Source organism: Arachis hypogaea, chromosome 11 (assembly GCF_003086295.3).
Source record: "Arachis hypogaea cultivar Tifrunner chromosome 11, arahy.Tifrunner.gnm2.J5K5, whole genome shotgun sequence".
NCBI lineage: Eukaryota > Viridiplantae > Streptophyta > Magnoliopsida > Fabales > Fabaceae > Arachis > Arachis hypogaea.
This window is the reverse complement of record NC_092046.1, coordinates 134,165,047-134,237,135: the sequence shown is the minus strand read 5'-3', so window position 1 is coordinate 134,237,135 and position 72,089 is coordinate 134,165,047. Positions and strand designations below refer to the sequence as shown.

Sequence of the window (72,089 nt, the reverse complement as noted above, 5' to 3'; positions counted from 1 at the left end):
TTTTTGAATTTGAATAATGTGTTATTGTTGGTATTCTTGAATATGATTATTAGTATTTGGTGAGAGTAAGGGAGGTGGTGGTGGTGGTGGAGGGTATTTTTGTCCATAAAAAATTAAAAGGATGATTTTAATATGAAATAAAATATTTGGGATGATTCTAAATAAAAAATTACGTGAGGGATGGTTTTGATTCTGACCATAAACGTTAGGGACCAAAATAATACTTACTCCAAAATATTACTTGTGTTTAGTATACAGATCCTTCTTGTTAATTTGTTTCCTCAAGCTGTTTAGATCAAATTTTATGTGCTTGCATTTGCTATGAAGAATCGAATTGACTGCTAAAAGATAAGGACTCTGGTTGTCACACTATATTATAGGAAGATAGATTGCTTGACATATAATTCAATCAACAATTACTGAATTGATGCTATCTCAGATTGAGCTAAAGTCATAGCTCGATATTCTGCATCTGTTGTGCTTCTACTAATTTTACTTTGCTTGTGACATCTCCATAATACCAGATTAGAGCTCATGTAAATGCAATATTCAGTCATGGATTTGCGGTCGTCTAAATTACTTCCCCAATTTGCATAAGCGAATCCCAACAACCTATAGTCAATACATTTATTGAAAACAAGACCATGATTTGTGGTACCTCTTAAAAATCTTAACATCCTTTTAACAATTTTTCAATGTTGTAGTGTAAGATTGTGCATGAATTGTGAAATTCAGTTAACTGAATAAGCTAGGTCTGACCTTGTTGTAAGGAGATATTGCAATGCTCCTACAACTGAACGATACATTTTTGGGTCTTCAAATGGCCCTAAGTCTTTATTGTAGAGTTTTAATAAGCCACTATTGGTGTAGGCATGGGTTTTGCAGCTTGCATTTCTGCTCTGACTAGTATTTCTTCAACATACTTCACCTGGGACAAAAACACAACTCCATTTGGTAGACAAGATACCTCTAGTCCCAAGAAAAAATTGAGTCTACCTAGATCCTTTAACGGAAAAATGTGATTCTATGCAATCAAGAACTTGGAACTTGGGTCTATTCATCCACATAGTCCATTAAATAAATTACAGAACTTGATGTTAGTTTCACAAACAATGAGGTATCTGATTTGGTGCATTGAAAACCGAATTTGTTTTAAGGTTTCTTTTAGAGTAAAATACTAAGCACATGGTGCTTGCTTTAGACCATACAAAGCTCTATTGAGCTTACACACCAGATTTGGATTAGAATTCACATAACCTTGTGGTGGTTCCATATACACTTGTTCATTAAAAATGCCATTTAAAAAAGTATTGTTGAAATCAAATTGGTGTAATATCCAGCCTTGATTAATTGCAATAGTAAGAATCACTTGAACAGTGGAGGGGCGAATGACTGGACTGAACACTTGTTCATAGTCCACTCCCTCTGTTTGATAAAAACCTTTAACTATAAGGCGTGCCTTGTACCTCAAGATCTCTCCCTTTGAACTTTTCTTGATTGCATAGACCCACTTGCAGCCAATTATGATTGATGAGGGTGGAGGCTCTACCAAAATTCATGTATTGCACTTAATTAGGGATGGAAATAGGTCAGGTGACCTGTCAGGAGTCTGCAGTCTGGCCTATATTTAGCCTGGTCTGTTATAAAAATAGGCACAGGTTCAGACTTTTGTAAAAGTCTTAATATGTTAATATACCATACTCAAACTCACTAATTAACCTTATTGGCCTATCAGGCATGTCTGAGCCTGTTAAAACATAATTAAATATATAAATATTTTTTATTATTAACAAAATTATTAGAAATTTTTAATTTATTATATTTTATTATAAACACTTTTGTATATTTTAAATATTTTAAAAATTTAAAAATTTAAAAATTCTTATAAATATTAAATATGACATATTATATATAAATATTTTTATTAAAATATAATTTTTTAAAATAATATTTGTATTTTTGTAAAAAAAAATTATCAAGCCTTTTAACAGGCTACAGGCCAGGCTATAAGAACCGCAACTAATCAACCGGTTAATTAAGTAATTAATTGTCCAAATTTGATTCCGAAAAGTTAAAGTGAGAATTTGAAGATTTAAATGTGATTTTTGGACTCAATCGGTTTTTCTGAGGCAGAAAATATTTTTTCTGAGTCAGAAAATGTGTTTTTTGCAAAAAACCGTGAAAAACCATGAACCGACAGTTGAACTGGTTGAACCGGTTCAAGTCTGCCCAGTACCGCACGAGAAAAAGTGAAAACCGTCAAAAACCTTAGAAAAACATTAGAAATGAAAAATCAGGCGCTAATTTTAAAGGTTTGGCCTAAAGTTGAGCCAAACGGGCTAAAAACGCTAACGAGTTAGACCGGGCTCAAATTAGGCCCAAGCCCAACATATATAAGGATTCATTTAATGAACTCATGTAGCAACAACACACATTAAACACAACACACATCAGAAATTGAAAGAGGGAGAGGAGAAGAGATTGAGCACTATTCATCATCATCTTCCCAAGCTCATATCTTGAGCTACAGAGCTCCGATCGCCGCACCGTTTGCGGCTACGCGTTCCTTGTGAAGAGCTCTACAAAACCCATATAAGAAACTAGTAAGAAAAGTTCGAAATCTTCTTAGTTCTTCTCCTCAAAATTTCGGGTATTTAGGACTTTGGGTTAAATGAGTTTTTGTGATTTTGAATGTTTAGGTTCACTCTAATCCTTGCTTAGCATTGGATTTGGGCTTCCAAAGCTATTGAGAAAGGTAAGAAGTCTTGAACCCTTGTGAAATTTCAAGTTTGAGGAATCCTAGGTTGAATTATTGTGAATTATGTGTGTTATAGCTTGAAGTGGTGATTATTGGAACTTGTTGGAGCTTATTGGTGATTGTTGGTGGCTTAAATTGCGTTGGAAAGCCTAGCTTGTGCTCAATTTTGGGTTAAGGGCATATTAAAAATTGGTCAAGGTATGGTTTCGGTTTCCTCTATGTAGTATATAATATTCATGGACACTTAGACTAGTGACCCAATAGGATAGGTTTGAAATAAAATGATTGTTGATGTGTTGAATGTTGATGTATGATGGTTTATGATGAGTTGATGAATGTTGGGTTCAATTATGATGATTGATAATGGTATGATGATGTTGAATGATTGTATGGATTGAAAAGTTGGTTTATTATGATAGATGTGATGTTGAGGTTGATAAAATGGTAAATTGGAATGTGGTTTGATCATAAGTGTTATATAGTTGATGTGAAAGTTGAAAATAGTGAAATGTGAAGAAAAGTGTGGTAAGGTTGGTGTATTATGACACAAAGGGTTAATTTTGATTAAAAATGGAGTTTGGAATGGTTTGCTATGGTTTGGAATGTGTATGGTAAGAAATTGAGAAAATTGTGGAATTTGGTAAAAGTGAGTTTTTGGTAAACTTTGTCTGATCATAACTTTTGCCTCGGTTTTCAAAATTGATTGAAATTTATTTAGGATTAAAGTCCATTGAAAACCCTTCAAATCGATATAAAGTTTGTAAAATTTGAGTTTTTGTAGAGGGAGTTATGATCATTCAAAGTTGGTGTTAAAAATATGAAATTCTGATAAGTTGCAGAATTTGATATTTTTGGTATGTGCGTACACACAGCCTTGTGCGCACGCACAACCCTGCAAAAATCTTATTCTGTGCGCACGCACACTCCTGTGCGGACGCACACGCCCTGTTTCTCAAATTTAACTTTGTTTTCAATTAATTCACCTTCCCAACAAGGTTGTAAGCTTCTACAACACCATTTTAAGACTTTTGGACCTAATTTTAAGTATAAGAACATGGCAAATAACCTCAGGATTTTAGTTGATGATTTTATGAAAAATTAGAAAACAGAGGAGTAGGTTTCGGGTGTACTGAGGATGGTTTGATGGTATGTGAAGGATGAATGATATATGAGATGAGAAATGAGGAACTGTTGAGTTCGGAACTTAAATGTGCATTGACAGTGGTTGAGATGAGTCGAGGACTCTGAAGGAGATGGTGGATCCATTTATACTGAAAATATTTTCTGAAAACCACTGAAGTACCGATTTGTACTGAGATTATGAGATGCTATGCGCCCGGCAGGGACAGTGGTTAATCCCACCTGTCGAGGTAGCGGCGCCGGCGTAAGGACAATGGTTAATCCCGCTTACATTGAGATGTGAGGTCGGTGGCAAGAGTATCCCGCTCACATCCCTTCGGATCTATAGAGCGTGCAGGCACAAAATCCTGGACAGTGATCCGAGCACTATATCTCGGGGGTTCCCATTGATGAGATCCATTTATACTGAAAATATTTTCTGAAAACCACTGAAGTACCAATTTGTACTGAGATTATGAGACGCTATGCACCCGGCAGGGATGGTGGTTGATCCCGCCTGTCGAGGTAGCAGCGGCGGCGTAAGGACGGTGGTTAATCCCGCTTACGTTGAGATGTAAGGTCGGTGGCAAGAGTATCCCGCTCACATTCCTTCGGATCTATAGAGTGTGCAGGCGCAAAATCCTAGACAGTGATCTGAGCACTATATCTCGGGGGTTCCCATTGATGATTCCGAAGGGCAACATCTCCATGGAGATGTGTCGGGTTGGCAGTTGAACCGACAATGTGATATCACAGCCAGTAGGACAGGCATTCATCATATGCATTTTCTATCTGTTTGTATGCTTTGACTACTTGAAATGGCTTGCCTATTTGTATAACATGCCTAATTGCTAATCGAATTATTTGCCTTATATGCTTCTACTTGTGCTTTACTTGCATTGTATATTACCTGTGTTTTCTACTGGGATTGAGGAGGTTTGGAAGGCGGTGGCGATGGGATCTCATGGAGGATAAGTTGGTGAAGGCTGTGGGACAGCGGTGTTTGGTTAGAGTAGAAATTCCCTAAGATAGATTACCCGGTTTATTTATGTTAAGGTTTATATAATTGTGCTTATTTGTTTTAGAATGCTTTAAGTTTGAACCCTTGTGATGGATATGGAGCTTAGGATTGCCTTTGGCATCCTGGGGTCTTATATCCTACATCACTGGGCACTGTTACCATACTGAGAACCTCCGGTTCTCATACCATATTTCTGTTGTGTTTTTCAGATGCAGGTCGCAACCCACCTCGGTGAGTTGTCTGGTTGGTGACAGGAGCGGAAGATCCGGATATCTTTTTGAGTCTTTTGGTTTATTTTGTATATGTCTCTCACTTTTTTATTTTGCTTTGCCTAGAGACTTGTATTTGAGAGAACAAAACTTGTACAAGCTGTCTTAACTGTCTGGTTCTATTTGTCTGTATATATGACTAGCCGGCTTAAACTCCGCGAGCCGTGGCTAGTTTCTTATGATATTATATACTTATCTTTTGTTGTATCCCATCTGTTTCTTGTGCTTTAAGTTAGTAGCTTCGCTAGTACGTTTTGCGCTTTTGAAATCCTGTTTTTGAGCTATATCCTTCATCGGGCTTCTCGATTATACTATTCTATATATATATATATATTATGTATGAGTTTAGAACTGTCGTAATCTCTGATTAACCTTTGCTTTACGACGCGAGGTAAAGCTTAGTCTAATTAGGGTGTTACATAGGCCAGGCCAGGCCAGACTGAATAACAGGCCAGACTTAGTACTTCAAAAAAAATTCTATAGCAGGTTGCAAGTCAAGTCCAGGTCAATTAACTACATGACAGGTCTAGCCTCTTAAGAGCAAAGCCTAGTCTGACCTGACCTGTTTCAACCCCTACACTTAATTAATGCATTATATTCTGAATCCATAGCTGATTTCCAATAACTTGAATTGAGAGTTTGTGGAACATTTTTTGGAACTTGTGTCAATAAATCCAATTTGTTAATTGCAAGGAAATTTTTAGGTTTAGTACTTCCTGTTTTAGATCGAGTTAGCATGTTGTGAGTATTAGTAGAGTGTGGGTAGGGTGGAGGTGGTATTTCAATGTTAGATATGAAAGTTTGGGTGAGTGTAATTGCTTGTGTTGTAATAGTTTTATCAGTTGCAGGGTAGTCAAATTGTCCTGTAGCAATTTGAGGAGAAGGACATGATGAACTTGTAGTGGGTAACCTGCAATCCTCATTTGTTATATTGTCAATATGTGAACCAGAATTATGAGTAATAGTCAATCCATTTATGTTAGTTTCTTGGCCAGAAGTAGAATTTTCAGTGGCATCAATCGTAAAATTAATGATAACAGCAGTTGGTACAGGAAGAGAATTAGCATTAGAGACACAAGTGCTTGTAGAATTTGAGTTAAACATTTCATAGTGTTAGAAAGGGGGAGGGAGCAATAGAAAAAATGTTTGTGAGTATTCAAGTTGTCTAGAATAATACAATATAGAAGGGTATTTATAGGTGCTAAGAGAATCGAAATAATAAAGACGTAATATCCTATAATGAATATTTAGATATGCTAAATGATGCTAATTGATCCTAATTATATTCTAATATCCCCCCTCAAACTCAAGTGACAACTTGAGCTTGAAACTTATTGAAAACAATGAAATAAAAAAATGCATAAACAAATAGAACAGGTGCAGATGAAACTGCCGCTTGTCTGAAGGAAGCGCAGACGGAATTGCCGCTTGTTTGAAGGAAGCGCAGATGGAACTGCCGTTTGTCGGAAGGAAGCGCAGATGGAATTGACGCTTGTTTGAAGGAAGCGCAAACGAAACTGCCGCTTATCTGAAGAAAGCGTAGATGGAACTGCCGTTTGTCGGAAGGAAGCACAGACAGAATCACAGAACTGTCACTTGTCGGAAGGAAGCGCAGATGAAATTGCCGCTTGTCTAAAGGAAGTGCAGACGGAACTGCCACAAAGAGACGCAGACGAAACTGCCACAAGGAAACATAGACGAAACGTAGACGAAACTGCCACAAGAAAATGCGGATGGAACTGCCACGAGAGAACACAAACGGAACTGCCACGAGAGAACGTAGACGGAACTGCCACGAGAGAACGCAGACGGAACTATCGAAAGAGAGCGAAAACTTTATGATTTCTTCATGAGAATAGGTAAGCAGCGGATGACAATGGTGTTTGATCATTCAACTCGAAAAAATACAAGACAGAGAAAATAGGCTAAATTGAGTGTACCATGACTCTGATACCATGTTAGAAACAAGAAACTAAATTGGAGAAAGGATTTATGTCTTATTGAGTGTATTCAAGTTGTCTATTCAAATTGTCTGGAATGATACAATATAGAAGGGTATAGGTGCTAAGAGAATCGAAATAATAAAGACGTAATATTCTATAATAAATATTTAAATATGCTAAATGATGCTAATTGATCCTAATTGATCCTAATTATATTCTAACACACAGTATGGAAAAGATGTCTCATCAAACATAACACTTTTGCATAGATACAGTTTGCCTTCTTTATTCATACATTTATAACCATGATGCAATGAATCATATCCTAAAAAAAGACATTTTTGACACTTATATTCTAATCTGTGTTTATTGTATGGTCTAATAAATGGAAAATAGCAGCACCTAAACACTTTCATCATCATGTAGTCAGGTTTCTTAGCATATAGTTTCTCAAATGGTGACACAGTTTAAAACAGCAATAAGCAATCTATTTAAGAGAAAAATAGAAGTTGTAAAGGCATCCTCCTAGAAATGCATAGGGAGAGATGTTGTAGCCAATAGTGATAACCACATTTAAATTATAAATATATGCCTTCTCTCAACCATACCTTGTTGTTGATGAGTGTAGGGACATGATAATTTATGTTGTACACCATTGTGATTTCCCATGAATGATTTATAGGATTATAAGCAATATAATGACTGAGATTTATTAGTTAAGAATAGATGCAGGTGTAACGGGTAAAAACATCCACAAAATTTATATAATACCTATAACCATTCCTAGAATTTATAGGAGCTCTCTCCCAGATATAAACAAAAATCAAATAAGAGGATTATGATAGTAGACACAGAATTATAAAAGGGCAAAGCATGTAATTTTTTCATAGAGCAAAATTCACATATAGAGTTAACTGAATTTATTAAACAAGACTTAAGATTGTATTGCTATAGAATTCTTTGTACATTATGCATGGCTGTGTGGCCAAGTCTTTTATGCCACAATTCTAAATCATTATATATATTATATGTTACTGCCATAGCAATTTTTATTCTTGAATCTTGATTGAAAGAAACACTATTAGTAACAAAATTATTAGGATAATGTCTAAAGGGAGCTAAGGTAGAACTAGAATTATTGTTTGCATATAAACAAGCCTGATTTCTTGATGTGGAGGTGATGGTTATCAGTGACTAAGAGAAAGGGGGTTGAATCTTGACATCTTTTTTCTTTAGCTTTCAAACTTAATTCTGTTGATACACTTTGAGAAGAATACTGGAGAAACTCTGGTTTTATCTCTTGACACGGTAGGAGCCAAAACAAAATTACGTGCAAAGTGTAGTACAATGAAGTGTAGCTGAATAGTAGATTCAGGAGATACTTTTGTTTTGTCTCCTAAAGTACAGAGCTAGAAACAGAGAAGAGAAAGAGGAATGACACATAGATATATCCTGGTTCAGCTACTCAGTGCAATATAATCTACATCCAGTCTCCATCACAACAATGATAGAATTTTACTATCTTCTAACCAAATAACAATCACCAATTCTCCCTAAGATTCTAACCAATCCTATTTGGGACAAATCTAGTTTCTAACCCAAACTAGACTTGACTAGAAACTCACCCTAGCTTTTCAACAGCAAAGTGCTAACCCAACTTGCAAGAAAATTCCCTCAGGATCATGACAACAAAACAAAAAAAAACTAACAAAGAATTTCTGAGATAACTATGTCTTTTTCTCCAAGTCTAACTCTCTGTCTTTTTTCACTCAATGACTTTTTCTTACAAACCTCACCATTTTGCATTTTACCATTGAAACGCAGAAAGACTAGACTAAGAAAATAAGATATTCAATGAGAACCATGAAAGAGAAGAATAAACAGCTCAATGAGCTATGGGAAACCAAACATTGTGCTCTCACTCCTTCCTTCAATCATTGGCTGTTCATTCCTTTAATAGAGAAATGAAGCTTCCTAGGCTTGAAACTTGCTTCAGCACCTTGTTTGACTTTTCCAAAATCAGATGTAGCAGTGGCGTTTACAGAGGAGAGAGAGAGAGTAGAAGCAGTAACCAAATCAGACATGCAACCATACATTCAATCTTCTCTTTCAACCTTTTTCATCTTGCCTCTTGAATCTGAGCCGTTTCTTCTTACTTTGGCCCCAAGTTTGATTTTTGAGCGTTGATTCATAGCAGAGAACCATCATGTTTACTTTCTTCATTTTTAAGATTGTTGCTTATAACACAAAGAATTTCTTCAGCAATCTTCAATGAAGCACAAATGTAGAAACCTCCTTTTGTGATTTGCTTTTCTGATGTGATCTTCCCTTTTTCTATAACCCCTTTGACATTCTCTTCTTTACTTGGATTTGAAAATTTTATTTTTGTTCTTCAATTTGCCCTAGCTCAAAGCTTCTTTTTTCTTTCTTTTGCTTCAGAGTTCACGTGGTGTGATATGAAAGAAAAAGAAAGAGAAGAGAGAGCTTTGATTCGATGGGTGAGGTGTGGTGTGTTTCAAATGAAATGACATTGAATTACCTAGTTAGTAACTAAGTGGAGTGAATGAATTTGGGTGTGGACCACCGATTGGGTTTAAGTTTGATTTGTGGCCAGATTTCTTTCTTTTCTTCCTTGTTCAAATTCCTTGATTTCATCGCCATTCATCATATGATATGAGTGCTTTGTTTGAATCAATATTGGGCTAGATGTAATATGGGCATATTTTTCATGCTTCTTCGGCCAAGTGTGATTAATTTATTTACTGCACACTAAATACAACAAATCACCCAAAAAATTGGATAATAACCCAATAATATTTAGTCATCATCTTAACAATGTTTTAGTTCTTTAAACTCAACAATCTCCCCCTTAATGACAAACATTATGAAATAAATTAAAAAAAAATGAAAGTAGTTTTTAGAGACTGCCCTTTGATGTTTCCTTTGATTTGAAGCTCTCCCTTTTTTTTGATCACCAAGATCCCTTTAAATGTTTGCTTTTATTAACCTGTTACAAAATAGAAGCAATTCCAAATATCCAAGAATTTTAAAAATAATTTAAATGTCTTAGTGAACATGTTTGATTTTAGAAGCAAGGATTTCATCAAAATATATCATCAACCAGTCTTGAATCAAACATAAATCAGAGCTAATATTCCAAAAAAAAAATCTTATACCAATCCAGAACTAGACCAAAACAAAAGGCTCAAATACCAATCAAGGTATCAATAAAAACAAGTAAAGCCCATATTCAATGTTAGAGCAATATGCCTAAACAAACTTCACAATCAGAGCAAAATAGATATTTTTCATCATAATTTTAAAATAGAAACAGCATCCTTCATCGAAACATACATGGACTGTTTTAATTCATTTTTCACAATTTTTCTCCCCCTTTTTGTCATTAAGGAGGAAAACCTGCATAGAAATTAGTTCAACATGCATTCCAAAAGTGCAAAAACAGAGTTCTTATGACTATTACAGTCATCCATAAGAGCAGTTTTTAAATCCAAAAACCAGAAAAGTAATAAAACAGAGTTTTAACATGATAAAAAACCAGAAACCAGAATTCAAAAAAAAAACAAAGTTTTAAACATCAGCAACCACAGCAAACAGGACTAGACATCAGATCCCTCGTCCTTGGTTCCAGCCAGATCTTCATCTTGATCGGACATTGCTTGGTCATCATCCAAGGAGTCGATATATTTGAGTAACACCTCAACTCGGTTTTGAGATTTTCCAAATGAATTCTCATTTTGAAGAGCTAGTTGCCTAGCTTGTTGGCTCGAGTTGATCATCTGTTTGGTGAGTGATAAACCTCATTTTTAGGGTTTATCTTGTGCTTAATTGAGTGGATTTTATCCATTATTCTCACACTTATTCATAGAATTCACATGTTTTGTATTTTCCTTCTTAATTTTGTGCTATGATTAAAAACATGCTTCTTTGGCCTTAAACTTGCTAATTTTAATCCCCTCTTAATACCATTTGATGTCGTGATATGTTTGCTAAGTGTTTTCAGGGTTTATAGGGAAGGAATGGCTTAGAGGATGGAAAGGAAGCATGCAAAAGTAGAAGGAACGCAAGAAAATGGTGTTTTGAGAAGCTGGCAGCGACGCGTACACGTGACTGGCGCAGAAGAGGAGCGACGCGTACGCGTGACCCACGCGCACGCATGACAAGAATTTTTGCCAAATGACGCATACGCGTGGACGACGCGTATGCGTGACAAAGCGTCACGTGCTGCATTACACAGAAGACGCTAGGGGCGATTTCTGGGCTCCTTTTGGCCTAGTTCCAAGCCCGAAAATACTGATTAGAGACTGTAGAGTGAAAGAATCAGAGATACACTTCAATTCACATAATTTTAGGTTTTAGATGTAGTTTTCTAGAGAGAGTGGCTCTCTCCTCTCTCTAGGTTTTAAGATTTTTAGGTTTAGTTCTTCTCAAATTCTGAATTTTATCTTATTGCAATTTAGTTTCTCTTCTACTTTTATTTGTTCTAGTACTTTAATTTATCTATTTATCTTGTTGATCTCTTTATGTTGCTATTTTAGTTTATGAATTCTCATGTTAGATTTGATTTCCCTTTTAATGCAATTTGAGGTATTTCATGTTTATCGCTTCTTCCTTTATTTGTTATCATTGATGCTTGCAATTGTTGGTTTTAGATTTTACATTCTCTATTGTTTTTCTATTCTTTTACTTTGTGCCCATCAAGTTTTTGATAAAATACTTGGTTGGATTTTAAACTAGCTTTTTATGTTCTTAGCTAAGATTGAGTAATTAGAGACTCTTGAATTGTCAAAGTCTCTTGTTGATTGACAATTGAAAGTTGCTAGTTGACTTGAATTCCACTAACTCTAGTCTTTCCTTAGGAGTTGACTAGGACTTGAGGGTTCATGTTGATTTTCTTGCTTGACTTACCTTCAATAGTTAGAGGTTAACTAAGTGAGTGCAATTTACAATTACCATCACAATTGACTATGATAATGGGGATAGGACTTCCAGTTATCAATCCTTGCTAGGACTTTTTTTAATTGTTATTTTATTTCCTTGTCATTTAAATTCCTTGTTCAACATTTAAAAACCCAAAAAGATACTTTTTCCATAAGCAATAATAGAGACACCTCCCTGCAATTCCTTGAGGGACGACCCAAGGTTTGAATACTTCGGTTATTATTTTTAGGGGTTTGTTACTTTTGACAACCAAATGTTTGTATGAAAGGATTATTTGTTGGTTTAGAAACTATACTTGCAACGAGGATTCATTGAGAAATTCTAAACCGTCAAAAATCCGTTCATCAGTGAGGTTGATAAACTCATGTAAAACATCCTTAACAATGTTATTCACAAGGTACTTATGAGATGAGGATGTCCCTGCAGTGGATGGAGGAGGAAGACTTTCTTCCTCATCTTCTTTAAGAACCGTGTCCCTGGTAGCTTTTGTACTTTTTCCTCTAGGTTGCTTTACTGCACCACCACCCTTGAGATATGAAATTTTGTCTTCCATGGTCTCATTGCTCAGATCAATAGTAAAGTACTAAAAAATGCAAGTTAAAATTATTCCATATGGAAGAGAGACATTCTTATCACTTTTAACACAATCAAACATATGGCGCATCTTCAACAACTGCTTTAAATGCTCAAAAAATCCTTTGAAAACACAAAATGAAATTAATAAAACGAGATTAAAGAAATTTTGAATTTTAAAATCAATACGGGCAGTTTTAAAATGACAAGTCAAATAAAAATTTTGAAAGACTGAAACTGATTAGACTTGGATGAAAAATAAACAAAAAGCAAATACTCCTTTTAATGTTAGTGATCAAAACAAGCAATGAAGCCCACTTCATAATAGAATATCTTTCTCTTGGGATCCGTGGTGGTTTTAAGGAAACACATTAGACCACCATGGATTTGGTTCAGTTCTAGATTAATTAAGATCATTAACACACTTTCAGATCTTCATAGAACCTAGAGGGAGTCATCATCTGTCCAGTTTGTCTCCTGTCGACCTGAAAGACAAAAGTAACCAGAAAAACTTTAAGTACATTTAGTTCAAAAACTCAGCATCAACAATCCCTAAAGCAGTTCTCAATTTACAAAATCTATCTTCACATAGAGGTTTTGTAAAAATATCAACCAATTGATCCTCAGATTTCACAAATTGAATATCAATTGTACCATTTTGCACATGTTCTCTTATGGAATGAAATCTCACTTCAATGTGTTTAGTTCTTGAGTGCAAAACAGAGTTTTTTGAAATGTTGATTGCAATCAAGTTATCACAAAACAGAGGGATACTATTGACTTGCAATTTGTAATCTGCAAGTTATATTTTAAGTCAAATTAATTGAGAATAACAAGAAGAAGCTGAGATATATTCAGCTTCTGTGGTGGATAGAGTAACAATGGCTTGCTATTTGCTTGACCACACATTCAAGAACTGTCCAAGAAAGCAAAAGATCCCTGAAGTGCTTCTTCTATCAACCCGATCTCCGGCAAAATCTGCATCACAATACCCAACTACACAAAACTCATCAGATTTGGGATACCAAAGACCATAATCAACCATGCCATTGATGTATCTAATGATCCTTTTCACAGTGTAGAGATGTGATTCTTTTGGAGAGATTAAAATATAAAACACACACACTATGAACAATGTCCTATCATACCTCTATACCTTGTTTCATTAACATCTTTTCTATTTTTGTCCTTTTCTAGTTTGGAATTAGGATGTATTAGTGTACTCATTAGTTTGGAGTTGTCTAGACCAAATTTCTTTACTAACTCCTTGGTATATTTATCTTGGTGCATAAAAATTCCACTAGGTGTTTTGTTGAGTTAAGAAATTAACTAAATTAATTAGTGATGACAAACATTATTTTTGGCAAAATAAATAATTAGAGTTGCTTAATTAATAAGTATACATTGCTAATTATTTATGTTGTGTTGCAGGTCATAATTCAATTTAGGCAGCCCAAGTTGAATGAATAACAAAACAAGGCTAATGGGCTGATTGATAAGAGTGAATAAAGATAAGCCCAAGTCACTCATCTCAAACAAATTCATCAAAGAAGCATAGCAAGGCACCACGGGCTAAAGAGAGAAGAACCCGATACAAGCTCAATTGTTTTTCAATTTCCCACCATCTTGCTCCAACCAAAAGCAACGTTCTTTTCCTCTCTAATCAAGTCAAATCATGGCATCAGAAAAGTAAGAAAGAGAAAGAGAGAAAAAACTTTCTCCCTAAGCCAGTAACCAAAGAAGCAAGAAAGAGAGAGTTGAAGCTTGAAGCACAGAAGCTAAAACAGAAAATCCAAACTAAATCAAGTTTAAGAAAGGTAATCCATCTCATCTTGCATGCATCAGATCTTCATCCCTTCTTCCCAACTCTCTGCACTACCCGAAAATGGCATTCAAGGAAAAGTTGTTCTCTGCCCTATTCTACTTCACATCTACGGTCACAAGTGATACTTGGGGACCAAGTAGTTTTTCAATGGCTAAGATCAAGTTGACCATAAGAAGATTTCTATTGTTACTGTTTTGTGGCTTTCGGTCAAGTTGGAGAAGTCAGAAGCAAAGGTTCTACTTTGATGCTTGAGAAGAAAAAGTAAGCTTGTGGGTTGGTGAAGCTCAAGGCTCAAGGTGTTGACCTTGGAAGAAGAACTCAGCCACATGCAAGGAGATATAAGAAGCTTGATGTTCATTCAGAAAGCAAGGAGAGAAAACCAGTGAATAGAGGTTATTGTTCTGAGAGAGTTCTTTGAAGAAGTTCAACTAACTGGACAGTGTAACCTAATCAAAGGTGCATTCCGCCAGTATGAAAAACTGAATCAGAGGCTTGCTAATCTAGTTTTTCGCATAGCACAGAGGCTGTTGATGAAGTCAATCTCCTTCATGTTTTACTGATTGCAATGTTCTTTTCAATGTTTATCATTCTGTAATTTCTAGTGAGAAAAGGTATTGTGAGAAAACTCAAGTAAAAGCCATGAGTGAAAAAAGGCTGAGTGAAACACTTGAGAGAAAAGCCTAGAGTTATTTTCAGATTTCTTTAGGTGTGTTTATGTCTTGTATCTTATACATGTGAGGTATCCCTTTCTTAGTTGGGTTAGCACTAAGAGGTATAGTTAGGTATTAGCATAGCCAATGTCAAGTTAGGTTAGAACTTGAGTGTGAAAGGATTGGGTCAATCCTGTGTTATTGGTGTATGTAATACTGTTAACTATAGTAAAATTCTTCCATAGTTGTGGAGGAGACTGGATGTAGGTTGCATAGCACAAGGCAACCGAACCAGGATACATGCTGGTATTAGCTTTTCTCTTCTCTGCTGTGTTCTGTTTTCTGATATTCATGAGATAAAAATAAATTGTCTCATAAATTTTCGCTGCTAAGTTAAAACAAAATTAGAATTGCAAATCTGTTTTAAAAGGGCAACAACAGCAATTAAAAGTAAGGCATAGATTCAACCCCCCCTTCTCTAAGCCTACCACAACCTTCAATTGGTATCAAGAGCTAAGGTCTCAAGAATCAAGCTTAACCGCTTGGAGCAAAGATCCAATGGCGAACAATCTGGGCACAACCACAATTGCCTACACCCTCACTGAAGGCCAGTCAAACAACCGGCCACCTTTCTTTAACGGAAAGAACTATTCCTACTGGAAAGAAAGGATAAGGATCTTCATCCAATCCATTGACTACAACTTATGGAAGATCGTTGTGAATGGTCCCAAGATCCCAACAAAAACAAGTGCTGATGGAGTGGTGACTCCGAAAGAAGAAGCTGAATGGAATGAAGATGACAAGAAGAAGATAGAGCTGAACGCTAAAGCAATCAACATTCTTCACTGTGCTATCAGCTTTGAAGAGTACCGGAAGGTGTCTAGATGCAAGACAGCCAAAGAAATCTGGGAAAAACTCCAGGTTACACACGAAGGCACTAAACAAGTCAAAGAAACGAGGATTGATATGCTGCGAAAAGAGTATGAGATGTTTAGCATGAAGGATGGAGAAAGCATTGATGAAGCATTTGAGAGATTCTCAATCATAATCAACAACCTCGATGCTATGGGTACAAACTATGCAGAACAAACCTTGGTGAGAAAACTCCTTAGAAGCCTCACAAAAGAGTGGGAAAATACTGCCACTGTCCTAACCGAGAGTAACAACATAAGTCCCATAACCTATGATGAGCTAAGAGGAAAACTCCTTGCCTATGAAGCCACACACACAAACACAGACTCAAAGAAAAAAGGAATAGCCCTCAAGTCACAAATAGAACCGAAAGAGAGTGAGTCTAGTGATGGTATTTCAGATGATGAACTTTTATTTTTTGCTAGGAGATTTAGAAGGATGATGAAGAACAAAGGCAAATACAAGGGTTCAAGTTCAAAGGAGCACAAGATAGACTTGAGCAAAGTGACATGCCATCATTGCAAGGAGGCTGGACACTTCAAGTCAAACTGTCCAAAGCTCAAAAAGGAGGACAAAGGCAAGAAGGAAAGGAAGAGAGTACTCATGGCAGCTTGGGAGGATCTTGAGAATGACTCAAATGAAGAAGAAGAATCTGAAGGAGATGACAAAGACTGCTTCATGGCTGGAAACAACAATCTTGATGAGGTAAACTATTATGATTTGACCATTGAGGATTTGCATGTTATTATTGATGATCTCACTTTAAACACATCAAAACTGCTTGATAAATACAATAAATGCAGATCTGAAAGAGATGTGTTAAGAGCTGAAAATGACTTTTTAAAAGAAAAAGTGAAGGAAACTGAATGTGCTTTAGACATCATTGAAGAAAACAGATTTCTAAAATCTGAACTTGAAAAATTAAAAGGAAAGCACATTGTGGATCCTTCACATGAGTTAATTGCTGAAAATAAAAGATTAAATGATATGATTAAAAGGCTGAATGGTGACTTAGCAAAATTTGCTCAAGGTTCTAGTAACTTGGACAAATTACTTGCAAGTCAAAGACCATTGTTTGAAAAATCTGGTTTAGGCTACATAGCCAAGGAAGATGCATTTTCTAATATTTCCTCTATAAAGTTTGTGGCTTCTTCATCAAATACCAAAACCATACCAAACAAATCTGGTATTGAAAATGCTCCAACAATTGAAGAAAAATTTGATGAAGTATACACAAATGAAACTGACCCTTCACCAAAAACTGAACCGAGTTCAAACCGGCCAGGTTTGGGTTATATTTCGAAAAATGAGGCTGCTTTCAAGAAACCAACTTTTGACAACAAAACCTCATTCTCGAAAGGCCAAAATATTCAAAAAAAATTCTGGTGAAAATGCTTTTGCAAAGAGGAATAACTTTACTAAAAATCAGTTTGTCAAAAAAAATGCATCTCCTCCAAGAACCAGAAAATTTCAAAACTTTAATCATTTCAAGCAATATAACTCACATCAGTTTCAGCAACACACACCAGAAAATTATTGTGTTAATTGCAAGAAATTTGGTCACTCATATGCACAATGCTTCATTGAAAAGAGAGTTGTAGGAAACAAAGTATACAATGTTGTTTGTGATTTCAATGCACTTGGGCAACCAAGATGGATTAACTTCAGAGGATCCAAATTAATTTGGATACCTAAGGCTACTTGAAACTCATCATGCAGATTTGCCTAGCATCCAAGAACAAAAAGGACATGTGGTACATGGATAGTGGATGTTCAAGGCACATGACTGGAAGGTCAACCTACTTCATCAAACTAAATAAGTATGATGGAGGTTTTGTGACCTTTGGAGATGATGGTAAAGGTAAAATCATTGCTGTTGGAAAAGTAGGTAATGAGCAATCTACTTTCATTGATGATGTACTTTTGGTATGTGGTTTAAAGCACAATCTTTTAAGTATAAGTCAGCTGTGTGATTTGGGATATTTAGTTGTTTTCAAAAGGCTTGAATGTTGTGTTGTTAATGAAAAGACAAATGAAGTGATGTTTGTTGCCAAGCGTTTCAATAATATGTATGAACTTACTCTTGATGAACTAAAGAATCAAAATGTAGCTTGTCTTCACTCTAAAGAATCTGAAAAGTGGTTATGGCACAAGAGATTGGACCATGCAAGTATGTTTCAAATAAACAAACTTGTAAAGAAAGAATTAGTAAGAGGTCTTCCTTTGATAAAGTTTGACAAAGACATCACTTGTGATGCTTGCCAAATGGGAAAACAAACAAAAATTTCTTTTAAACCAAAGGAAGACATCTCTACTAAAAGACCACTTGAGTTGCTACACATTGATTTATTTGGTCCAACAAGAACTCAAAGCCTAGGTGGTAAATATTATGGTTTAGTAATTGTGGATGACTACACTAGGTTTGGTTGGGTTTTATTTCTTGCACACAAAAATGAAGCCTTTTCGGCCTTTGAACCTTTTTGCAAGAAAATTCAAAATGAAAAGGATTTGAAAATCTCTTCTATAAGGAGTGATCATGGAACTGAATTTGAAAATAATTTGTTTGAATCCTTTTGTGAGGAATTTGGAATATCTCACAACTTCTCTTGTCCAAGAATACCACAACAAAATGGTGTTGTGGAAAGAAGAAATAGAAGCATACAAGAGATGACAAGAGCTATGCTTTGTGAGAGCAATGTTCCAAAATTCCTTTGGGCTGAAGCGGTTAACACAGCTTGCCACATTTTAAATAGAACAATCATAAGGAAATTTTTGAAGAAAACCCCTTATGAACTTTGGAAAGGCTACCCACCAAACTTAGATTACTTGCACATCTTTGGATGCAAATGTTTTGTTTTAAATAACAAAGAAAATTTGGGAAAATTTGATCCAAAGGCTTATGAGTGTTTGTTTGTAGGATATTCCTCAACTAGTAAAGCATATAGGGTTTATCATCAAGATGCTAGAATTATTGAAGAGTCCATACATGTTACATTCTGTGATACTAACTTGGTGCAAAGCATTTTGGAAGATGGTGATGCAGGAAATCAAGCTCAAAATAAGGATGAAACTGCTCAAAATCATGGAAAAGAAAATTCTAGACAATCTGAACCAGAAACAGCTAATGCTGAAAATTCAAGAGACAATTCTATTTTGTCTCATGAATCTGAAGGAAATTCTGCAAACAGCAGCACACAGAATCCCTTGGTGACTGAATCTGCCTCCAAGTCCACCAGACGAATGGAGATTCTTGAAGAATTATCCTGAGGAAGTTGTCATTGGGGACGTCTCTCATGGAGTTCAAACTAGGTCTTCCACTAGAAAGGCAAATGAAGGTTCAAACATTGCTCTTCTTTCACAAATAGAGCCTCAAAACGTCAAGGAAGCCCTTAGTGACCCCTCTTGGATTAAGGCTATGGAGGATGAGCTTCTTGAGTTTAAAAAGAACTAAGTGTGGACGTTGGTTCCAAGGCCAAGTGGAAAGAAAGTGACCAGCACCAAGTGGATATTCCGGAACAAGTTGGGAGAAGATGGTAGCATTGCAAGGAACAAGGCAAGGCTGGTGGCACAAGGATATGACCAAGAAGAAGGAATCGACTTTGATGAATCCTTTGCCCCTGTTGCCCGAATGGAAACCATAAGACTTCTCTTAGCTTATGCTGCATTTTGTGGTTTTAAATTATACCAAATGGATGTGAAATGTGCATTTTTGAATGGAGTGATAGATAGAGAAGTGTATGTGGAGCAGCCTCCTGGTTTTGAAAATAAAGAACATTTTGATCATGTTTTCAAACTATCTAAAGCTCTCTATGGTTTAAGACAAGCTCCTAGAGCTTGGTATGAGAGACTTAGCTCTTTTCTTTTGAAAAATGGTTTTCAAAGAGGCACCACTGACACAACTCTATTCATCAAGAACTCTAATGATTCTTTTATTCTAGTCCAAATATATGTTGATGACATTATTTTTGGATCAGCAAATGAATCCCTTTGTTCTGAATTTGGAAAACTCATGACAAGTGAATTTGACATGAGTATGATGGGTGAACTTAATTTCTTCCTTGGGCTGCAAATTAAACAAACTGAAAAAGGTATTTTCATTCATCAAGAGAAGTATGCCAAGGAATTAGTTAAGAAATTTGGTATGGAAAATGCCAAACTCATGGGAACTCCCATGCATCCTAATTCTAAATTAGATAAGGGAGAAACTGAGAAAGATGTTGATGAGACTAGGTATAGAGGAATGATTGGCTCTCTTATGTACTTAACTTCCTCTAGACCCGATATTGTGCAAAATGTTGGATTGTGTTCTAGGTTCCAATCCAAACCAAAAGAGTCACATCTTTCTGCAGTTAAAAGGATCATTAGATATGTTCATGGCACATCCAATTTTGGTCTTTGGTATCCTAAGATTGATGATTTTTCTGCAGTTGGTTATTGTGATGCAGATTTTGCTGGTGATAGAGTTGATAGAAGGAGCACTTCTGGTTTATGTTGCTTCCTTGGGAAGTCCTTAAATGTATGGTCAAGTAAGAAGCAACCAACAGTGGCCCTTTCCACTGCAGAGGCTGAGTATATAGCTGCTTCTTCTTGTTGTTCTCAGCTTTTATGGTTAAAAACACAGCTCGCTGATTACAAATTAAAGGCTGAAAATATTCCCCTGCTGTGTGATAATATGAGTGCCATTAATATTTCTAAAAATCCAGTTTTGCACTTTAGGACTAAACATATTGAAGTGAAATTTCACTCAATAAGAGAACATGTCCAAAAAGGGGATATTAGTATTCAATTTGTTAAATCAGAGGAGCAATTAGCAGATATTTTTACAAAACCATTAGCTGAGGATAGATTCTGCATGCTTAGGACTTGTCTAGGAATTTTGAGTTATGATTCCTTGTTTGAAAAATGCTGATGTATTTGCTGGAGCTTTTTGTCTCATAAACAGGTATGAGACAATTCTGGGCAGGTGATGAACATTTCCCTCAAGTCAACGTGTTCTGGGCTTGCTTCAAGTGAAAAATTGATCTGGACCAACCTCAATTCGGATCTGGGTTGTCCTATATGTTTCATTAAATCCAAATCACCTCAAGGCCCTAACATGAATGTTACAATCTTGTTTGTTATTTTTTGATGACTTGTGTGTTTCATAAAAGGTTTTCAATAAATGTTTTATGGCCCAAAAGGTTTTCAAATGGATTTAATTTTGGCCCAAAAGGTGTTTCAATTTAATTCTGATTGTCTTTCAAAATTTAAAATTAATTTCCTGTTTTAATTTTAAATCAAATAAAATCTTTCTTGAATGAGGTCATGTCTTTTCAAGTCTTTTCAAATGGTGATGCAGTTGCATGGTTTTGGAAATCCACTTTTTGGGTACGGTTACCAACACTCCCTCTCTTCCCTCCATAACTTCTCCACACACTCTTCGGTTTCTTTCCACTCACTTTACTGCTTCTCTTCCCTCAAAAGACTGAAACTAACCAAATGAGGAAGAAAACCATTCCTAAAAGGCCTCCTCATGAAAAGATTTACAAGCTACCCACAAAGCCTTCCACTCGTTCTCAAGACCGCACCTTTACCCCTTCTCCTTCTCCTCCTACCTCTCCTCCTCGCTGTGACCCCATGGCTCGGACCAAAAATACTCCAAGGTTTCCTGCCTCTGCCAAGCCGACGCCACCACCAAAGGTCACACCTTCCAAGCCTGGCTCCTCAAAACCAAGTTCAGCAAAGCCTGGCTCCTCCAAAGGCAAACGCCAGGCGACTGAGGAACCCATACCCGAACCAACACAACCAAAATCCAGGTCGGTTCCAATGCGCTCTCAACGAGGTAACACTCGAGTCCTTCTCCAGAATGTTAAAGAACCAGACATTGGACCTTTTGATCACAAAGCTCACTTTTTGACTTCTCATTCGAACTATAACCCTTATAGATTCAAATCTGCCATGAACAATGATTTTTATGAGAAGGTTATCCAGTATCGTACCCTATGTCCCTCTTTTCTCGCTGATTTGCCATCTTTGAAAAGAAAAGGTTTTCCTTTTGTTGATAACTTGATTTTTCTGGACTGGAATCACCTTTTTTATATCAAAAAACCTGTTTATCCCTTGTTGGTCAAAGAGTTTTATGCAAACATGACTTATCATGAGGGTACTGCTCATTCGTATGTCAAGGGCCGAGATATCGTTTTAAACAATGAGACCATCAGTGATGCTTTGAAGTATACTGATGTTGGGCCCTGTGCCTACACGTCAGTTAAGTGGGATGAAGGAGTTGGTGTTTCATACAATGATGCCCTGGCTAGTATTTGTGAACATATCTCTTTAATAGATGGCATTACACCCACTCACAAAGCCCTAGGATATGAGCGTGCTCAACTGCACCGAATAGTCAATCATATTATTCTGCCTCAAAGCGGCTCATATCAAAGGGTTTCCTACACTGATACTCTTGTTTTATATGCCCTTCTCACCAAAACTGAAATTTCATTTGCATATTTGATGGTTAGATACATGTTTGACTCTGTTAGAAGTGAAAAGGACAAAGCTCTTCCTTATGGCATGTTTCTAACTTGCATTTTTGAGTATTTTGGTGTTGACTTGACCAATGAGAAATATGAAAATAGACATTCATATCTAAAGGGAGGTGGTTCAGTGAAACAGCAAAAAGGACCAACTCGATTTGAGAGAGTGGTTCTAGATGATGATGATGAAGAGTTCTTTCCAGATGATTCTACTGCTCCTTCCACTGAGGGTACTTCCATCTCCACTGGGAAGAAATCCATTCTGCTGAATGTGGTCAGGGACGTTGCTCAAGAGTTTGTCTCCCAATCGAATCACTTGATTGAATTGAGCAAAGAGAAAAGGAAGCTGGCTAGCAAGCATGAGAACTTTCTGAAGAAATCAAGGGATAGGGTGGCTGTACTTATGACTTTCATTGACCACCTTCAAAATGATGAAGATATTGCCACTGATGCTGAAGAGGAAGCTGCCTCGGAGGGAATTGGTTCTGATGCCTAGGATTTGTCTCATAAAATCTGCTGATGCTGCTCAATTTTTTGTCTCATAAACTCTGTTTTATTTTGCTACTGCTTGGTATATTTTTGTTGTCTTGGATAACTGTAATAACTTTGAACACTGATTCACTTTTGGTTATTTAGACAGTTATTTTGGCTGTACACTAACCTTTCTTGCAGGGTTTCTAGTGCTGTTTTGTTGTTGATCTTGCCTGTTATCCGTCCTTAATGACAAAAGGGGGAGTAATAGCTATTAAAGGTTGATTAGGTTGATTTTGATTCTGATTGAATGATGCTGCTAATTTTTTGATTAGTTAGTTGATTGCTGCTGATAATTTATTGATGCTGCTAATTCTTTTCTGAACTTTGTTTCGGAATAGAACTGAACTTTGTTTTTGCAAATTTTTTGTTTTACAATATGCTTTGGCTGTTGTAATGATAAGAAATACTGGGCTGAATATGTGTTGCTGGTTATATAAGAATCTCTTAGTCAAGTTACATCTTAAACAGCTCCTTTTAAGCTTAATGTAAACAGGAACAAAAAGAAAAGAGCTCAAATTCAGGGGGAGCTACTGTTGAAAAGGAAAGGGGGAGCAACACATTAGCAAGCAACATCATTCAAAGGGAGTCTCTAAAACCTGACTCAAACTCATTTCCTTTTTGATAATTGCTTAAATCATGTTTGTCATCAAGGGGGAGATTGTTGAGTTAAGAAATTAACTAAATTAATTAGTGATGACAAACATTATTTTTGGCAAAATAAATAATTAGAGTTGCTTAATTAATAAGTATACATTGCTAATTATTTATGTTGTGTTGCAGGCCATAATTCAATTTAGGCAGCCCAAGTTGAATGAATAACAAAACAAGGCTAATGGGCTGATTGATAAGAGTGAATAAAGATAAGCCCAAGTCACTCATCTCAAACAAATTCATCAAAGAAGCATAGCAAGGCACCACGGGCTAAAGAGAGAAGAACCCGATACAAGCTCAATTGTTTTTCAATTTCCCACCATCTTGCTCCAACCAAAAGCAACGTTCTTTTCCTCTCTAATCAAGTCAAATCATGGCATCAGAAAAGTAAGAAAGAGAAAGAGAGAAAAAACTTTCTCCCTAAGCCAGTAACCAAAGAAGCAAGAAAGAGAGAGTTGAAGCTTGAAGCACAGAAGCTAAAACAGAAAATCCAAACTAAATCAAGCTTAAGAAAGGTAATCCATCTCATCTTGCATGCATCAGATCTTCATCCCTTCTTCCCAACTCTCTGCACTACCCGAAAATGGCATTCAAGAAAAAGTTGTTCTCTGCCCTATTCTGCTTCACATCTACGGTCACAAGTGATACTTGGGGACCAAGTAGTTTTTCAATGGCTAAGATCAAGTTGACCATAAGAAGATTTCTATTGTTACTGTTTTGTGGCTTTCGGTCAAGTTGGAGAAGTCAGAAGCAAAGGTTCTACTTTGATGCTTGAGAAGAAAAAGTAAGCTTGTGGGTTGGTGAAGCTCAAGGCTCAAGGTGTTGACCTTGGAAGAAGAACTCAGCCACATGCAAGGAGATATAAGAAGCTTGCTGTTCATTCAGAAAGCAAGGAGAGAAAACCAGTGAATAGAGGTTATTGTTCTGAGAGAGTTCTTTGAAGAAGTTCAACTAACTGGACAGTGTAACCTAATCAAAGGTGCATTCCGCCAGTATGAAGAACTGAATCAGAGGCTTGCTAATCTGGTTTTTCGCATAGCACAGAGGCTGTTGATGAAGTCAATCTCCTTCATGTTTTACTGATTGCAATGTTCTTTTCAATGTTTATCATTCTGTAATTTCTAGTGAGAAAAGGCATTGTGAGAAAACTCAAGTAAAAGCCATGAGTGAAAAAAGGCTGAGTGAAACACTTGAGAGAAAAGCCTAGAGTTATTTTCAGATTTCTTTAGGTATGTTTATGTCTTGTATCTTGTACCTGTGAGGTATCCCTTTCTTAGTTGGGTTAGCACTAAGAGGTATAGTTAGGTATTAGCATAGCCAATGTCAAGTTAGGTTAGAACTTGAGTGTGAAATGATTGGGTCAATCCTGTGTTATTGGTGTATGTAATACTGTTAACTATAGTGAAATTCTTCCATAGTTGTGGAGGAGACTGGATGTAGGTTGCATAGCACAAGGCAACCGAACCAGGATACATGCTGGTGTTAGCTTTTCTCTTCTCTGCTGTGTTCTGTTTTCTGATATTCATGAGACAAAAATAAATTGTCTCATAAATTTCCGCTGCTAAGTTAAAACAGAATCAGAATTGCAAATCTGTTTTAAAAGGGCAACAACAGAAATTAAAAGGAAGGCATAGATTCAACCCCCCCTTCTCTAAGCCTACCACAACCTTCATGTTTGTTTGATTTGGAGTCCTAAGAAGAATGTGAGGTCTCCCATCATACTCATATCAAACTCACTAGTCATTAATTTTTCAAATTCATCACACAAGACTTCATTTGCCAATCTAAACACAATGTCATCCACATAAATTTGAACAAGTATGAAATGATCATTAGATTCTTTAATGAAAAGAGTTGTATCTGTAGTTTCTCTTTGAAAGCCATTTTTCGACAAGAAAGAGCTAAGTCTTTCATACCAAGCTCTAGGAGCTTGTCTCAAATCATATAGTGCTTTAGAGAGTTTAAAAATATGGTTTGAAAAATTTTTATTTTCAAAATCGGGGGTTGAGCTACGTATACTTCTCTATTAATAAAATCATTCAAAAAGGCACATTTGACATCTATTTGAAAAAGTTTGAACCCTTTGTGAGCTGCCAGGGGCTTGTAGCCTGGCCTGCCAGGGGGTTGAATCTTGACTTCTTTTTTCTTTAGCTTTCAAACTTGAATTCTATTGATACACTTTGAGAAGAATACTAGAGAATCTCTGGTTTTGTCTCTTGACACAGTAGGAGCTGAAACAGAATTACGTGCAAAGTGTAGTACAATGAAGTGTAGCAGAATAGTAGATTGAGGAGATACTTTTATTTTGTCTCCTAAAGTGCAGAACCAGAAATAGAGAAGAGAAAGAGGAATGACACACAGATATATCCTGGTTCAGCTACTCAGTGCAATGTAGCCTACATCCAGTCTCCATCACAACAATGATGAAATTTTACTATCTTTTAACCAGATTACAATCACTAATTCTCCCTAGAATTCTAACCAATCCTATCTGGGACAAATCTAGTTTCTAACCCAAACTATACTTGACTAGGAACTCACCCTAACTTTTCAACAGCAAAGTGCTAACCCAACTTGCAAGAGGATCCCCTCTGGATCATGACAACAAAACAAAAAAACTAACAAATAATTTCTGAGATAATTATGGCTTTTTTTCAAGTCTAACTCTCTGCCTTTTTCACTCAAAGATTTTTTCTTACAAACCTCACCATTTTGCTTTTTACCATTGAAACACAGAAAGACTAGATTGAGAAAACAAGATATATAATAAGAACCATGAAGAAGAAGAATAAACAGCTCAAATGAGCTATAAGAATCCAAACATTGTGCTCTCACTCCTTGCTTCAATCCTCGGTCATTCATCCCTTTAATAGAGGAATGAAGCTTCCTAGGCTTGAAACTTGCTTCAGCACCTTGTTTGACTTCTTTTCCAAAATCAGATGTAGCAGCGGCGCTCACAAAGGAGAGAGAGAGAGGATAGAAGCAGTGACCAAATTAGTCATGCAACCATACCTTCAATCTTTTCTTTCAACCTTTTCATCTTGCCTCTTGAATCTGAGTCGTTTCTTCTTACTTTGGCCCCAAGTTTGATTTTTGAGCGTTGATTCATAGCAGAGCACTATCATGTTTACTTTCTTCATTTTTCCAGATTGGTGCTTGTAACACAGAGAATTTCTTCAGCAATCTTCAATGAAGCACAAATGTAAAAACCTCCTTTTGTGATTTGCTTTTCTGATGTGATCTTCCCTTTGGTTATAGCCTTTTGACCTTCTCTTCTTTGTTTGGATTTAAAAATTTTCTTTTTGTTCTTCAATTGTGCCCTAACTCAAAGCTTTCTTTTTTTTTTCTTTTTCTTCAAAGTTCACGTGGTGTAATGTGAAAGAAAAAGAGAGAGAAGAGAGAACTTTGGTTTGGTGGGTGAGTTGTGGTGTGTTTCAAATGAAATAACAGTGAATTACCTTGTTAGTAACTAAGTGGAGTGAATGGATTTAGGTGTGGACCACCGATTGGGCTTAGGTTTGATTTCTGGCTAGATTTCTTTCTTTTCTTCCTTGTTCAGATTACTTTCTTTCATTGCCATTCATCATATGATATGAGTGTTTTGTTTGAATCAATATTGGGCCAGATGCAATATGGACTTGTTTTTCGTACTTCTTGGGCCAAGTGCGATTAATTTATTTTTTGCACACTAAATACAACAAATCACACAAACAATTAGATAATAACCCAATAATAGTTAGTCTCATCTTAACAATGTTTTAGTTCTTCAAATTCAACAGGAGCTAACAGTTTTTGGGATATAAAGATCATCAAATACATTTATGCCATCTTTAGTGAAATTTTGTAGGAGAAGTTCTTGAAAGTCCTGATCACGAATATTACAGTGTTTAAGCCATAATTCGAAATAACAATGATTATCTTTGCAAATTTAGACACACTTAGAAGATTTTAAGTAATAGAAGGCACATGCAATAAATTCATCAATCGAAAACATACATTCCTATTTTATTAAATAAAACTAAAGAACCTTAATTATGAATCTTAATACCTATGCCATTATCTACAAACAGTAGATCATGGTCAGAATTGCTATTAGTTAAGTGAAGGAGATTTGTATGATCAGAGTTGACATGGTGGCTGGCTCCTGAGTGAGGGTACCAAGTATATTCACACACTGAAGCTACTAGTGTTGTGAGATAGGCTCGGGGCTGATGGAAGTTAGAGGAAGGTGATGGTGGGACAGAATTAGAGTATGGAATTGGCACTGCATTTGTTGTAGATGATGAATTTGGGTTGAATTGCTGGTCGATGAAAACAGTTCCATGCACCATGTCCACTTCATCCACAAATTTGACAGTTGGGTCTTGAAGGATTCCAAGATGATCTACCACCTTGATTGAATCTTCCACCACACCCTCTATGAAATTAAGTGCCTATGCCAGAATCATTAAAGAAAGACTGGGTAAGATTTGTTAGCGGAATTGTTTATGTTGGGGTTCTGAATTGATCCAACATATCCTCATATGCTCTAAGAAAAGATTCAGCCTCACATACTGAAAAGGATCCAAGTCTAGACATCATAGAGGTAATGTAACAACTATATTACATCCAAGATAGCTTGGATGTGATCATCTTCATTGATTTGATACCCTATAGCTAGAAGAGAATCAACTAGCTTTCTAATTTTTACAAGAAAGTCTGAAACAATTCCTGTTTTCTTTACTGATTTCAGTTGGATTTTGATATTTTTTACTCAAGGCTTTGATGTATAACTCCCCAAGCATCACAGAATTTATTGCATTGAACAACCCTATTCTTGAAGCTGGTGCTAATAGACGCAAGAAACCAAGTTGTCAATGCAAGATCATCTTGTCTCCATTCCTTGTAAGCAGAAGTTTCTTGAAGATTTGTTGATGTTGAAATCTTTGCAGGTGAATCAGTCTTGGTGGCAGAATCAGCTTTGGATGCTGAAACAGGTTCAAATCATACAGGAGTTTTAGTACCATCTAAGTGTTTCTCCATCCTTAGAGTCTAAATTGTGAGCAAAGCATCATGCCTCCATGTGTTGAAGTTATCTTCATCAAGCTTCTCAGCAATTAGGATGAGAGGTGTTTTGTTGATCGTGATTGGAAAAAAAATAAATGCAGTGAAGAAGAGATGAAGGATCAAGAAGTCTGCAAGACTATGGCTCCAGATACTATAATAGCATTTGTAAAGTAGTGAGAAGAAGAGAAATTGATCAATGATCAGAGAGAGAACTGTGACTAAGTGAATTATGAAAAATATTGCTTGTGTGTTTAGTATACAGATTTTGCAGTGTATTGATACACAAGCAAGGGAGAATAAGAGTAGTTGGAAAAAGCAAGAGAGACTCTAACAACCACAACAAATTTCTAAAACTTGGCAGCTACTCCCTAACTTACATTTAAACGCTAACCAACTTCTTTTACTGATATACTCTTAACAGTCTCAAATAAAGAACTAGCAATTATTTCTACCTATTTTGAGGTGAAAAGAGAATATGAGATAAAAAAAAAAAAAGGAAGAGGGAAAGGAGATATTAGGATGAAGCAATAACGAGGAAGTCGAAGAAGGTTGAGGGAGGGGCCATCACAATACAATCGAGGAAAGCTAGTGGTGGCATCCCCAACAAAGAGCATCACACACAATAAAAAATATTATTACACATCAAAATTAATCACTATATATTTGTGTATAAATACATATGTAGTTTAACTTATTTTAATATATATTTTGTATTTCAATATATCTTCTACTGGTGACTAATATAGTGACAAAAAATTATACATATAAAATATTATTTATATTCCATTAAACTAAACCCAGATTTTGAACCCAATACATTTGTTTTTGGTTGAAATAAAGGGCTTAAAGTCCGAAGTATAGAAACACAACATTACAACTCATTAATAAGTCAGGATAAAGAAACATCTAAAATGGTCTTTAATTATGCAGATGCCAAGTCAACGAATAAGTACCTTGAACTCTCTTCCAAATTCCTTTTGACAAGCCAATTTGCAGCTTAGTTGCCTTCTTTAAGTGTGTACTTGAGTTTCAATATTATATATAACTTCTCTAGCCAAATATTAATACTTCTGATAAAGTTGTTTGGATTTTTTTTTTTTTTCAAATTTTTTATGTTTGTGATTGCTTCATAAATTATTTGTGGTTCCATTTTTAGCTCTACATTGTTGAACCCTAGCACCCAAGCAGTTTAAAATGCATGGCAAATCTCCCACAATTCGCTATGATAAGTAGAATAATATCCTAAATTGACCATAAGTCCTGTAACTCATCTATTCAAATGATCTCTTGCCAACCCTCTACATCCTAAAGCTTTTGAATTTTCATAAGATGCACCATCAGAATTGAATTTTATCCAGCTTTTCGTTGGAGGTCTCTAGACAACATCAATCTCCACTCTTCTTCTCCTTTGGCGAAAGAATTCCTGTTTCTTAAAAGCTTCATCAATGGATTGGATCGTCTCTACAAGATAATTCTACTAGCATCAATTGGACAAAAAGGGAGAAAAGATTTTATGATTTCTCCACCTCCAGAGCCATCAGCAGGTGCTACCATTTTTTCTAAACGAATCTGATAATTACTTTAAAAGACAACAAAACCAACAAAAAAGAAATCTCATTCTGACCTTTGAACTTTACCTCCAGTGAGACTAATTGGCTCATCTGTCAATACTTTTCTTTGGATTTACGAAAACATATCCATATGACACGTTAAACTGCTGATCTATCCATTAAATACCAATTAAAATTAACCGATTTTTTGTTGGAGGTTTTGTTATCTTTTTAGAATAATCGATAGAGATCGTTTAAGATATTTTTTTGTTATTTTTTTTCATATGCATTGGTTAAATTTATATATAAGAACTAAGAAATATTAGTGGTTTTTAATTTTTTACTTATAAAAGTTGAACGGATGATATATTTTTTTAATCTTTTAATTGTTGTTTAGAAAAATTGTTAAGATATTATATTATTAGAATTATGTTAAGTTTTAGGTGTACTCAATTTGAATTAACTATCGTAATTCACATAAATTCATTATTATTAGAAGTGTATATTCTATTTTATAATAGATAATAAAAAATTAACACAATATTTTATCTAAAATAGATACAACAAATAAAAATATTTATGTCAACTACTCATGTATATATAACATCAAAAATTTAAATTTCAACATTTTGGAATAACTTGTAACAAATAGGTAAGACTGATCATAATAATTAGCAATATCATTCTTATATATATATATATATATATATATATATATATATATACTCTATTTAATTTTTATAAGTAAAAAAAATAAAATCAATAATATTTTTTAATTTTTGCATAACAAATTTAGCTAACGTATGCCAATGAGTAATAGCTCAAATGGCATAATTTTTCTATACTCAATTAAGAGGTTGTAACGATCTCTGACAATTATCCTAAAAGACAACGAGGTCTCTAACAAAAAATAGTTGTCAATCCTAGTTGGTACTTATCGGATAAATCAGCTGATTTACGTAAGCACGTTTCTTTAACTCAAGAGAGAGATCATTGGTAAATGGACTAATCAGTCTCACAGTGTTAAAAGATCAAGGGCCGGAATTTTTTTTTTTTTTTTGGCTGGGGACGCCGTGATCTTTTGAAAAAATTATCCGGGCCAGAATGGGTATTCACTTTTTTTTGTAGGCCAGCAAATGTTATTTGGAGATGGTTGTGCACCACTCATTTTTTTTCTGGCCCATTGCCAGAAAAGCTGACCTGGCGGAAACACAAACAACCAGCCTGAACAGAGTTTTTGTTTATATAAGTTCTAATGGTTTTTTTATTTACGGTAAAGCTGCTCTGTCTTTTCTTTTCCTTTTTTTAAAGCTGCTATTTCTATATCAACATAGAACATTTTTTTCCCTAATGTGGAAAGGAACATAAAGCGTCATCTACAGTCTATATAAAATGATTGGGCTCTATCGAAGTGTTTTTGTTTCATTTCTGGGCTTGCTCTTGTGAATTCTCTTACATGATCCTACAAATATATTGCTGGTGGATTCGAACCGTTAAAAGCATACCGAATTCTATTCAAAAAAAAAAAAAAGAGAACCTACCAAAATTACTTGGATTGAATTTTTTTAAAAGCAATATTCTTGCTATGCCACTTAAGTCCATAATATGGCCAATAAACTTTAAGTCACATGACATATCTCTCTTCTCATTTCAAAGGTCTCAAATTTAAATCTTATTGATTACAATTGAAAAAAAAAATTTGATAAGTATGTGAATAGTATGTAGATGTATTATGTACCTAAAACTTAGGATTGTCCAATCTATCTGTATTTAAAATTAGAAGTTGTCCAATCCATTAACAAAAAAAAATTCATAACATCATCAGGTCCAAATTTGATAACATATCTGACAAAACAAAAAATAAAAGAAAATAAATAAATTTGAAAAATAATATTTTCAAAGGTTATTACTTATTACTGCTTGAGACTTTCTAGAATCAAAAGAATTAGAAGTCTTTCCAAGTCAAACAAATAACTTTTTCTAATTCTAACTAAAGTCCAAATATAATGGATCCATTTTCTTGGGTGTTTTCTTCCATTTCTATGAATAAGAAAAGTCACCCAGTGCAATTCATTGAACCTACGTTAAAGAAAACTTTAACAAATAACGAACACTTATAACGTGTTTGATGACACTATGAGATCAGATCGATTGATTATAACATGCATATCACATTCACAATAACGTCACTACCTAATTCTAATACTTTTGTGTGGTTCCTTATGATGAACATGCTACCTAACCTTAACGTGCAAAAAATGTATTAAAATATGGCATGCGCCATGTTAGGGGCTTAGGAATAGGAGGTAAGCAAGAAATAGAAACAGAAGGAAGCTTCCTTTTCTCACTTTTCATCCCCACCATCACCACTCGTTTTCTTTCATACTTCATTAAGATTCATTATTGCCAACGTCCTCATATCATTTGACTCATTATTTTACTCTCATCTCATGGAATAAAACTCACATCACAGGCTCTTTTTTAGTTCAAGTATTTTAATTAGACTAGAGAGTTTATTATTATTTCCTTGTTGATTGAGATTTATGCTTTCAACATTTTTAAGATACTAGATATTTGAGTTATGTATTTTATTTAATTATCAATGCAATATTAAATATTTATGTAAAAAAATTATATTAATTATACATGCAAATTTAAATTTTAAAGTAAATTCTAGTCACAAATTTAAATAAGAACACAAGAAAATAACTTATAATATAATATTCGAAATTAATAGCTATTTCAATCTTCTTTTTTTTTGAAAAATCGAGGGATCAGAAATCCTAAAAACCACAAATAAACTTACAAATTTTAAAGTCTAAAGCAACTATAAGACTTCACTAATTTCCTCTCTCATATGATACCCCACATTATTAGAAAAGAAGATTCTAGTTCTCTCATTGTTGACTTTTTTACTCGAACTATCACAAAAAGGCTCCAAGAACTCTTTCAATAATCTGAACCTACTCCAAACTGGCTTTAACAAAGAGTATCAAATCGTTTGTAAAGTAGGATGAGAGATATCGAGGCCACCTTTATTGAGTCTGATAGGTTTTTAGTACCTAAGATTGACCGCTTCCAAGATAAGGTGAGTAAGACGCACCATGCATAAGACAAAGATATACAGAGAAATAGGATCTCCTTGACGAATTATCCTAGACGAAGTAAATTCATACAAAGCCTCCCCATTCTAAAGCACCTTCATCTTGGCTGAGAAAATACACGTACAGATGAGATTAGCGATGCGAAAGGGAATGCTAATGTCCTCGAGGGTGTTCTTAATAAAAATCTATTCAATCTATCATACACTTTTTTCATATCGATCTTGATAGTCATCCATCCTTTAACCCCTTTTTTATTTCACATAGAGTGAATAACCTCCTGAGTGATGATAATATTATCAAAGCTATATCTACTAGGGACAAAACTACGTTGCATCGGCTGAACAAGCTTCTCCATAACTTTTCTTAAGTGCCTGGCTATAATCTTAGTGATGACTTTATAAGAAACATTACATAAGCTAATCGAACACATCTGTTTTAAGTTGATGGGGGCTCTATTTTAGGAATCAAGGTAATAAGGGTCTCATTTATCTCCTTAACCTCACGAGGATGAGTAAAAACATTATGCACAAGCCTACATAAAATCAGCACCAATCCAATCCCATTTAATCTGGTAAAAAACTACTTGAATATCATCTTTACTTAGTGCTTTGAAACTAACCATGATAAAAATAGCATCTTTAATTTTTCACTCAAAAAGATTTTCTCCAACAAGGTTTAAATTCTCATAGCTCAACATTAGAAATCTTTGGCATAAAATTAAAGGAATCTCAGGTGTATCATCCAAGTAGAGAGTAACATAGAAAGAACTGACTATCCTCTTAAGCTCCGCACTGTCTGTGATCCAGTTACCATTATCATCTTAGAGTGCCTCAATTTTATTCCTCCTTCTTCTAGTCATCGTAGTGTCATGGAAGTATTTTGTGTTAAGATCACCAAATTCTATCCAATTACACTACAATTTTTGAAACTAGAGCAGCTCTTCCTGAGCTAAGATCTCTTCATTCTCTCTCCAAAGTTTACCTCGTAGCTCTTCTAAGAACCGATTATTACCACTACTCAGATTATTTGAAATGACATATAACCTCCCCAAAATCTTGGACTTTTTCATGTTAGTACCAAACACATTGAAATTTCAACTTTTGAGGGATTTCTGAAAATCATCAACGCAATTATTCTAAGAATCTTAAAGCTTCTAACTTCTATAGATTAGATTATTAAATTCTGGGTGAGAGAGCCAAGCTACAACAAATTGGAAAGACCTTCTTTTTCTGTTAGGAGGGGCAGATTAAGAAACATGGAGAAGAAAAGGAGAATGACCGAATTTTATCATTGGAAGATGTTTAATAACAGCATCAAGAAAGATAATTTGCCAATCAATATCACTGGGACCTTTATCAAAGTGTTCAAATAAACTTCTTTGTTTTCATGTGTATGGCCTGTCGGTGTAACCCAAATCAAGAATACCACAGTTAGATACATAATCTTGAAAACTTTTACAAGCCCCAATATTTTGCGAAACAAATCCCCCTTTCCTTTCAAAATCATGCAAATAAGCATTAAAATTCCCAATAATACACCAAGAAAGATCCATAGACTTGCTGATCATTCTGATATCCCTCCAAAGATATTTTCTAATAGTTTTCTGTGAACTGCCATAAATGGTCGTTAGCATTCAGGGGGTAAGAATTACTGCCTCGAACCTTTATGTGAACAAATTATAAAGGGTTAAGTATGATTTTGATCCCCAACGTAGAGGTCGAAAATCAGAATCGTCCCCAACTTTTTTTTTTTGCTACGAAATGGTCCCCAAAATTTCAGTTTGTTTTAAAATCGTTCCTCGGACAAAAATACCCTTCTCCCTTCACCCCAAAATCAACCACCACCACCACCACCAGAACAGAAGCCTACACCCAACCAGAACCACCACCACCACCATCAGTATCATCATGGTCATCATCATCTTCATCATAACTTTTTCCAAAATAATCAAGAAACCACCACCACCACCACCACCACCATTAACATCATGGCCTCATTATCATCATCATCAGAAAAAATAATCAACAAATTTGTACCATCACAATAATCAACAAATTTAGCAACAACAATATTCCAAATTCAAATTTCAGCAACAACAATATTCCACAATAAATTTCACAAAAAATCTAATTCAAAGAAGAAGAAGAAGAAGCTGGTGGTGGTGCGGTGGTACGGTGCGGTACGGCAGGATGGCAGGGTGGCAAGGCGGCAGGGCGACAAAGAAAAAGAAGAAGAAGAAGAAAAAGAAGAAGAAGAAGAAGAAGAAGAAGAAGAAGAAGAAGAAGAAGAAGAAGAAGAAGAAGAAGCTGGTGGTGGTGCGGTGCGGCAAGCGGCAGCGCGGCGGTGCGGTGGTGCGGCGGTCCCCTTCTCTCCCCCCTCCTCCCCCTTTTCTCACGCCCCCTCTCTCTCCCCACCCCCCTTCTGTATCCTTTCTTTCTTTTTCTTTATTTATTTTATAATTTTTTACTGAGGGATAATTTAGTAATAAAAAAATAAAATTAGTAAAAAGGACGATTTTAAAACAAACTAAAACTTTGGGGACCATTTTGTAGCAAAAAAAAAAGTTAGGGACGATTCCAATTTTCGATCTTTACGTTGGGGACCAAAATCATACTTAACCCAATTATAAATTATGTTGCAAAACATCAATTTTTTAAACATCAGAGTTTCACAAGCACTAAATACCACTAGAGTGGCCCTTTGCTTCTACCACAAACATACCATTGATGCGTGAGCATCTTTCCTATCTTTTCCTAGTGAATTTGCATCTAAATTGTTGAGTTTAATAAAGAATTAATTATCTTTTAGTCAATATGGATGCTACTTTGAATCTTGTGCAATTCTGTTTATTTTAGGTAACATTCAGCTGGATTTGATGGAGTTTCTGCAGAAGAAGAGATGAAGGCGAATGATGCTGTCAACCCTGACCTCTCTGCACTCAAACCTAAATAACTCAAGCTACAGAGGTCCAATGGATGTGATTCTAGTGGCGTTAGAAAGATAACTTCCTGAGCTTTCCAATGATATATAATAGTTTATACTTCTTCTCCGAAATTGCTGCCAAGGTTGCGCCTAACTTGAGATTTCTCAAGTTAGGCGCAAGACACAACAACAATATGCGAGATTGGTCCTGCCCACTTCAAGTTAGGCGCACTAAAGCCCAAAGTTAGGCGCAGCTTCACTCAACTAAACTCCAATTCATGCTGCCAAGCCCAAGTTAGGCGTGGATCCTAGTGAAGCCAAGTGGTCCCCATCCATCAATTGAAGATTTGCTGATTGCTATAATTAATTCTAATTTAAATTCAAATTTTAAAAATAGAAAAAGATATTATTTTAGTTTTAAAGATAGATTTTAAATTAATTAGGATTAGATATAAATAGGGGGATACCACCTCAACATTATTCCATCCCAGACTACCAAAATATATTTTATTAGAATACTAGTTTTCTACTCTAAACCATGAGCAACTAATCCTCCATTGTTAAGGTTAAGAGTTTTGTCTATTTGTATGGATTGATTTTATTACTTTATCTATTTTAATTCATGTATAGATTTATAATTTAAGAATTGTTTTTGCTCTTTATCTTATGAATTTGGGTGGAACGGAAGTATGACCCTCTTTCTATTTGAGTTCTTGTATAACTTGAAAAAGCTCTTTACTTGAAAAATAGCTTGAAAACATATTTTCCTAAATTTTAATTATCTGGATTTAACGGGATACGTGATATATAATCCTTTTATTTTTGGGTAATTAGAGTTTTTGTGGCATATAAACTGGAATTTGATAATGTAGCTTCTAATTGGAATTAATTGACCAAGAAATTGGCAGTTAATGAATTTTAGAGGAGACTAGAAAGGTCTATGGAATTAGGGTCTAGTCACATATAGTTTGCCATAAATTAAATCCTACATAATTAAAATAGTTAGTAAGAAAAGTAAATCCGGAAAAATAGATAACTCTGAAGCCTTAACTGCTTCTCCATATTTTATTCCCAACTTACTTATCTGCCTATCTTTAATATTTTTTATATTGTTTAATGTCTTTTATATTGCTCAAACACTCTTTTCTGTTTGTCTAACTAAGCCTATCAAACACTATTGTTGCTTAATACATCAATCCTCGTGGGATCGACCCTTACTCACGTAAGGTATTACTTGGTACGACCCGATGCACTTGCCGGTTAGTCTGTGGTTAGAAAATCCGCACCAACCATCAAGTCCTATTTTCTCTCTAACATCCCTGCCACGATCCCACTAATGTGAGTTTCAAGTAAGATAACAAAATTCACTTCATAATTTCTCTTTAAGTCTCTAATTAAAGTAGGAAAAGTTCTCCTCCCACGGAATACAACAGTTTCAGGTAATAATATTCATGAGAAACTAAATAAAGAAATAGGTCGTCAAGGGCTAAGGGCAAAAATTAAAAACGGCTTGAGGCATCAACCCCACCCGTTTTGCTAACCCGATTCACGGTACTCTGGGCATCATTCTCCTGCATCACTTCCAATTTCGTTGCACACATCGGAGTAAGATCTGGCGGCTTATCCCGTACTAATTCTACAATCATAGATTTTTCTTTATCACTAGGATCAGGACTGTGGCCACTGAGCTGGATCCCCAAAGAGCTTGAGGCTTCAAAGGTCTTGTGGTTAAAATTTTTCTTCCTCATAGCTTCGAAAGCTTCCCATTATTGATGCACCGTACCCCTCATATTTTCTATAATCACCTTCTATATATCTTCTTTGTACGGATTTTTGGAGGTGAGAGTTTTGCTCGGTAACGCTGTATTCGCAGGTTTGAGGATTATGGGAGTCTTCTCAACAGCTTTTTGTTTAAGCTTGCAGTCACCTTTTTGGGAAGAATTTCCTCGTGGGATCGATCCTTACTCACGTAAGGTATTACTTGGTACGACTCAGTGCACTTGCCGGTTAGTCTGTGGTTAGAAAATCCGCACCAACCATCAAGTCCTATTTTCTCTCTAACATCCTTGCCACGATCCCACTAATGTGAGTTTCAAGTAAGATAACAAAATTCACTTCATAATTTCTCTTTAAGTCTCTAATTAAAGTAGGAAAAGTTTCCCTCCCACGGAATACAACAGTTTCAGGTAATAATATTCATGAGAAACTAAATAGAGAAATAGGTCGTCAAGGGCTAAGGGCAAAAATTAAAAACGGCTTGAGGCATCAACCCCACCCGTTTTGCTAACCCGATTCACGGTACTCTGGGCATCATTCTCCTGCATCACTTCCAATTTCGTCGCACACATCAGAGTAAGATCTGGCGGCTTATCCCGCACTAATTCTACAATCACAGATTTTTCTTTATCACTAGGATCAGGACTGTGGCCACTGAGCTGGATCCCCAAAGAGCTTGAGGCTTCAAAGGTCTTGTGATTAAAATTTTTCTTCCTCATAGCTTCGAAAGCTTCCCATTATTGATGCACCGTACCCCTCATATTTTCTATAATCACCTTCTATATATCTTCTTTGTATGGATTTTTGGAGGTGAGAGTTTTGCTCGGTAACGCTGTATTCGCAGGTTTGAGGATTATGGGAGTCTTCTCAACAACTTTTTGTTTAAGCTTGCAGTCCCCCTTTTTGGGAAGAATTTGGCCAATTTTAGCTTGTGAATTTTTTTTTTTTTCTTTGAGAATTTTTGTCTACCCCTTTCTTGAGAATTCTTTCTTTGACCAGAGTTGGTTGCATAATGCCCGTATCGTTGGAGGGCTACCTCTCGTTGAGAGATTTTCTACATAGTATTTGCACCTTCTTCTATCAAGACATTAAAACGAGATCCTCCTTGGAGGTCGTAATTCTTATTTCCTTTATTTCTTTATCCATTATTATGAGAATCTTTTGGAGTAGCTATGCTTTTATTGTCTGTATTATATCTTTTATTTTTCTTTTTTATTGGTCGCCTTATCATCATTTATGGACCAAAATCAAGAAGATTCTTATTAGCACATTTATCCTCTTGATTCTCGAGCTTCCCTTAATTAGCAAGAGTTCTAGAAATGGTGCTCTTGTTGTATCTCACCTTCGCCAATCGACATAGCTGCAATTCCAGTCGCTGGATGAGTCTCCACGCTCATAGTAATTTCACTGTATTGATCACTTCGATGTTCATATTTTCTATAACTAAAAAAAATGATATGGAGGTCTTCATACTCAATATTGAGAATACTTCTATGAAAAATAATTTTATTAGTTTATAATAGATTTACTTATTAGCATATATGGTTAATGTGAAATTTGATTTTTCAATTTTAAAATAGGTATCTTCTTTTATGTTTAAAAAATTAATAAAATCCTTAATCTAGAAACATAAATCTTTGTATAAATATATTATAGTAATAGTACAAAAAATTTTACATAATTATCTAATCGAATTGATATATTTAATTTTTTAAATGATAAATTTAAATAAATAATTATTTTTACTAATATGTACAAAACTTTTTTGTTCATGACAAATTTTGAATTTAAACGTTCTTATATGTATACTGAAAAATTAATCCGGGGATTAAATTTAAACAATTAAACCCACTTGTAAGTTAAAAAAAATGATTGATTACAGATTTAAGAGTAATTGCTGTCTGACTAAATTAATTTCGAAACAATTTGTGGTTTTTTTAATCAGAAATTGGGGTTTCCCTGTTGTCTATATATTTACGGAAGGATCATATTCAGTGTGTTTTCGTGGACCGTGTTATCTTTCACCAATCACAACTTTTCATTTTTCAATTTACATCTTCGTTCTCTGTTTTCCTCCTTTTTTTTCTCCGAAAGCCCTTTCTTTTCTTCCTTGATTACATCCACGCGGTCATGGAGGAAGTTAACGGTATTATTCTCGCTTTAACTCCCATTTCTGGTTCCTGATTTTATTTCAAGCACAATTTCTTGAGCTTCTCTGATTTCAAGTTTCAATTTTTCTGGGCAATTCTGTGATTCTGGATTTTTCGACGCTTACCCTTTTCATCCGTTTGTATGATCCTGTAATTTTAAAGTACTGGGTCTGATGAACATGGAAAAAGTTCGTTGCTTTTTCTTTGTATTGTTCTGTAGAGCATTATTGCCAATTGTTTGTTTTGTTTGTCTTATTTGCAAACTGTGGACCCCTTATTGTATTTGGATGTGATCGATTAAAGTATATAATAGAGTTATTATAAAAAATAGGAACTTGCAGAGGAATGGTTTTGCTTTCTGTTAATTTGTGTTTGTGTTCTTGATTGTTTCAGTTGTAGAAACTAAGGATGGAACTGTTTCAGTAGCTTCTGCATTTGCTGGTCACCAAGAAGGTAATGCTTCTTCACAGTTCAGCTATCTTAATGTACATGGTTGACTTCTTGATTCATTGAGACAATTAGGTCCTATCTATCATCTCTGTTTGTACTGTGTTTTTCATTTTATTCGGTAACCGTTTATAAACTTGAATTTATGATCTATAATAGTCACTTTGTGAATTTGATACATTGGTAATTGAATATATATTGATACAAGTTATATTAAGATTTCTTACACTGGAGTTTTGAATGTATCAAATTTCTAAATTAATTGATAGTTTGAGATGGAGGGAGTACTTATTTGGCTTGAGTAATCAAATGATATGTCCATTGTTTCAAAAGCTACATACATGTGGGGTTTGATTTTGGAAAAGAAAAGGCATTGATTTGAATGTTTCGTTCTGGTGTTGCTTTCGGTTAATTAGCTGTGCAGGATAGGGACCATAAATTTCTAAGAAAAGCAGTTGAAGAAGCATACAAAGGAGTAGATTCTGGACATGGAGGTCCTTTTGGTGCTGTTATAGTTTGCAATGATGAAGTAGTAGCTAGTTGTCACAACATGGTTCTTAGTCATACTGACCCAACCGCACATGCAGAAGTTACAGCAATAAGGGAGGTAAGATTAAATCCAAATGATTTCCTCATACAGTATGAAAATTGCATAATTTGCTAAACATATCTAACACAATGGTTATCTGGCGTTGGCACTGTTATCCAATGTTTTCAGCAAATACAAAGTAGCTAGATGCCTAGATCTCTATTTGAATTTTAGTATGTCAACGATGACACTGATGAATGTGCTGCAACATTGTCGAGAATGCAACATTCTTTCCACAATTTACATGTTGTTGCACTTTGGTTTGGAAAAATTCTTAGTTCTTCTGTATATAGAAAAATGTTTGTAGTTTTGTTCCGTTGAACAATAGGTTAATGAGTAGACACTAGACAGAAATTCAATACCTGCCATCACAGTCAAGATATCGGAATGGATAGTTGAGACTTGATAACCTTTTACATGTTGAGAAAAGAGACTAAAAACTGGTTAGTCTGTGTACATCTTTCTTTTAACGGTTTAGATGTGGCAATTTTTTTTTTTTGTAATTAATGTCAACATAAAAATTGATAAATGCTTTTGCTTTCAGTTGAATTGATTAGTGCATTGCTTTCATTTTACAGGCTTGTAAGAAGCTTAAGAAGATAGAACTGTCAGATTGTGAAATATATGCTTCTTGTGAACCTTGCCCCATGTGCTTTGGTGCAATCCACCTTTCTCGAATTAAGGTTGGCAACTTGGCGTGACATGCTTTCCCTATTTTTTTTTTTTTCCCTATATGCAGTCCTCCTATCTTGTTTAGATCATAATGTAGTATTCTTTCCAAGCAGAGGTTGGTTTATGGAGCCAAGGCCGAAGCAGCAATTGCTATTGGGTTCGATGACTTTATCGCAGATGCATTGCGAGGTACCGGATTCTATCAGAAAGCACAGCTGGAGATCAAAAGAGCCGATGGCAACGAGGCCATGATCGCGGAAGAGGTGTTCGAGAAAACGAAGGAAAAGTTCCGAATGTATTAGATCTTTTTAATTCATTTCATCACATCTGATTGAAAATTGGCCATTCCGGATTGATTGGCTTCATTTAAATTATGGAAATTGTTGATAAATAGATTGGTTTCATTTGGGATGTAACAATTTACATGCTAGGATTGGGATTGTTTCTGTTGTACTACTAATCTTCACACAGGAAGATATATCAAATGCATTTCTTTACTTCTTTGCCATCTCCATTACCACTGATATTGAAACTTGAAATGTAAGGCTACATTTTCTTTTAGTTCCTTATGATTTTCGTGGCCAGTGATTTTCATAATGTGGTTCACTATTTGAGTATTTGCTAGCTGGATTGAAGAATATGCTACTGCTGCACTCTTCACTCAGACATTTGGAACCGTTTTGCTTCTTGTTTTTTGGTTATGGGGCAAAACTATTAATGGGCTTAACATGTTTTGAATAGAGAGCATTCATGGTAAGCTACATAACCCTTAAATGGAGGTCCAAGTCTTCTAGTTCATAAAAATGAGACGTGATCTTTTTTCTGGTTGGGTAGACTATAGTTTTGTGATTTTGTTCTTGGCTTTTAAAAGTGTGTGTTTTGGAAATTTTCCTAGTTACTCTAGTTTGATCACTGCAAACTCTAACACAAATGGGCGTGGATTCATGCAAAATTTTCACAAGACTAAACCATATTCATATCTCACTATAAAGTAAAGAAGGAAACCTAAATATGATTTGTGACAAAATAATAATAATAATAATAATAATAATAATAATAATAATAATAAAAGATTATATACGACCAAGTCAAATAACTTTTTCCCATAAAGTTATTCATTTCTAAAAAAAAGAAAGGAATAAGCTGAGATTGTAAAATTCAGAAAGTAAGTAGAATGTAATTACAAAAATACTATATGGATATTAAAAATCAATTATTAAATCAGTCACTATATAATCAACTTGGGTTGGTCGAAATTTCTGCTGTTTCTGTTGAATAATCAAGTAACTTCGATTTCACCTTTTATCGAAATTGGGTTCAGTCTATCGTTGTTCAATATCGAAAAGAATGCTTATCTTTCTCCCATGCATTTTCGCATTAACGAGACGAAATTTTAAGACAAGTCTATAGTCAGTTCAATCCACTGCAACCCCCTGAAACAAGGACCATAGCAGTACTGGAACCTTCGACTTGTGGTTCCACTCTTACTCTTGCAAAAGTTGGAGACGGATTAGTCGTTAGCCTTAATTAATTTTTTGTATATATCCAAGATATATAGATGACATTGACGAGTGTTTACTCCATCTCTTTCCTCCTAATCTCCTATTATTTGTTTTAACGATCATTTCTCCATTTTTATTGTGATTCATAGCATATATGCCTAACACCAGCACACCAATTTGTTTTCCCACTGGCATTTTCAAATAATGTTGCTGATATCGATTTGTAATTATTATTATAGGGGTACGCATTTTGCGTTTGATAATGTGATTTGCGGCTATACAAATTATTTACTTGTCAAGTCAACGCAATAGAGAAAACGCGAAACCAAACTAGATGACATCAAAATCAAACACTCACATGAACACAGGAGGAAGAAGAAGAAGAATGAGTCAATCAAAGAAAGGAATAATGGTTTAGTGTGAAGGAGGGCAGCGCCGATATCCTTTACCAGATTCTAATTTCTAGCTTATATGATTATTTGTTTTTTCTCTTCATTGCATTGGATTGGATTGCATGCACACATAGACATATACTATACGACTTTGAAGTTTGAAGTAAGTCCAAGTTGAAGGGTTAGTTTTATTTGATGTCATTATCAAAAGTAAACGTAAGACTTTTGAAAAATAAGGCAATGCCGCATGCTACAAGTAAATCGCTATTTGCATTATGGTCCTCTCTAGTTGAAAGTTGCAACTTTGGACCATCGTTTTGATTTTCTGCTTTCTTTCATTGTCTCTTAGCTTCCCTCTCGAAGACGACACGACACACTTATATATATATATTCTTCTTTTCTTTTTCTTTTTCTTTTTCTCCTCCACTACATTACATAACAGTGCCGTGAAGAAAGGGAGACAACAAATTGAAGGCCATAACTTCTACTATATATACACATAACATGACTATGAATATTCCTAAGTAAGTATCAACAAGCTAAGGTTTAACATATATATAGTGACATGCTTATTATATAGTATCAAATACAAAAATAATATTTAACCTTTGGAAACATGTAATTGTTATTTAGAAAGACACACATATATAGTGATAGTAATCGATTGACTTGTTTATTTAAATAAGTATTAAAGATTCAAATCCACAACATACTCTTAAACTAGAAGCTTAAGTATTTTTTAGCCAATAGCATTAATTAATTAAAATTTGGTTGCAAAGAGTATCATTGAGAATATATATATATATAACTTCATGGATCGGATTCGATCTGCATATCCGTAGTATTTATCTAAATTTGATCCGAAAATTGCGGATATCCATCTGATTCACAAAGTTATTAGATCAAATCCGATCCGCAGATCCGATCCGCAAGATTATCGGATTGGATTGTAAATTTCATGTAGATATCCGCATATCCGTGGATCCATAGAAATAAATAAGTAAATATTCTTTTTATATTTTAAATATTTTTTTATATTTTATTTTAATTAATAATTATCATGTATTATTTTATTTTTATTATTTAAAAAAAGTATGTTTAATAATATTTTAAAAGTAAACATATTTAAAATAGTAAAAAAATGATATTTTATTTATATTTTTTAAATAAAAATAAATTTTTTAAAATATTTATATATTTTGCGGATATATCTGAGATCCAATCCGATCCGCAAATGTGTGAATCGGATCAGATCGGATCTAACCTTAAAAATTATGGATATTAAATCAGATTCTATCCGATAATTTTAATGCGGATTGAGATTTTGAACATATTCAATTTGATTCGATCCGCGTTCCCTAAAGAAATGCTTAAAGCTATGTATAGTCATAAAGACCTTCGTCTACCAATAAGAACAACCAAGATTACAAAAGGTTCACTCTCCAATTAGACACTTAGAATTCCATCAATCATAGTCTATAGATATCTAAATATAAAAGAAGCTAAGATCGATCCCAATTAACTAATCCGATTCAACAGTTCGAACCAGGTATTATAAAGTAGAAATTTCTCAACAAAAATCTTTTCCATTATTCTCAATCTACAATAAGAATTTAATGAATATGTTTGGAGAACCTGAAAATAATATAAATATGATGGTCCAAATGTTGATCAAATAATTAATGCGGGAGAGACGCGCAAAGAATAATTGTCCAAGTCTTCTTGTAGGACCTCATCATCATCATCATAAATATATAATCTTTGGATAAATTCCTTCAAAATATCACATCAATGCAAGTATTATTATATATGCTTCTGGATGAAGTGTATGTTAAAATTATTTTATCTCTATATTGAGTACTACACGGCCTCCTTTTTCAATATATAGGTTAATTAATTGGCTTGCTTTGAATAAGAATATTCTTTAACCTAATTAATTATTACCGTGTATCAATCATAAATTTGAAGGCCAATTTCGAGTCTTTCAGATTTCCTTTTCCTTGAAATAAGAAAATAAGAATGCTATATACGTGTTGGTAGTTTTAAATAAATTTTTTAGTAATGCTAAAAAGTCAATCTTTTTAAAGTTAATATCGGTTAAAATTTTAAAAATTATTTTTGTATCTTAAATTCTAATATTTTAATTCTAAACTCTAAATTATAAATTCTAAAATAATATTAGTTAATGTTGGCTAATTAAAAATTAATTTTTTTATACTTTTTTTAAATTGTTTATCCTTATAAAATATTTGTTTGTTGGTTTTGGTTCAATAATATTTAAATGACTTTTGCTTTAATCATATCGTTAATTTTACTCCATTAAATATTGTCATCATGACATGTTAAATATTAATATAACATGATTTGTTACATTAACACTTATTTCAGTTATTTTGTTACATTTTCATTCAACTTAGCCCATTAATGGCACAACTAATAATAAAGATTAAAACTAATATTTTCAAAATTTTAAAGCACCAAAACAAAAGTATCAAGAGTGAAGTTATAGTAAATGATCACATTTGTCTAAGATGATTTATTTTTTAAATTGGTTTTTGAGAAAAAATTTTAATTAATTTTTTTTTTCAAAAATTTTAAATTAATCACATTAGTTCTTTAATCCATTGCTGATGACATTAGAGTTTGTTGATATGACATGTTAAGTGACATCCATCACATACTTCATAATTTTAATTAGCTGCTAAGTGCTAACGTAATAAATTTATGAAATCAATTTTAAATTGAGAAATTTTAATGCATTAATGTTCCTCTTAATTTGGAGTTGATTTGATTTAATTGCATAAAATTGTTATATTAGCACTAATTAGAAATATTAGGTGTGAATCGTAGTTATTAGTCTAGTGTCATTTAATGTGCCACATCAGTAAATTATAATTTCGTTAGTAATGAAAGAGACGAAAAAACTAATTTAAACTAACTTAAAATCTTTGAAAAACGAATTTAATTAAAAAAAATAAAAACTAATTTAAAAAATAAATAATTTTTAAAAAATGACTATTTATTCAATAAAATTATTATATTAGTGCATAATTTTTCCAAGGAAATTTCAAGCTAAGGTTCCTTCGTAGCTACCAAATAAAATATCAAAATAAAACAATTGGTAGTTTGTATTTTCTGATTATGCCTATTTATGCTTGCATACACATTGACCACGACATGAATGGATCTTGACTCTCTTGTCATAATAACCCAAAATCCTTGTCGGAAAATTAATATGTATGTCCCTTCCACTTTTATTTCACTCTTTCGTTCTTCAAAATCTTTTCCGGCTTTTTAACTGCATCTTTTAGAATATTGATAGGTTTTTTTTTCTTTCGGGCGTTACCGTACGTTCTCATACTATTATTAAAATTACCACAAAAGGAAAAGAAAATTGGAATATAACAAATCATCTTCATTATTCTAGCCAAAAACCCTCCAATCATGCATGCTCTAGCTAGAAATTGAACTATATTTATTTATATATATTACTATTCAAATTCAGTTCCATGATCAATGGTGACAACCAGCTGATAAATAATCAATAAATAAACAGTTGCGTGCCTGTGTTTTGTTGAATAAAAGATCAACGAAATATTCATTCCATAGATGTGACATTAGCATAATAAAATAGTCGAAATAGACTGCGTTTGTTTCTGATAATATAATAAGATAAGACATTGAAAATAAGATATAAAAGACAAAAATATAAAATTTAATGTTCTTGTATTCTGTTCGGTAGGTCGGGTACCGGACGGTTCGGGTTAGGACCCTGAGGTCAACGCTTCGGATGGTGGGAAAGCCCGTCTGGTCGTGGTTTCCTGGTCCCGGGTGAGCGAGGTCCCGAGCACTTCGTGTGGAGAGGGGGTGCCACCTGCAAAGACACTCCGACGCCCTTGTCAGAATATGTGCAGGCGGAGAGGAAATGGTGTGTGAATGTGACGTACCTCGGGGGAAGAGCCATTCTTCCCCTTATATACATGTCAGCCCTGGGCCCCTCTGGAGGTCAGGCCCATATTCCCAGGGACGCTGTCCCATAGCTGTGTGCGAGCTGTATGGGACGCGTGTCCGGGTCGGTAGAAGCTCGGGTCGGGTCGACCCGCAGGAGTCTTGGGCTGGGCCGTAACAGTGCCCCCGACGCGTCAGCGATGGTCGTGAAGGCCATGGGTGGCGCGTGATCTCTACGCTCGTTCGTTGTCGTCGAGTCGGCTGATCGTGGGAGGGACGCGTCCCCTGCGCGCGTGTCTCTTGATCTGCTGTGGCATCTGTTTGCCGTTTCGTTCTCCGCGCTGGGTATTAAATGCTCATAATGATTTGAAAAAACCCGTGCGCAAAGACCATTTTGCCCTTGCTTCCTTTCACGCCTTTGGGGGTGGTTTTTAAGCAGTTTTCTCCCTATCCACTTCCCACTTCTTATTATTTCCAACTCCTTCTCTCCCTAACATCCAAAGCTTCCTGTGCGAACTCCCTCTTGCTCCAACTTTCAGTCCAGATTTCCTTCATCGTTCCAGGTAATCTTTTGGTTTCTTTCTTCTGGTATCTGTGTTATGTTCTGTTGTTGTGTGATTTGCTGTTTGCGTTTGTTGCATGGCTGGTTTATTTTTGTTGAGAGGTTTTTCAGTGCTGGGGTAGGTGAGTTAGGGAAGGGGTACCATTCCAGGATAGGCTTTTTTGGGTGGTTTGTGAGGTAGGCGTAGTTTTTAGCCGTATCTGGTCATGATTGAGTTGAAAAGGTGTAGTTTCTGAGTTTTTTCGGGCTCCCGACCTCATAGACTAACGGAGTGGTACCCCGCTGTAGGTATGCCTCGCGTTGTCTCCCGGTCTTCCGGATCTGCTGCGGCTTACGACCCGTATGCTTGGGTGACTGACGATATAAGGAGTTCACCCAACCAGATGGACTTGGAGGAATTGACGGAGTTCCGTCAAGCCGGCTACTTATGTGGGGGTACTGACGAGGAGGCCAACTACGAGGCCATTGTCCCGTTTCCTCATGAGCGTATTTATGAGCTCAATTTTCATTCCCCCCGCATCCCCGATTGGATCTGGTTTTATAAGTCCATGTTCACGCAAGTTGGCGTTCGGATACCGTTCTCCGAGTTTCAAATGGCGCTGCTGAACCGGATATCCGTCCCCCCGTCCCAACTTCATCCGAACAGCTGGGCTTCGATCCGCTGCTTCGAGATGGTCTGCGAGTACTTGGAGCTACCGACATCGGTGGACGTTTTTCTCTTTTATTTCAACCTTACCAACCCTTCCAAACAGGGGAAGGCGAGAAAAGGGTTTCTTTCTTTCCGTGCTGCCCAGGGTAGGAAGATTTTTAGCCTTTTTGAGGACTCCTACCATGGTTTTAAGGATAAGTATTTCAAGGTTCGTCCCGTCAAAGGTCGTCACCCCTTCTGGTTGTCGTTAGAGGGGAGCGTCTCATCCAGACTTACTGGAGCTTTGGCGCGGGGTCGAATCCTTTTGTTAAAGTGTCGTACAAAAGGTTGTCGGCTGTAGATAAGCAGATAGCGAATGTCCTTCTTGCTATCTTTGAAAAGAACCCCGTGAACCCCCATCTTCTTATGGGTGAACGGGAGGCCGCCAGGAGCTATATTCGTGAGTTGTTTTCCTTGTTTGCCTATGTTTGTCATTATTTTTTCTCTTTCCGATCTAACGATTATTCGTGCTTGTTGTTTGTTGTAGTGGAATTGTCTGCCACCGTGACCAGTCTTGAGAATCTGATGAAGACCTTTTTTGAGGTAAGTGATGACGAGAATGCCGAAGAGAAGGACGTCGGCAAGTCGGAGGGTCCTTCAGGGGAGAAAGAGGATCAGGCTTCTCCTGTCCGGGAAACCGAAACTTCGGGAAAACAGGCCGCAGGGGGTCAGGCTTCTCCTGTCCATGAGGAAGGGGGCGCTGACGGGCACGTGACTCTCACCCCTCATCCGGATAGTGACGTGGAGCTTATCCACACTCCCAAGAAGCGAAATATGTCTTCCAGCCCGGAAGGGGCCCTTACCATAATGGAGAGGAATTTTGATGCTTCCAAGTTCATTGACTCCCAACTGATACCCGGGACAGAAGAGCATTTTCATGCAACCGAGCTGTCCGGGCAGGCGAGGTGGATGTATCGCACCTTGCTTCGTGGGGCCGTGATAGCTCGGAAGGTCGAGTTTGAGTTATCCGGTATGGAGGCGCTTCGGAGGAAGTTTGAGTCTTCTGTTAAGGCGAACAATGACTTTAAGGCTCAAGTTGAACTCCTCCAGGGTCAGCTGTCCGAGATGGGGGGAAAGCTTAATGCTGCTGAGGAGAAGTCGTCGTTTGTTGCGGAGAGGTTGAAGGCGTCCGATGAGACCGTGGCCCGGCTTCTTGAGCGTGAGATGACATTGGAAGGTCAATTGAACGCCGCTCAGGGTCGGGTTGTCGCCTTGGAAAAGGAGCGGGAGCAGGCCGTCTCGGAGGCGAAGGCCGCTAAGGCAGAGGCCGTTGAGCTTAAGAAGAAGCTTAAGGTGGCCAAGGAGCAAGGGAAGAATGCCATCTTGATGACCGAAGATGCCCTGAAGGCTCAGCTGAAGATTGCTGCTCCTGATTTCGAGACGTCGTCAATTGGTGTTTTCAAGACTATTCAAGACGGGAAAATTGTTGATATGCCGAGGAAATGAAGTCTCGTAACTTGGGATATTTTGTAATGCATTTGCTGAACAACCTGTTGATACTTTGTCGTTTTGTTTGCTTTGAACAATTTACTTGTCCGTTTCGTATTTTGACGCTTTATAAGTTATCGTCGTTTGATTGGTATGATTTTTGCCTGTTTCATTATTTTGTCGTGTTGCCGTTATCGTGTTACCGTTTATTCTGGGCGGGCTTATTTCTTGTGCCCGTCTCGCCGTTTTTGCATTTGGCAGCAGTTCGGACCGATTTGGTCGCGTAGTCGTCGAATTGGTTGAGGCCTATGAGCCGTCTGGCTCCCGGGGTGATCAATCCCGGGGTGCCGTTTTAGGTTTTGGTCACGAGGAACAGATATGAAGTAAGAAAGTTTTAACAAGTAAAAAATTTGAACAAGTGAAAATTACTCGTCAGTTGGGTAAGTATTTGACAAAGTAAGTAAACAAGATGAATTAACATGTGGACGGGGCAAATACTAACTATCTGGCTAGGCTCCCTAGTCGGTGAGCCGGTGGGTCAGGAGTAGAACCTCTTTAGGTTACCTGCGTTCCATGTTCTGGGTATTTCCTTGCCGTCAAGTTTTTCGAGTTTGTAAGCGCCCTTGCCGAGTACCTCCCTTACCCTGTAGGGACCTTCCCAATTTGTCGCCAGCTTTCCTTCCCCTGGGGTCGGGACGCCGATGTCGTTGCGTCGCAGGACGAGGTCCCTTTCTTCGAAGTCTCGTTTGAGGACTTTTGCGTTGTAACGCAGGGCTATTCTTTGTTTCAGCGCCGTTTCTGTTAGGTGAGCCATCTCCCTTGTTTCCTCGATCAGGTCTTTCTCGACCGCTTCGCTCATGCCCGCGAGTAGTAGTCGGGGGCTTGGTTCGCCGATTTCGACTGGTATCACCGCGTCGACTCCGTATGTTAGGCGAAAGGGAGTTTCCCCCGTGGCGCTTTGCTCGGTTGTCCGGTAGGACCATAAGACGGAGGGGAGTTCGTCAGCCCAGTTTCCCTTCTTACTGTCTAGGCGCTTCTTTAGACCAAGAAGGATGACTTTGTTTGCGGCCTCTACCTGCCCGTTTGTTTGGGGGTGTTCTATTGAGGAGAACTTTTGCTTTATCTCCAGGCCAGAGAGGAATTCCATGAACTTCTTGTCGGTGAACTGGGTCCCATTGTCCGAGATAACGACCTCCGGTATGCCGAAACGGGTTATCACCTGCCTCCACATGAACTTCTGGCAGTTGGAGGACGATATCGTGGCCAGCGGTTCAGCCTCTACCCATTTGGTATAGTAGTCAATGGCTACAATGAGGTATTTGACTTGTCCTGGGCCGACCGGGAAGGGTCCCAAGAGGTCGACTCCCCATTGTGCAAAAGGTCGTGTGGTCGTTAGCGAGCTTATCTCGGAAGCCGGTGCCTTGTGGAAGTTGGCGTTTTGTTGACACTTCGTGCATTTTCTGACGAATTCCTTTGAGTCCTTCATCATTGTTGGCCAGTAGTATCCTGCTCGGATGAGCTTCCTTGCTAGGGCTTTGCCCCCGATGTGGTGTCCGCAACACCCTTCGTGGACTTCTCTAAGCACGTAGTCCATTTGGTCAGGGTGCAAACACTTCAATAGGGGCTGGCTGAGTCCCTTTTTGAATAGTTGTCCCTGTATGATTGCATATCTGGCCGCCTCCCTTCTTAAAGCTTTGGCTGCCTTCTCATCTTCAGGCAACTTGCCGAGTTCCAGGAAGTTGGTAATGGGGTCCAGCCATGAGGGGCTCGACTCCGTCAGGTGGAGGGCGACCGTTGGTTCCTTCACCATGCCCTGGATGAGCGACCGGTTACCCGATCCTGGCTTTGTGCTCGCAAGCTTCGACAAAAGGTCTGCTCGTGTGTTCTTTTCTCTTGGAACGTGCTGGATAATGACCTCCTGGAACTGGCTTGTCATTTGCTTAACCTTTTCCAAGTACTTTTAGAGGAGGGGGTCCCGGGCTTGGTAGCTTCCGTTTATCTGCGAGGTGACGACTTGGGAGTCGCTGCATACTTCGACCCTTGTCGCCCCGACTTCCCGAGCCAGCATTAGTCCGCCTAGGAGAGCCTCATATTCTACTTGGTTGTTCGACACGGGGAACTCGAACTTGGTCGATTGCTCATAGATAACCCCTGCTGGGCTTTCCAAGATGACCCCTGCTCCTCCGGACGTTTGGTTGGAGGCTCCGTCCACATGAAGCCTCCACCGTGTGCCCGTTTCCTCGGGAGGGTCGCCCGCTACCTCCACCAAGAAGTCTGCCATTGCCTGGGCCTTGATTGCGTGTCGAGGCTCATACTGTAGGTCATATTGTGAGAGCTCGATGGCCCAGGTCATCATCCTACCAGCCAAATCAGGTTTTTGCAGTATTTGCCGAATCGCCTGATCTGTCCTCACAACTATACGGTGACTCTGGAAGTATTGTCTTAACCTTCGGGAGGATACTAGGAGCGCCAGCGCCAGTCTTTCCAGTTTACTATACCTCAGCTCTGGTCCCTGGAGTGCCCTGCTCACGAAGTAGACGGGCTGTTGTGTCCTTGCTTCTTCTGTAACGAGGACCGCGGCAAGCGCTTCCTCGGTTACTGATAGGTAGAGGTAGAGCGGTTCTCCGGCTCTGGGTTTCCCGAGGACTGGTGGTGCCGCCAAGATTTGCTTGATTTGGTTGAATGCCTCTTCGCACGCTGGTGTCCATTCGAACGTCATTCCCTTTCTCATTAAATTGAAGAAAGGTAGGGCCCTTGCTGCCGATGCGCCGAGGAAACGGGACAAAGCTGTCAATCTCCCAGCAAGTCTCTGGACGTCTTTGATGCAACCCGGACTCTTCATTTGAAGGACCGCTTGGCATTTTTCGGGATTGGCTTCCACTCCTCTTTGAGTGATCATGAAGCCCAGGAACTTTCCGGCCTCCATGGCGAACGCGCATTTGAGCGGATTAAGCCTCATGCCGTGTTGTCGTAGGGACGAGAAAACGTCGTTAAGGTCGCTCAAGAGATCGTCAGGTCGGGCGGTCTTTGCGAGTATGTCATCTACATAGACTTCCACTGTTTTGCCCAGGAGTTCGCTGAATATCTTATTCATCAACCTTTGGTATGTGGCTCCTGCATTTTTTAGACCAAATGGCATTACCTTGTAACAATAGATGCCCCCTGGCGTTATGAACGCCGTTTTTTCCTCGTCGGGTCGATGCATCGGTATCTGATTGTACCCTGAGTAGGCGTCCATGAAGCTCAGATATCTGTACCCTGCCGCTGCGTCGACGAGTGCATCAATATTAGGTAGGGGGTAGCAGTCTTTGGGACAAGCCTTGTTGAGGTCAGAGTAGTCTACGCACATTCTCCACCTCCCGTTGTGTTTTTTAACCAGAACCACATTCGACAACCAAGTCGAGTAATCCAATTCCCGGATGAATCCCGCTTCTAAGAGGCTGGCCGTTTGCTTGGCTACCTCGTTCGCCCTTTCCTGTGACATTTTCCTCCTTCTCTGGGCCACTGGTTTGGCTCCTGCCTTTATGGCCAGGTGATGCGACATGAGCTGGGGGTCTATCCCTGGCATGTCGGCAGGTGTCCAGGCGAAGAGGTCGGCATTAGCCCTGATCATCTCCATCAAAGGCTCCTTTATTTCGTGCGGGAGGTTTCTGTTTATGAATGTGAATTTATCGTCCTCCTCGCCGACTCTGAACTTTTCCAAGTCTCCTTCTGGCTCTGGTCTGGGTTTGTCGTCTACCCTGGCGTCCAGGTCGGCCAGGAAAACCCCTGACGCTTCCTTGGATTTTTTTCTGAGAGAAAGGCTGGCGTGGTCGCAAGCGACCGCCATTTCCAAGTCGCCCCGGAGGGATCCCACGGATCCGTCATCGGTGATGAACTTCATCACCAGTAATTTCGTACTGATAGCTGCCCCCAGGTCGTTAATGGTCTTTCTCCCCAGGATGATGTTATAAGCCGTCGAATCTCGTAATATTACAAAGTCTGCCATGATTGTCCTCCGTCTCTGCCCTTGTCCCACAGAGGTCGGGAGTGTGATGATTCCGTCTGGCTTGATGAAGTGGTCTCCTAACCCTACCACACCGTGCTGGTGGGTCGTCAGGTCGGAATCTCTCAATCCCAGGGCATCGAAAACGTTTCGGAACATGATGTTTGAGTCTGCCCCCGTGTCTACCAGGATTCGTTTGACGAGGCCAGTTCCGACCCTAGCCGTGATGACCATGGGCGGACTTTCCGGCACCTCGTCAAACCATTGGTCCTCCGGGCCGAAAGAGATAGGTGGGAGACCCTTAAGACTCCTAACAGGTGGGGTGGAGACCGCTAGGACCTTGGCATCTTTCTTCTGCGCCGATTTCGACCTCGGGGCGGTATTCCTGGCCGTCACCACGTTTACCACCGTGAGACCGTGGTCGTCACCCTCTGGTTCCTGTCGTCGTCTTGTTGGTCGGGATCTGTCTTCGTTGTCGTTGTCCCGGTTGCGTCTCCTTGGTTCCCTTATAAGGTGGGAGAAGTCGGCGAGTTTGCCGTCCCTGATAGCTTGCTCGAGGGCATCCTTTAGGTCAAAGCAGTCTTGGGTCTTGTGCCCGTAACCCTTGTGATACTCGCAGTAGAGGTTCTTGTTTCCTCCCGTCCTGTCCTTCAGTGGTCGGGGCTTCGACAGTATCCCATTTTCTGCTATCTGTTGGTAAACTTCAGTGATCGATGCCGTGAGGGGGGTGTAGTTGGTGAACTTCCCAACTCGGGGGAACGGTTTGGGTGGTTTACTCGGACCGCCGTCCCTGGCGTGTTCCTTTGGTCTTTCTCTGGCTTCGAAGTGCCGGGATTGGTTGTAGGCGGGCTGCCGTTTATTGGCAGCCACAACCCGGCTGACTTCCTCGTCATTAATGTATTCTTTGGCCACGCACTGGATCTCTTGCATTGTCCAGACGGGCTTTGTGGTGAGGTGTTTCCTGAAGTCCTCATTCGAGAGCCCGTTCGTTAAGCACAAACTTGCCACTGAGTCCGTCAGACCGTCAATTTCCAAGCACTCGTCATTAAAACGGTCCAGGTACTTCCTGGTCGGCTCTCCGGGTCTCTGTGTCACCCCCAGCAAATTGATTGGGTGTTTAGCTTTGACAATCCTAGTTGTGAACTGAGCCAGGAAGGCGTGGCTGATGTCGGAGAATTGGGTCACCGAGCCTTGCGGGAGGTTGTTAAACCACCGTATTGCCGGGCCCGCTAAGGTGACCGGAAAAGCGCGACATCTGACCTCGTCTCCCACCCCTTCTAGGTTCATCCTGGCCTCAAAGGCCGTCAAATGTTCCAGGGGGTCTTGCGTTCCGTCATACTTCATGTCTGTCGGCTTGTCGAAGTGTTTTGGTAGTCGGACCTCGAGTACAGAGCGGTGGAAAGGGGTCGCTCCTATTATGACGGGTCCTCGGGCAGTTCTTCTCGACTCATTGTTCTCGCGGTGGGCTTCCTCGTCGCCCCTGTTCGACGCGCGCTGCCTTTCCTGTCGGGCGTAGATGATGGGGTCGCGACTTCTCCTCCTGGGGCGTACTCGCCCCCCAGTGCTCTCTGACTCATACTGGGGGCTCGGCGTGCGCCTTGAGCGGCTCCTCGAGCGGGAATGGGTGGGACTCCGTTCTGGGGAGCATTGGTCGCGCTCTCTTTCTGCTAGCCGGCGCTCTAAGTCCTGCATTCTATGGCGTAGTTCTTGCATTATCCTGGCGTGGTTATCACCCGTCCCCCCGAAGGGGCGTCTCTCGTGAGTCTGTGTCGCATCCCTCGGGGGCGACCGTTGTTGTTGCCGGGATTCCGTCGCGACGGCGCCTCCCCCGAGTATGGGGGTGCTACCTCGGAACCTGTCCCAGTCTAGACCAGCACGAAATCCATGAACGTTGTTCCCCACAGACGGCGCCAATGTTCGGTAGGTCGGGTACCGGACGGTTCGGGTTAGGACCCTGAGGTCAACGCTTCGGATGGTGGGAAAGCCCGTCTGGTCGTGGTTTCCTGGTCCCGGGTGAGCGAGGTCCCGAGCACTTCGTGTGGAGAGGGGGGTGCCACCTGCAAAGACACTCCGACGCCCTTGTCAGAATATGTGCAGGCGGAGAGGAAATGGTGTGTGAATGTGACGTACCTCGGGGGAAGAGCCATTCTTCCCCTTATATACATGTCAGCCCTGGGCCCCTCTGGAGGTCAGGCCCATATTCCCAGGGACGCTGTCCCATAGCTGTGTGCGAGCTGTATGGGACGCGTGTCCGGGTCGGTAGAAGCTCGGGTCGGGTCGACTCGCAGGAGTCTTGGGCTGGGCCGTAACATATTCTATTTAGTGATAAAATAGAATAAATTATAAAAATTCAATTTATTATCATTTTTTTCATTCAAAAAATTTGAAAAAAAATATAATTATAAAAAATTAACAAAAATAATGAAAGAAAAATAAAAAATAAGTTGTGTTCTTTGTTAATATTTCTATATTTTGTCTATTAAAATAAATACAAAATATACTAATTCAGTATTTTTAGACACAATATCTCTATTCATATCTTATTTATCAAATACGATTTTATGTCTTAATATCTCTATTTTAATGTCATGTCCCAATAAACAAATGCAGCCATATAGATGAGTTTAATTTAGTCAAGTCCTTTGATGCAAACAGGTGATGTTATTGTATATAGGGAGTATATATAAATATTGTCACTTTAATTATCTGCAAGAAATTCTAAATCTCAAAAACTTTTAGTAAATAATTTACTAATACATTAAATTTTTTTATATTTTATCAGTTTTTATTTAAACGTGTATATATATATATATATATATATATATATATATATATATATATATATATATATATATATGAATCTAATATAATTTATTACATTCATATTACACATAATTTATATAAATTATTGACAGAAAATATATACATAAATTATTATATTTATCATTTTTTTTAAATTAGCTACATATACATGTATGTTAATTAGAGAAAAAAAATAAATCTTTTGATCATCTATTGGAAACTCCTAATTAATTAAAGCTTTTACTATAGAAATTGTAATAATAATATTAATAATTTCATTCGCCGTATACATACGATGATATAGATGTTATCCTTTGATTCCTTTCTCTATATAATGTGTAAAGCATCTATAGATCTAATGAAATTTTTTTTTAAATTTGTAGGTGAGAATGCACCACACTTCTATACTTGACTTACCATACTATAACATCTAAAGTTGTATTTAGAAGAGATGCTGAAATTAAAAGACAAAAATTAAAAAATTAAATCTAAATTAAATTTTTGTATTATATTTTAAATAAAATATATAAAATTTATTTATGATTTAGTATATTTTTAGTTTATAATAAATATGAATATGAAATAAGAATATTTATTAAAATATTTTTAATTATTAAAAGAATGTTATTAAAATTTTAGTTTTTATTTTTAAATATTTTAATCCTATAAGTTTCTACTTTTTAGAAGTATTAGAACTGAAATTTTGTATTTTAGAATTAAATTTTTTTTGTTTTAAATTCTAGTTATTAAATACAATACTGAATTCTAATTTCTCAATTTCAGTTTTAATATTTCTAAAAACAAACATTATCTTAAGAATTTTAATAATTAATCAGTATGAGTAAATAGTTAAATCAATTTTTAAAAAATCATTCATTTTTTAAATTGGTTTTCGAAAATTTTTTTAATTAAATTCATTTTTTTAAAATTTTAAGTTAGTCATGTTAATTTTTTGGTTACTTTTATTTCTAATGATGTTAGAGTTTGTTAATACGATATGTTAAATAACATCATAATACATATCTAATCGTCCTAATTTTATAAACTTATTATATTAATAGTCAATTAAAATTTTTAGGTATATATTATGATGTCACTTAACATATTATATTAACAAATTTTAATACTACTAATAAAAAAAATACAAAAAAACTAACATAATTAATTTAAAATTTTTAAAAAATAAATTTAATTTTTTAAAAACTAATTTAAAAAACGAATAATCTTTCGTCCACGAATTTGAACCTTTTTCCTAATTAGTATACTACATAAACAAAAAACGGATATTAGATTATTAGAAATGTATAGTTTTATCAATGTCCCTAACCTTTCTTATTTCAAAGCAGAAGTTAGAAAGGTATAGTTTTAATTTAATACATGGATATGTATGTATAAGGGTCAACGGATATTAGTGTTCTTTTATATGCTTAATGCATGGTAACCAGTATGTTTTGTACAAGAAAATAATCAACTCCTTCTAGAAAAGAAAGATAAACCAAGAAACGACACAAACACTACCTTGCTTCTTGTGACAACAATAGGGGAAAACAATAAATGACGGGAAATTAAAATAATATAACCAGCAAGAAATCTCTCTTGACATGGTCTATATATAGTGACCCCACTTTTTTTTCTCCTAACAACATTATTTATAATATGTTTGCAAAATTTATTTTATGTGCACCACCACTACTACTACTACTATTCATTTTAAGTTATCATCATTTAACTGTTGTGAAATAGGATAAATCATATATGTATATTTGCTTAAATTTAAAATCGCATTCTATATATATATATATATCATAAAATAATAATAGAATAAATCTTAAATAGATAACAAAATGAGCTATCATACATTATTTTCACGTTTACTTATCAATTTTTTTCTTTTTCCATTGTCTATTAATAACAAAGTCTTGAGACCGGTATAGCCCAAGAAATTTTCTCCTTATAATAAATTAATAACCACATCATATACCTTTCATTACTACACATAAAAAAAATCTAATAAAAAGAATTTAAATATATTTTTTTAATTAACCATACTAACTATATATACTAAAATCATCAATTATTAAAATTAATTATTAATATAAAATATACATTAAAAATAAATTAAATTATACATATATTTATACAAATTAAAAATATATATGACTAATTTTAGTATACAGATAGTATTTTTATTTTTATTTATTTTCCTTTCACCTAATTTATTTTCTCTTCTTCTTTATTAGACCGTACCAATTTTCCTTCACCACACAAAGAAACAAGAAAATAAATGATTCTTTATATTTTATATGAAAATTATTCTCCACTAATATTGTGTATGCAAGAGAGGAAACTTCAATATATATGTCCCTCTATATATAATATGGTTCTGCATACTTTATTATTTCAATTATTCTCTCATCAGTAAACTGCGTCCTATATATATGTGCTGCATTGTTCTATCTCAAAGTTAGATCCAATAAATCTCTCTAACCCAATAATGGAAGGCAAAATTGCATTAAAGAATTTGCTTCAAGTTCAAGAATTTGCATTGAATTCCACTCATGATTCCTCCTCTGTTAGTAATAATACTGTAAGTTTCTATATATTTTCCATGTGATGTGTTGTTATTGCATAATTAATAACAATTCTTGAATGATTTGTGCATCATCAGCTAGGATCTACTCTTTTGAGTTTGAGCTTGAATCCTCAACAAAATCAAGATCAGTCTCATACCCAAGTAAGTAATAATATAAAGATGAATTTCATTTATTAATTTGGGTACATACTACAAAGAGAATAATTAAGTGTTAATTATTTTTAATTAATAAGCATATGTGATGAATAAAAAGTAGTTTTAATTTGTTTGTGATTGAATTGGGTTTTAATTAATTAGTTGGAAGTGCTGAAAAAGAAGCTAGAGGAAGTGAAGAAGGAGAATCAGAATCTAAGAATTATGCTGAATCAGATTAGGGAACACTATGGAGTTCTTCAAAATCAGTTATTGCTGGCGATGCAGTGCCACCAATTATCTTCATCCTCGCCTACAATAATTAATCATGACCTCAAGGCAAGCTTTAATTAATAAACTTGAAGAAATTCTTTTAATTTGTTTTCTATATATATAATATATGCTTCTATATATGATTAACTTGAATGGTGAATTTTTTTATAATTCAACTTGGTCAACGGATATTTTTCAATATAAAAATATACTTGATCAATATATATATTAAGAAATATGCATTGCTTTTTGAACAAAATGATGATTAAATGAACAAACTACTATATATGTATGCGTTCATAATTTTTAGAATGACAATAGAGAAGAAATGTTGGAGAGAAAAATGTTACCCACCACCCGGAAATTTGGTTTTGATGTTAAGAATGAAATGAGTAAGCACATAGCATCACAAGAAGCAAAAATATTGGAGGATCAACTACCATCATTTGAAGCTTCTTGTAATAAGAAAGCTAGAGTGTCCATAAGAGCAAGATCAAATTTTTCTATGGTATGTATGGATTTATTATATCTTTTTGTTCTAAGCTAAGGAATTTATGGTAGTGAATTTTGGATGAAAATATCTATCATTTTATGCAATTTAGTTGACTAATAAGAAGTGCGATTGATTCTCAGATGGTTGATGGGTGCCAATGGAGAAAATATGGACAAAAAACATCAAAGGGCAATCCTTGTCCTCGAGCCTACTATCGTTGTAGCATGGGACAAACATGTCCAGTTCGTAAGCAGGTTCATCCACATGTTTTTATTTTAATTTTTTTTAATAGATTTATAGTGTGAAGATTCAATTTTATATAAATCAATTTGGGTTGGTTTAGTAGTTATCTCACTAGTCTATTTAAGTAGGTATTGAGAGTTTGAATTTTTTTTTATACATATACTAACTTATTAAAGAGTGATAAACTCTTAAATAAAACTTCAGTGCATAATGAATTAATCTTTTAACTTATCAAATTGAAAAAAAATTAAATCATAAAAAACAAAAAAAAAGTTCAATTTTATTTGCATGCTTATCTAGAATTTATTATCTTATATATAGAATAGAATATTAGTTGCTTTTCATTTCATAGCAATGAAATGGCGATAAATTCGATTAACTAAAATATCGCAACATTTATACCTTAATCTAAATATCATTAATTTAATTTAATATCTATCATTTATGAGTTCTAGGGAGATAATAAACTATTTGTAGAATGTATATAATGGGCTATTGAGTTACAAAATGAACATAGAGATAATAAACATCCCTCATATTATCTAAAATAATCATCTGAGTACTAGGGATAATAAACATCTTCCCAAAAGTTTAAACTGATTTTTGGGTTTATTAAGGATCGAACTCTTAACTTTTCGGATCTAGAGCTCTAATACCATGTCATGATACCACTCATCGCTAATGGGAAAAGGTAACACTAATAGTTATATCTCTAATACTCTCTAAACCTCCATTGTACACATTGTATAAATATTCAATTGGCTCCTCATACTTTTTCATAATTTCTCATAATTATATATTTATTACGACATATATAATTATTCTAGTAGCAATTAATAAATATAATAAAATAAAATAATTTTAGATTAATTTAAGTTTATTTGTATTGTTTCTCAAATATTTTTTATATCTTTCTTACATTTACATTCAGTTTCCTAATTTATGGTGAATTCTCCTTTTCGAGGGACATGTAATAACTTGAAAAGGTGGGAATTTATGTACAGTTATATTGATGTGAAGTTAATAGTTAAAAATTGTTAAATAATTTTAAAAATTTGATTAAATTATCATTTAATAACTCTCAATTCTCAATTTTACAGAAAGACAACAAATTTTCACCACTTAAAAATATGTTTCCTCAACATTTGAATACAAATTGTAACAGAGAGAATGTTGAATAACAATGTAACAGGTGCAAAGGTGTGCAATGGATGAGAGAGTTGTGATAACAACGTACGAGGGGAATCACAATCATCCACTCCCAGAAGCAGCAAGATCCATAGCCACCACAACAACATCAGCATTGAACATGTTCCTTTGTGGCTCCATGACCACCACCACAACTAGTAGTACATCACTTTCACTATCTTCTACTTCATCATCATGTCCTACTCTAACACTGGATTTAACTACTCAACAACCCTCCAATGATATTATTGCATCACAACAACCATTACTATTCCCTCTGCCTCTAAATGCTTCCTATACTCAAGAAAACAACCTTGCCTTGGTGGATCTTGTTACTGCAGCTTTAACCAACGATCCTTCTCTTAAGGAAGCATTACTTGCAGCTTTTTCCTCTCTCACTCACAATAATAACACCATAATCAATGAACATGTTTAGGGAGAGAGAGGTACGTATGTTTTACTAGTGTAGTACTATGAGAATATACCAATATTATGACATGAAATTTTGTGTTTAATTACCTGTAAATGAAATTCAAGAACAAAATTAAATGACGTTCTTGAGTAAATTTCATCACTCTATCTGCCTTCAATTATATCAGTAACATTAGTAAATCTTAAAGAAGTGATGATGATTAGTGATAATGCATCATGCAATTTCCAAAGGGCTATTTCATCAAATTTTTCCTTTGCCATTAAATGATGTTACAACCAATTAAGGATTTGGTTCGGAGGAGACATATAATAATTAATAGAGAAATGTTAGAAGATATAAGAATTCATTATCTTTGACTATCACTTAGCATTAATTCAATTTTTTTAATTTAATTATTTAACAACATATTTTATTATATATTTTTAAACATTAACAATTAACTGATAATTAAAAATAATAAATTTTGATAACTTTTAGCATTTCTAATTTTAAACAAATTTACCAAATGTGGAAGGAAGTGGAGTTGGCCACAATGGCAGGTCAAGTGAAATTATTTGCAAAGAATAATAATCTTGTGTCCCATAACCAATGGTTTGAAACTCTTTGGTCTTCAAGTTCCCATAAAATATGCGATGATTAAATTGAAACAACACAACATCACCATGGTACGGATGAAACCCTCTCACTCTAAACACTCCATAACCAACTTCATAAACTCCTTCTCTTCCTCTCAATTCATCCCTCACTGAACTTTCATCTTGTGCTGGAACACAAACCTCATGCAACAAACACCAACCATTCTTCTCTTCATTCAGCTCCCACACCTTCACCAAAGATGAAAAAGAAGAGAAACAACTCAGTCTAATCTTTCCACAGGAGACACCAACATGACCCGTATAACAAATGTTCCTCCGATCCGAGCCACCCGGAAATTCAATAATGTTGCACTCATTTTCGTTGCAAAAAGGATCATACACCAAAATATTCTCCTTTCCCATGAAGTAAAGCTTCCCTCCATGTGCAACCGGGTCAGAAAGAATAGTTGGTCGCGTGAAACTCGAACCGTTCCTGCACGAAACAAGTTTTGTTGTCCATTGTCCGGTCTCTGAAGAAAAAATTACTACTTCAAACTCTGACTTTTTTATACCTCTTAAAAACTCACATACTGTACCTTCGAAAAGAGGTATACGTACAATCCTAAATCTTAAACCCTGAACAGAATTATTAACAGAGACTAAGTCGATGTTTCCTTCAATATTGTAGTAAGGTTCGCAAAGAAATCCCTCGAGTGCGTGGCCGAGACTATTTTTTAGTAGGTTTTGGCCCCTAAGCGGTGGCGCGATAGGAACAACTTTAAGACTTTTCTTTGTGAGGGGATTGCAAACAAAGTATAGTCTCTCGTGTGGTGATTTTCTGCATAGAAACAAGCCGTTAGAGAACCCTACGATCTTTGAATATTTGTTGTAGCGGTTTCTTAGTCTTGTTGGTGGTGGTTCATCGCTTTTCGAGTCGAACTTGGGTCCTAGAAAGCTCAAGGACAAATGGTTTTGAGGGTTAAAAGAAAGATCACCATGAATATTGTGGGGGAGGAACAAGACTAGTTTCTTGCGCCTAGAGAGGGAGCATAATCGCCATTCTTTCTGGCATTCGTGGTGGTTCATACGAAGGAGGAGTTTGTGGTGGTGAAGGATGGATCTTTCAATGAAAATGTGGTTTGAGATCAAATTGAAGAACCGTTTGGATATTGATTTGCATCTCAAGGTTGTCTTGTAAGGAAGACGAGAATATATTTCGATCAATAAATCATCTGATAAGTTTTCCATCATGTAATGAAAATGTAGCAATTCTCGAAAGAAATTAAACAACCTAACATATATATCAAACAAAATGAATTGCAGTAGTTTAATTAATTTGCACGTTCTGATATCAATTCTTCTTCTCTTATAAATATATATATAAATATTATGAACTAGTCCGTGTTTTGACAAGTATACATGTATGTGAAGTTTGAATTTTTAAGATATGAAATAGTCCTTATTGCTTGACAACTAAGAAACCAGGTATGAATTAGTCCAACGCAAGATAAAAAATACACTATTCTATATAAAATTTATACGAATCCTTTAACAAATAGCACCAGTGGTCTAGTGGTAGAATAGTACCCTGCCACGGTACAGACCCGGGTTCGATTCCCGGCTGGTGCAGTTTCTTATGATTCTCATTTTTTCATCCAAGCTAATCATGTTTGTGAAAAAATAATAGCATAGAAATTCTTAAGGGTGAATCATGTAATAATGTAAAGCCTTTTAATCTTTTTTGTCCCATTAAACAATTAGTAAGTGCAATAAATTATGACTAAGCACTAAACAGCTTCAGCAAATCCTATACGGAGATTGCCATAGTCAAACACGGTGTGATATGCCCCCAAAAAAAGATCTCCAAGAACCCTGCAATCATGATGCCACAACTTTCATACATACTACATAATAAGTATGCAACTAATTAGTGTATAGATATAAATTAAATGTATACCAGAGAGGACCCTGTGGAGGATGCACATCTAGAGCAACAAAACCACCATAGCATACAGTTGAGCACCCTTCTTCAACTTTTAACACATACTGTCAAAGAAATCTGATTTGATGAGAAATTGTAAGTAACCAAATATGGATTGCAACAGTCAAAAGAAACCAATCTGACCTGTTGTGGAGAGAGTGGAAATGCCTTGTTCCCAATCATGAATGTAATTGGAGGCATGGTTGAAATGCTATTGCAGTCTATAAATGATTGTCCTATGGGATTTGGAAGCTTCTCACACAGCTAAGTTAAACACAAAAATAGCTTGTTAAGTCCTAAAGTGATTCACTAGAAAGTAAATAATAACAAATAAGACACTTCTTATATGTATGTATAAATCTTGTAGAACAACAACTACCTCATCCACATGTTTTAAGATTTTCTCCTTTGCATTCCTTTGCTTAAGCTGAACTTGAATCCATAGCACAATCATATCACAAAATGTACAAAATGGGCTCTCCCTGGTTCCTGTCTCGCCCCAAGTTTCGTTATCTACCACTGTTTCAATGAATTCACTGCAGATTGTAGTTTTTTCAACTTGTGTTAAGAGAACTGAAACAAAGTAATGTATCTCCCAAGAATCAATAAGAGGAAAATGAAGGTTTTAATGTACTTCTTTGTACGAGAATGAGATCCATTGCGCGAGCAGAGTCCAAGGTCGACGCATACAATTTCAGGTCTAATCTGAAGACATAAGAATTAAGATATGTAAAGGATAGGTAACATTCCAATACAGGTGTGGATAATCAATCATATAAGGAGACAAAGACAGAGAACAAACCCCAGAGGTTACGAATTTCCATATAGTATCTCCATAGGTATGGACAATGTTTTTACATTCAAAACTCACATATCCTTCTGCTCCAATAGCATGATTAATTTGAGCCACAATACTCTGCACATAAGAACTAGTGAGCAAAAGACACCAGAAGAAATTGAACAAGAAAAAACATCATGATAGTTGTGCAACGTTTCGGATCATACAGTTGGACCAGCAATTAAGGATTTCCCTGAATCAATGATGGCAGAACAGCCACCCTCACATAACCCTGTGCAAATTCAGATTTTATATTGTAAGTCATGTCTATATTGGAAATGGAAGAGGTGATTAAAAATATAAACACATGGCAGATAAACACAATACAGAACAGAATTGTAAGGGAACCTGAGGAATCTTTAGCAAGTCGAATATCATCGAGCTCAATCTGCATATGAAAACAATAAAAATAAATATTTGACATGATTGATTGATAAGATTATAAGCTACAAAGAATGTAAATGAAGCTGTGAAAACAGTGTTATAGTACCTGCCAATAACCCTTTCTAGAAATTGGAACATAAGTGTGGTCACCCCTAAAGTGCTTCCAATCAATACCACCAAAGACAATCTCACCTCCTATCTTTGCCATTGGATCTTGGTTTAGCCAAAGAGAGAAAATCTTTTGACCTGTATGACCTTGTTCAATCATATTATACCTGTATTTATAGAACTAATTAGTAATTACTACTGAAAAAGAGGATTATGTTTTTCTCATTATGAAAGGGATTAATAAGAATTCGGATTATGTGTCAAGGTACCACACTGGTGTAACTTCTCCAACTGAAAAATTCTGGAATCCAAGTCCAAGTATCCCATCAAAATGCATGGCTAAAAATTCCAAAGATCCTTCCTTTGTAATCTCGGCGAATTCCTGGGGGAAATCAGAGATCAACTCATAAACATATTTGAAGCATATTAAACTCAATCAAGGACAAGAATGGTTAAGATTTAAAAGGAATTTCAAGATAGTGACCTGATCTCTGATGATCATATCCCCAATTTTCACATAATCTTGACTGAAGAAGCCATAAATGGCTCCACGACCAATCGGAATTTTGCATGGTGTTCCTGGAAATTTCCAATCAGAACATTTGAGAATTAGCATTATAACAAACAGAAGCCAGATGTAAGAACTTCAAAAAGGAAACAGAATAATCCAAAAGTTCCAGTTACCTATTTTCTTATAGGTGCTAGAAAGCTTTGACCTGTATTTAGAATGAATAATGCAACCGATCTGCATATAACCATATCTTGATTTTAATTAAGATTGGACAAAGAAAACAAAACTGAAAGGAAAATGTCCAAATTCCATCAGAAGAACATTGGTTAACTTACAGACATAATGCATTTTGAAGAAGGGACCCAAAGATTCGAGCTTCCGGTGTCAAAAACAACCTTGAAGCTTTGTGGAGGTGATCCAATACCAATCTCCCCAAAATATTGTGCATCAAGATAATTCTTCAGATACACTCCATCAGCTTCTAGATGATTCTTACTAACAACCTCTTTGATCCTTGCAGAACTAAGACTCTTAGTGTCTAAATTCCTTCTTTTAAGCCTAACCCTCATTAATCCATCACTAGGAGCTTTGCAAGCCATGGATGCAGAACATGCCCATAGACACATCACAACCAGCAAATACTTGAAACCCATGTTTTATAATACTCATCTGATTTAAATTCAACATGTTAAACACAGTTCCATCTTTCAATAGAAGTAACATCGAAGAGTTTTTGCTTCATCATAAACAATCATGACAAAAGCAATGCATCATAATGCCTTAAACTATTAACTTGAAAGAAACTAGTACCTGAGAATGATGACTCACTCCTTGATTAAAAGCACAGAACCACACAGCATAACAGAGGTGTAAACATACCATCCATATATAAATCAAACCATGATACGGAATAAACAATTGGGTATGTTAATATGAACAAAAAATCAAAGCTTGATAAGGAACAATTTTACACTCTGCATGGAAACCACCGCGTAGTTTCGCTTATGATAATGAAGTTTACCGTACAATAAACAAGGAACTTAGCACTTTGCAAGTTCTGATTAAAATAGAGAGGTTTATGCGAAACTAGACAGTGTCTTACATGGAAGCAGAGTTAACCACGTTAGTAAAAGGTTAATAAAAGAGAGAGGTACTTGCATTGTTTGATGTTATATTATTATTCTTCCAACTTGTATGCAAATTTCTTGCATGACAACAATTTTCTCAGTTATGTCATGCCACCAACACCTACGTGTGTTTCACTCTTACCCTTGTAGATACAATTAAATGATTAATGGTGTTATCTGATATATAAAATGAATGAAAAATGTTAAACTTACATTTTTTTTTCCGTTTGATGAATAATATTTGTTTTTCTAGTGGGTTTGGTACGGTTGTTATTAATAGAAATATTTTTGCATATGAAAGTATGAGGTAATTTTTTTATTTAGTAAATTAAAAAGTTGAGAATTTTTCACTCTTTTTTAGAAGCGATGAGAAATTCTTAGATGTTAACCTGAGATTTTTTTTTAAATACAAAAAATATATAAATTTTCTAAATGTACACAGCATAAAACGCTTTCCAATTTATGCTTGTGGACCATTTTGGTGGGCAATATAAGAGACCTTCGGACCGTGAAATTTGGGATTTTGTCGATGTTTTTGGAGAGCAGAGTGATGCAACAGCCTTAATAGGAAGAGAAAAGGAGAGCAGAGAAGAGAAGAGAATAATGCAATTCAGCCAATTCTTGAAAGCTGGTGTTATATACCTGTTTTTTTAAGGTTTAATTCTCTCTTACCAATTTCAACTAGGATATTGTAGTTATTTTTTATAACAAGGATATTATAATTATTTTTTATAAAAAAAATAATATTAATTTAGACCGATTTAAGATTTGTTTCACCATTTTTTTGGTCAAATTAATTTGTCTGACCTAATTTTGATAAAAATAACACGATTTAATCAATTATATGTGTTAAATTTTAATTATTAAAAAACATCTTTAAAAAAAGACGTTTTAGACGTCTTTATTTGAGTGGCTCCCTTTAAACTAATGTATGCAAATGGGTTGACATGAAAGATAAAATAAATATCACTTGATTTATTTTGTATTTATATAATTAAGTTTTACATTAATGATATCTTATAAGCTCTTGCTAGCATTGGTTCTAAAGACATATTTTCAGAAATTTATAAAAGAAAATATTTTATTGAAAGTTATTTTGCATTAAATGCAATAAAAATTTATAAGATTTATATTATCATCTTCTTAAAATGTATTCTTAAAAATACAAGATAGACAAATTCTATTTTATAAAATGATATTTTCTATTTTCTTGCATAAAAGCGTTGAGATGAAAAAAATAAAAAAAATCTATAATTGATGAATTTTAACAATGTGTATTTGTCTGTCTAATGAATTTAATTTTAATATATTAATAGTATAAAAAAATTAGACACTTAATAAAATTTATGTGTTTAAATAATATTTTAAATAATAAATTTAAAAATTTGTTACTTTTAATCATATAACTACATAATTAGATGTTGGTATAAATTTTTTTTTATACTTTAAATGTGTGGAAATTAAATTCCATTCTAATTATTCTATTTACAAGCACATGTGCATGAAAAAATAGATACATATTTATCAAGAGAAATAATCTTTTGAATGAGTTATAACTTTTGATAATTTGAGACCAGAATTAGAGGATAATTTTGTGTGAGAACCATGATAATACCAAGACCACACTTAAATGTAATAAAATTGTCCTTAAATTTCGGTTAAGAAATAAAATTGTTATATGTTTTACCTGATTACTTTCGTATTTGTCTCTTGTTTTGTTAACTGTGTCATAAATTATAATGTTTGTCTCACCAGTGGCATATAATTTAGTATTTTACAAGCAACTTAAATGAGATAATTGAGATATTGGAACACAACAAAATGTTACATACCATCAAAATCGACTTGTGTTTTCAAATACAATAATTAGAACAGGTAAATGAATGTAGAATGCTAAAATCTTATTCAAAACAAACAAAAATATGCATTTTTTATTTTATATATATATGGTGAGATTTCTAGTGACCCAACAATAGGTGGCTAAGTATGGCTAAAAGGTTGATCAGCTAATCAATAAATGACATATGCCGAGGAATTTACGGATCATACATTTAAGGGAGAATATTGAGTTTAGTAAGGGCCATATATATTACTTGATCTAGCTGTTACAAATCGAACATCATAACTCGGCATTATCTATCATAACTCGACAATCTACGTTACTACTCGGCAGATTACGTTATAACCAGACTCAACAGATTATATCCCATAATAAAAATGTCCGATGTAACGTCATCACCCATCAAGACCTAGTTATTGCTCTTCAATTCAGAAGACCAACAGAAATGTAACCGACCTACCTTACTTCACCTATAAAGGTATGATATTTTATCTTAAAGAGACACATTGAATTCTCAATATTGACTTAAGTTTCGAAGTGTCTTTGCAGGTACTCCCCCTTGTTTCTTACTCACGTTTTGCGCGATTGGACATCTCCCCTGGAGTGAAGCTCGGACTTTCCCAAGGCTTAAAGATCGGCACCGAAGATAACAACTCGACGCCGACTCCCAGAGGCCTAGCTCCCCCCTTCAGATATCCATACAGAAACATTACTAATGACAAAAGAAAAAATGCAATGCAAAGAACTGTTTTTGTCTTCTGGGTCTTGTAGTAATTAGACAAAAAAAAAACTCATGTTGCTTCTTATTTAAAGAACAATAAAAAATTTAAGTCCAAAAGAAAAAAAAATGATGATAATAAAAAAAAAGATGGCTCACAAAAAAAAAACATATATATATATATATATATATATATATATATATATATATATTTGTGAAATATATTAATTTAATTACATATTTTTATTTATTTAAAAGTAGTTTTATTTATCCATAATAAATTTAAATGTTACTAAGATTTATCTTTTATATTATTATATTATAATTATTTAAAAATAAAGAAATTAGAGTATATTAAAAAATTATATCTTCATTGTTTTTTGTTATCAATTATTTTAATTTTTTCTTTTTGTTTTGTTTTATAATTTCGTCCACTTTCATTTTTTTTCCAAGGTAGATGTGGTTATTGGTCTTGAAAAATTATTTTAAAAACAAAAACATTAATATTTTAAATGTGTAATATATATTCGATTTGTTCTTTTTATCTAGTTAGTTTAATTTTTTATTGAGGTATTATCTAAAACTAAAAAGACAAATACTCACATGCAGTTTTTCTATGAAATTGATAGTTAAAAATTATTAATAATAATTTATTCAAAATTTTAAATATATAAAAATATCTAACGATTTTTAACTAATAATTTTATATAAAAATAACTACATATAAATTTCTACCAATTAAAGTAGGATGTAGCAGTTTGGACATCTTTAAAATGCTCTTTTACTATTAAATGATGTACTAATATTTAATTTGTATATAATGTAAACTCATAATTAAATTAAAAAAAATAGTTCTACTTATCTATTATACGAATAATCTAAATATATAAAATATTTTGAAATTAAAAATAATAAATATCTATCTATTTAAATAAATATTGATAAATTTAAGATTGATAAATTTAAGATTTATAAATATTATGAATTTTATTCATTGTAATGCATATTAAACTATTAATATTTTTTATTGTATTTATGTCCTCTTTTTCTGTTTTCGATAACTCTATCCTTTTTTAGTAGTCTTCCACTCCCCCTCCTTCCCTCAAAGGAATAAAACAAGTATAATATAAAATTAAGTGACTAATTCAAAAAAGAATAAATCAAATATATATTATACATTTGAAATAGAAAAAGTCCAGGAACTAACACTATTATAAGCAAACTAAGTCAATTTTTTTTATTTTTAATTTTAGAGTAAAGTATCATTTTTGTTCCTAACGTTTATGATAAGTCTTAAAATTATCCCTAACATTTAAATCTTCCTATTTAAGTCTTTAATGTTTTAAAATTGGTTCAATGT

At 35.6% G+C, this 72,089-nt stretch overlaps 3 protein-coding genes and 1 non-coding gene across 10 annotated transcripts; 3 read left to right on the top strand and 1 right to left on the bottom strand.

Moving 5' to 3' along the window:
• Window positions 1-38,430: 38,430 nt before the first annotated feature.
• On the top strand, window positions 38,431-42,493 carry LOC112722716 (guanosine deaminase). 6 transcript variants are annotated; one of them, XM_072207321.1, is made up of 6 exons: window positions 38,431-38,817; window positions 38,972-39,238; window positions 40,671-40,730; window positions 41,141-41,331; window positions 41,892-41,996; window positions 42,099-42,493. In XM_072207321.1, the coding sequence occupies exons 4-6, from the start codon at window positions 41,275-41,277 to the stop codon at window positions 42,285-42,287; spliced, it is 351 nt and encodes a 116-aa protein (XP_072063422.1). In that variant the 5' UTR covers window positions 38,431-38,817; window positions 38,972-39,238; window positions 40,671-40,730; window positions 41,141-41,274; the 3' UTR covers window positions 42,288-42,493. The 6 variants fall into 6 exon arrangements, with proteins under 6 accessions (XP_072063422.1, XP_025629629.1, XP_072063423.1 ...); XM_072207323.1 differs by having other exon boundaries at window positions 38,518-38,817; window positions 39,127-39,238; XM_072207324.1 differs by having other exon boundaries at window positions 38,525-38,703; window positions 39,127-39,238.
• Window positions 42,494-59,542: 17,049 nt separating this feature from the next.
• LOC112722714 (probable WRKY transcription factor 47) lies at window positions 59,543-62,876 on the top strand. Of its 2 annotated transcripts, XM_025773840.3 has the most exons (6): window positions 59,543-59,879; window positions 59,961-60,026; window positions 60,183-60,356; window positions 60,601-60,798; window positions 60,924-61,037; window positions 62,219-62,876. In XM_025773840.3, the coding sequence occupies exons 1-6, from the start codon at window positions 59,787-59,789 to the stop codon at window positions 62,648-62,650; spliced, it is 1,077 nt and encodes a 358-aa protein (XP_025629625.2). In that variant the 5' UTR covers window positions 59,543-59,786; the 3' UTR covers window positions 62,651-62,876. The 2 variants fall into 2 exon arrangements, with proteins under 2 accessions (XP_025629625.2, XP_072063414.1); XM_072207313.1 differs by lacking the exon at window positions 60,601-60,798.
• A 1,854-nt stretch (window positions 62,877-64,730) lies between these two features.
• On the bottom strand, window positions 64,731-68,242 carry LOC112722713 (cyprosin). The gene is made up of 14 exons (XM_025773839.3): window positions 67,855-68,242; window positions 67,380-67,713; window positions 67,218-67,278; window positions 67,018-67,112; window positions 66,803-66,915; window positions 66,532-66,700; window positions 66,390-66,429; window positions 66,209-66,273; window positions 66,006-66,119; window positions 65,838-65,908; window positions 65,583-65,739; window positions 65,348-65,467; window positions 65,180-65,268; window positions 64,731-65,094 (listed from the first exon to the last, which is right to left on the bottom strand). Exons 2-14 carry the CDS (start codon window positions 67,695-67,697, stop codon window positions 65,010-65,012), a joined length of 1,497 nt encoding a protein of 498 aa, XP_025629624.1. The 5' UTR covers window positions 67,698-67,713; window positions 67,855-68,242; the 3' UTR covers window positions 64,731-65,009.
• TRNAG-GCC (transfer RNA glycine (anticodon GCC)) lies at window positions 64,781-64,851 on the top strand. Its single transcript has one exon. It is a non-coding gene; the product is annotated as a tRNA-Gly (tRNA).
• Window positions 68,243-72,089: the final 3,847 nt, after the last annotated feature.

Coding starts and splice junctions, on each gene's coding strand:
- LOC112722716 (XM_025773843.2), top strand. Junction 40,731..41,140: donor ATTTGCTGGTCACCAAGAAG/GTAATGCTTCTT, acceptor TCGGTTAATTAG/CTGTGCAGGATAGGGACCAT. Junction 41,997..42,098: donor TCCACCTTTCTCGAATTAAG/GTTGGCAACTTG, acceptor CTTTCCAAGCAG/AGGTTGGTTTATGGAGCCAA.
- LOC112722714 (XM_025773840.3), top strand. CDS start 59,787: ATGGAAGGCAAAATTGCATTAAAGAATTTGCTTCAAGTTCAAGAATTT. Junction 60,357..60,600: donor TAATTAATCATGACCTCAAG/GCAAGCTTTAAT, acceptor CATAATTTTTAG/AATGACAATAGAGAAGAAAT. Junction 61,038..62,218: donor CATGTCCAGTTCGTAAGCAG/GTTCATCCACAT, acceptor ACAATGTAACAG/GTGCAAAGGTGTGCAATGGA.
- LOC112722713 (XM_025773839.3), bottom strand. CDS start 67,697: ATGGGTTTCAAGTATTTGCTGGTTGTGATGTGTCTATGGGCATGTTCT. Junction 66,120..66,208: donor CCTTAATTGCTGGTCCAACT/GTATGATCCGAA, acceptor TCTTATGTGCAG/AGTATTGTGGCTCAAATTAA. Junction 65,909..66,005: donor GGAAATTCGTAACCTCTGGG/GTTTGTTCTCTG, acceptor TTATGTCTTCAG/ATTAGACCTGAAATTGTATG.